The sequence below is a fragment of the Mobula hypostoma genome, assembly GCF_963921235.1.
Source record: "Mobula hypostoma chromosome 11 unlocalized genomic scaffold, sMobHyp1.1 SUPER_11_unloc_1, whole genome shotgun sequence".
Taxonomy (NCBI): Eukaryota; Metazoa; Chordata; class Chondrichthyes; order Myliobatiformes; family Myliobatidae; genus Mobula; species Mobula hypostoma.
Window position 1 is genome coordinate 35,466 of NW_026948140.1, and position 72,089 is coordinate 107,554.

Consider the following 72,089-nt stretch of genomic DNA (forward strand, 5'->3'; position numbering starts at 1 on the left):
GGAAAAGATCGGTCGACGTTTCAGGCTGGAACCCTTCGTCAGGCTTTTTCCCAGGGCTGAAATGGCTAGCACAAGAGGGCACAGTTTTAAGTTGCTTGGAAGTAGGTACAGAGGAGATGTCAGGGGTAAGTTTTTTACACAGAGAGTGGTGAGTGCGTGGAATGGGCTGCCGGCAGCAGTGGTGGAGGCGGATACGATAGTGTCTTTTAAGAGACTCCTGGACAGGTACATGGAGCTTAGAAAAATAGAGGGCTATGGGTAACCCGAGGTAATTTCTAAGTAAGTACACGTTCGGCACAGCATTGTGGGCTGAAGGGTCTGTATTGTGCTGTAGGTTTTGTATGTTTTGATGTTTCTCTGTCAGAAAGTAGTGGGTGCCTGGAACGCATTGCCAGGGCTGACAGAAGCAGATATATTAGGAACATTTAAAAGAGTCTGAGATATTGATATGGATGTCAGCAAAATGGAGGATTATGGGCTGTGTAGGAGGGAAAGATTAGACAGACCATTGGATAAGTCTAAAAGTTCGGCACAACATGGTGAGCCGAAGGGACTGTACTATAATTTTCCAGCCTCATATAGGATGGAAACAACCGAGATATCCTTCCCCCCAGATTCCAGTTTCAGGTTTTACAGAGATTCAGCACCTCAGATGGTGCTGTTGCTGTTACTGTGCAGCATGAAATCAGCACAAAAACAAGATCTTTGGCCTACCATCTCTGTGCCGACCATGATGCCTGCACATGGTCCATATCCCTCCATCCCCCCATCTGTCTGCGCATGGTGCATATCCCTCCATTCCTCATCTGTCTGTACATGGTCCATATCCCTCCAATCCCCCATCTCTCTGCGCATAATCCATATCCCTCCATTCCCCATCTGTCTGTGCATGATCCATATCCCTCCAATCCCCCATCTCTCTGCGCATAATCCATATCCCTCCATCCCCCCATCTGTCTGCGCATGGTGCATATCCCTCCATTCCTCATCTGTCTGTACATGGTCCATATCCCTCCAATCCCCCATCTCTCTGCGCATAATCCATATCCCTCCATTCCTCATCTGTCTGTACATGGTCCATATCCCTCCAATCCCCCATCTCTCTGTGCATAATCCATATCCCTCCATTCCCCATCTGTCTGTGCATGATCCATATCCCTCCAATCCCTCATCTGTCTGTACATGGTCCATATCCCTCCAATCCCTCATCTGTCTGTACATGGTCCATATCCCTCCATCCCCTCATCTGTCTGTACATGGTCCATATCCCTCCAATCCCTCATCTGTCTGTACATGGTCCATATCCCTCCATCCCCTCATCTGTCTGTACATGGTCCATATCCCTCTATTCCCAATCTCGTTGGACAGCAGCACAGATCCAGTAGGAGTGTTCCCACGCAGGTTTGGAGTGTGGCTTGAACAGCAACAGTTTTCAGCATGAGTCTTTGATAGGACAGCAGCGTAGATGCAATGGAACTATTCCCGCGTAGGGCCAGAGTGGCAATAGGAAAACCTAGTCTCCATAAAAGAGAGGTATGGGTCGGTCATCATGGGAACAGTCATCCATAAGACCATAAAACACAGGAGCAGAATTAGGCCATTCAGCCCATCGAGTCTGCACCACTATTCCATCATGGCTGGTCCAGAATCCCACTCAACAACATATACCTGCCTTCTTGTCATATCCTTTGATGCCCTGACTGATCAGGAAAAAACAACTTCTGCCTTAAATATACCCATGGACTTGGCCTCCACCACAGTCTGTGGTAGAGCATTCCACAGATTTACTACTCTGGCTAAAAAAAAATTCCTCATTACATCTGTTCTAATCAGCCTTTAATTCTGATGCTGTGCCTTGTAATTCTGGATACCCCCACCAGAGGAAACATCCTCTCCATATCCACCCGATCTAGACCTTTCAACATTCAGTAGCTTTCAGTGAGGTTCCCCCACATTCTTATCAATTCCAGTGAGTACAGGCTCAAACCTGCCAAATGCTCCTCATATGTTAACCCCTTCTTTCCTGGAATCATCCTTGTGAACCTCCTCTGGACTCTCTCCAATGATATACTGTACGTCATAAAAAGCAGCAGTCCCAACATCAACCTTTGTGAAACTCCACTGGTAACCGGCAGCCAGCCAGAATAGGATCCCTTTATTCCCACTCTGTTTTCTGCCGATCAGCCAATGCTCCACCCATGCCAGTAACTTCATGTAATTCCATGGGCTCCTTGCCAAAGGCCTTCTGAAAATCCAACTACACCACATCCACTGCATTTCCTTTGTCTACCCTGCCTGTAATTTTCTCAAAAAATTGCAGTAGGTTAGTCAGGCAGGATTTTCCTTTCAGGAAACCATGCTGGCTTTGGCCTATTTTGTTATGTGCCTCCGTGTGCTCTATAATCTCATCCCTAACAATCGATCCCAACAACTTCCCAACCACTGATGTCAGGCTAACAGGTCTATAGTTTCCTTTCTGCTACCTCCCACTCTTCTGAAAAAGTAGAGTAACATTTACCATTTTCCAGTCATCAGGTACAATGGCAGAATCTATCGATTCTTGAAAGATCATTGTTAATGCCTCCACAATCTCTCCAGCAACTAACTTCAGAACCCAAGGGTGCATGCCATCAGGTCCAGGAGATTTATCCATCCTCAAACCATTAAGCTTCCTGAGCACCTTCTCAGTCGTAATTTTCACTGCACATACTTCACTTCCCTGACACTCTTGAATGTCCGGTATACTGCAGATGTCTTCCACTGTGAAGACTGATGCAAAATACACATTCAGTTCCTCTGCCATCTCTGCGCCTCTCATTACAATATCTCCAGTGTCATTTTCTATTGGTCTTATACCTACCCTCAACTCTCTTTATACCCTTTATATACTTAAAGGAGCTTTTAGTATCTTCTTTGATATTAGTCACCAACTTCCTTTCATAGTTTATCTCTTCCTTCCTAATGATCTTCTTAGTTTCCTTCTGCTAGTTTTTAAAATCTCCTCAATCTTCTATTTTCCCACTAGCTTTGGCTTCTTTGTGTGCCCTCTCTTTTGCTCTTACTATGCTCTGACTTCACTTGTCAGCCACAGTAGTAGCCTTCTTCCCTTTGAAAATTTCTTCTTATTTGGAATATATCTGTCTTGCACATCCCTCATTTTTCATAGAAACTCCGGTCATTGCTGCTCTGCTGTCCTTCCTGCAAGTGTCCCTTTCCAGTTAACTTCGACCAGTTCCCCTCTCATGCCATCGTATTTTCCTTTATTCCACTGAAATACTGACACATTGGAATTTAGTTTCTCCTTCTCAAATTTCAGAGTGAACTCGGTCATATTGTGATCACCGTTCCCTAAGGGCTTCTTAACCTTAAACTCTCTTATCACCTCCGGATCATTGCACAATACCCAATCCAGCACAGCCAATCCCCTAGTGGGCTCAACAGCAAGTTGTTCTAAAAAGCCATCCCTTAGACGTTCTACAGATTTTCTATTCCCTATTCCCAGTTCCTCCATCTCCGCCGCATCTGCTCCGAGGACAAGGTTTTCCGTTCCAGGACATCTCAAATGTCCTCTTCCTTTAAGGATCGTGGTTTCCCTTCTGCTGTCATCAATGATGCCCTCACCCACATCTCCTCCATTTCCCGCACTTCGGCTCTCACCCCATCCTCCCGCCACCACAACAGGGACAGAGTTCCCCTTGTCCTCACCTAACACCCCACTAGCCTCCTGATCCAACACATTATCCTCCGCAACTTCCGCCACCTTCAACAGGACCCCACCACTAAGCACATCTTTCCCTTCCACCCCTTTCCGCCTTCTGCAGGGATCGGTCCCTCTGCGACTCCCTGGTCCACACGTCCCTCCCCACGGATCTCGCACCCAGCACTTATCCTTGTAAGTGTAAGTGCTACACCTGTCCCTACACCTCCTGTCTTGCCACCATTCAGGGCCCCAAACAGTCCTTCCAGGTGATGGCAACACTTCACTTGTGAGTCTGTTAGGGTTATCTATTGCATCCGGTGCTCCTGGTGCGGCCTCCTCTACATCGGTGAAACCCGACGGAGATTGGGGGACCGCTTCGTTGAGCACCTCCGCTCCGTCTACCACAACAGACAGGATCTCCCAGTAGCCACCCACTTCAACTCTGCTTCCCACTCTCATTCAGATATGTCCATAAATGGCCTCCTCCACCACCATGATGGGACTAAACTCAGGTTGGAGGAGCAACACCTCATATACCGTCTAGGTAGTCTCCAGCCCCTTGGGATGAACATAGAATTCTCCAACTTCCGGTAATTCCCTCCCCCTCCCTTCCCCTATCCCTATGTCACTCTGCCCCCTCCCCAGCTGCCTATCACCTCCCTCATGGTCCCACCTCCTTCTACTACCCATTGTGTTTTCCCCTATTCTTTCTTCACCTTTCCTGCCTATCACCTCCCTGCCTCCCTTCCTCCACCCCTTTATCTTTCCCCTTACTGGTTTTTCACCTGGAACCTACCAGCCTTCTCCTTCCCACCCTCCCCCCACCTTCTTTATAGGGCCTCTGCCCCTTCCCTCTACAGTCCTGACGAAGGGTTCTGGCCCGAAACGTTGACTGATCGTTTCCACGGATGCTGCCCAACCTGCTGAGTTCCTCCAGTGTGTTGTGAGTGTTGCTTTGACCCCAGCATCTGCAGATTATATTGTGTCTACAGATTCTCTCTCTTGAGGTCCAGTACTGGCCTTGTTTTCCCAATCCACTTTCATGTTAAAATCCCCGACAATTATCATAACCTTGCCCTTCTGACACATCTTTTCTATCTCCTGCTGTCATTTGTAATCCACATCCTGGCTGCTGTTTGGAGGCCTGTATACAACTGCCATTAGGGTCCTTTTACCCTTGCCATTTCTTAACTCAACCCATAGAGACACTACACCTTCCGATCCTATGTTGTCCCTTTCTAATGATTTAATATTATTTCTTATACACAGGGCCACACCACCCCCTCTGCCTACTAACCTATCTTTCCGATACACCGTATATCCTTGGACGTTCAGCTCCCAATGGCAGCCATCCTTTAGCCAAGTTTCAGAGGTGACCACAATGTCATACTGGCCAATCTGTAGCTGAGTTTCAAGATCATCCACTTCATTTCTTATTCTGTGTTCATTCAAATATAACACTTTCAGTCCAGTATTTGTTGCTTTCTATTTTAACCACATCACACCTCTATTGCCCTGTAACTGAGCCCACTGGCTGTGATTATGCCTCATCTCCTGCTTGCCCTCTCTATCACCTCTGTTGCACACTATCTTTGATTCATTTCTGTTATCCCCTTCCTCAGCCCTATCACTCAATTTCCAATCCCCCTGCCAAATTAGTTCAAACCCTCCTGAACAGGTCTATTAAACCTGTCTGCTTGGATATTGGACCCCTTTGGGTTCAGGTGTATCCAGCCCTTTTTGTACAGGTCGTACCTCCCTCAGAAGAGGCCCCAATGATCCAGAAATCTGAAGCTCTGCCCCCTACACCAGCCTCTCAGCCACGCATTAATATACCTGATCATGTTATTCTTGCACTCATTAGCATGTGGCACAGGCAACAATCCTGAGATTACTAGCCTGGAGGTTCTGCTCTTCACCTTCCTACCTAACTACCCGAATTCTCTCTTCAGGACCTCCTCCCTTTTTCTACCTATGTCATTGGTACCAACATGTACCAAGGCTTCTGGCTGTTCACCCTCTTTCTTCAGAATACTGTGCACCCAATCCAAGACATCCCAAACCCTGGCACCTAGGAGGCAACACACCATGCGAGTATCTCTATCAGGCTGACAGAACCTCCTGTCTGTTCCCCTCACTATGGAATTCCCTAAGACTACCGCATTTCTCATCTTCCCCTTTCCCGTCTGCACCACGGAACCAGGCTCAGTGCCAGAGACCAGATCACCGTAGTCATCCTCTGTCAGGTCACAACCCTTAATAGCATCCAAAATGAGGTAACAAATACTGAGGGGCTTCTCTCTACTATCTGAGATCTTCCCATCCCTTCCCTGACAGTCACCCACTTAACTAACTTCTGCAGCCTCGGGGCGACCAACACCCTGTAGCTCCTCTCTATCTCCTGCTCATTTTCCCTAATAAGCTGTAGGTCATCGAGCCGCAGTTCCAGATCCCCAATACTGTCTCTCAGGAGCCACAATTCGATACACCTGGTGCAAATGTGGCCATCTGGGAGACTGGAAGATTCCCAGGATTCCCACATCTGACACCTAGAGCAAAGTACAGAAATGCTTTCTATTCCTCAAAAAAATGCAGGGAAAAACTAAATCCACACACCCACTTACATCAGTGAAGCCTCCTTTCACTGAAGCCCGAATGAGCCAAAGCCTTACCACTCTGACTCAGCCCACTCCTTTGCTAACAGCTCTGCCAGGCAGTATCTCCTTTTAATGCCAGTGGTGCTGATAGTGGAGCTACTGGTCAGTAATCTTTAAGACAGGACACTTTACTTTACTTCTGGATTGAAATAATGATTCAAGGTTTCCTTGAAGCAGATGAGGACAGCAGATGCTGAAGTGAGAGGTTGAATGTGTTAGCTATTTCAGGAGCTGTTCGATTTAAAGCTGAATTTCAGAACCTGTCCAGGGACTACAACTAGAATATAAAGTAGAAGTTACTGTACAACTGCATAAAGCATTTGGCCACAGTGAAATATATATGTGATTCTTGTCAGCACGCTACAGGAAGGATGTGATTGCAGTAGAGTGGGTACGGAAGAGATTCACTGATAGCGTGTTTCCCAGTCTCTTTTTGCATACCACCCACCTGAAGCACTTTCATACTTCCCAACACCCCCATAAAGCACCATCATACTTGCCAACGGCCCTCTTGGACACAGTATATAGTGCTCCAGTCAATGTGAAAACATGTCTATTATATCCAACATGAGGGAAATAATTCCACTTAATTTTTATTTGACTTTAAATCTAGCTTACACAGTGCCTGTATGCTGTACAACAGTTTTAATATCAATGTGATCCTTGAGATTGATGGTTTTAGCAAGAGTTGAAATATCGGGTTCAGTGACAGCAAAAGCCTTAAGTCCCCACACATAACAATATCTAAGTGGTTTCTGTTTTTTGTGAGTATGTGGTTCACTGCACTGAAGCCTCTTTCAACAAGGTAGGTGGATGGAAATGCAATGAAGAGCAGTTGTCTCTTCTCCAAAGACCAGGAAACTTCGTGACAGTGTAGCCACAAAGCACAAAAGCCAACATTTTTGAAAAGCACTTGTGCGTCTTCACCATTTTGATTTTCGATAGTTCCTTCTTGCAAGCTCTCTTCTTGTTCTTCTACCTTGCAAAAAATGGGTTAATTACCCAGTCCTGAATTTGTAGATATTTCAAATCCTTGAATTGATTCTGAAAATTCTTCTTCAGTGACTGCGGGATAAGCAGTACTCTTGTAAATCACCATCTGTGAAAGAGTGTGCCATACTTCCATCTACAGAAACTGTGAGAACATTATTCTCCCAATAATTTCAAATTTTCCAATAAAATATACTTTTTGTCCGGATAAAATTGAAATTCTCATCTTGCAGTTTCATATCTAGAATGTTCATTTTGTCATACAGATGAGCTAGGTATGTCACATCTCCATGTAGATGTTTAATCTTGTTTCCCAAGCTCTTGCTCACTTTTGAGCAAAAATGCAACCACTGTACTAAAAAGATCAAAGAAATGTTTTAAGCAGCAGCCTTTTGACAGCCAACGCACATGCACATCAATGTGAAGAAGGAAGCACTCAAACTCTGTATCATTATCTTAACTGGCGAAATATTCTGCTATTTAATGGATGAGGTTTAATTTTGATAATAGCAGATATTACAAGTCATGCTTGAAAAAAAATTGCTGGCTGAGTTTTTTGACTGTGAGCTGTTGATGATGAACGACACAACGGATTGCAAATATACTTCAAATTACTTTTTTCATAAACACCACAAAACCATCATGGCGACCTGCCATATATGGTGTTCCATGTGTTGAACAAAAAATCATGTTCCTAATGGGAATACTTTTATCCTCAATATACATTTTGAGCTAGTAGATTGATTCTCCTTTGATAATTGTTTTTAACTTTTTACAAAAGAGAATCTCTTCATAAACTTTTCCATTTTTATGCTATTAGCAATGCCTCTTGTCTTATATAGATGACTCATCCAGTTGTATCTCAAATTCTGTTTTTCATAGCTGTCTGCATAGTTGATACTCAATGTGTTCACTCATTTCATCAATACGACGAGTTACAGAGTTAAAGGAATTGATTTCAAAACACTGGTATCCATTTTGAGAACAATGGCGAGCACTTCTGATACAGCAGTCATTATTAATCTTTCACCAATTGTATGAGATTTTCCACACTTTGCTATCATTTTAGAAATGTTATAAGAAGCAATGAGATCACTGTCAAGGTAATTTCTTTTAGCTTTCTTGGCAAATGATGAATGTGTAATGCTTTTCAAATGCTTCTTTTATCTCCTGGAACTGATTAATACCATAAGTAGCCTTTTCAGGGTGTCTTTTACGGAAGTGTTCCTGTAATCTTGATGGTTTCATGGCTCCATTAGATACTACAGTATTACAAATAAGACACACGGGGCATCGCTGGTCTTACAGGAACAGAATAAAACTATACTCCAGATATGTGACTGTTCTGATGCACTTTCTGTATTTGGTTTCTTAGCTGAATTATAATTCAAGGCTTCACCGTCTTCAGTATCTTAGAGATCCCGCTATACTTATTAATCTGTCATTAACAGGGCTAAATTGAAATAAAAAGTTAACATGAACTGGGAATGCCTATCCATTGTTGATGACGACTGCAAGTTGTCATGGATGGAATGATGGTAGCAGCATGCAAAGGAACTGCAAGGCGAAGATGAGGATGATCACAACAGCAAAAATTACATTGACGAGGATTCAATGGGAATCTGAACACTAGTCAGGATAGAGCTACCTTTATAGTCATTTACACTATTCCAGTTAGTGTGATTGACCAGTCACTATGTCTTATTATCCCCAAATATGGTACTTGACTGCACACGTGAAGCCGAGGTCGCTTTCAACACCTCGAGGAATCTCCCCCTCCCCCTCCCACTTTCAAATCTCTTACTAGCTCTTCTTTCAGTTAGTCCTGACAAAGGGTCTTGGCCAGAAACGTCCACTGTATCTCTTCCTAGAGATGCTGCCTGGCCTGCTGCATTCACCAGCAACTTTTTTGTGTGTGCTTGAAATTCCAGCATCTGCAGATTTCCTCGTGTTTGTGTTTTTAACCTCGAGGAATCCTCGGGGTCAGCAGGTTCACTGATTGGCTCTATTTCAACGTTTGGTTCTGGCCAGACCTGTATCGTTGCACAACCTGTTTTCCGTAGATCTGTAGAAAAAGTTGAGAGGGTTTACGTGACTTACGAACTGTTAAATTGTGTGAGCTGGTTCCGTGCTGTGAGTCAAGGGGTACTGTTGAGGCTGATTTATACTTGTGCATCAAAGGTATGCTGTAAGTACGGCGTAGCTGCGTACCCTACGTTGTAACCTAATGCGCACCTCTCCCAAAATGTAACTACGCATCTCATCGACGCAGACCGAAACAACTGTGATTGGTCCACTTGGTAGCATCGTATTTCCTCCTACGCTGAAATAGCTTCCCATTGGGCGACTGAAGGGCAGGGAAGGAACTCTGGCTGCAATGCTTTCCATAAAGCTTTACAGACCTCCGAAATTATGGAGGACTCTGTGCTTGATGCCAGTTTGTAGCTAGCTGCTACAGCCTGTTGACTTCTACCCAAAGTTAAAACTCGAATGGTGATTGCCAGTCTCTGAGTATACTGTGCGTACATTGATGCGAAATAAATGGTTGGAGACGATGAACCAAATCGACAAATCTACATGCCGACATCCGAAAATTTTTGAAATGCGTTTCCTCGTCCATGTCTCTCAATGGCCGGACAAGCACAGAGAATTCACCCTCCTTCAGCTTCAGTCGCTATTGTTTGAAGTTTGAGTTTCTTCGCGTTGAGTTTCAACATGAAGAAACTCAGCACAGTGGCGTAGACACCGCACTGCCAACTAGCATTTCGGCGGTGAATTGCAGAGTGACGCAAACTCACCAACACACAAGTATAAATGCTCACAACGGCGGAGCCCACTTTCGTAGGCTACGGAGTAAGCTAGTACATACAAGTATAAATCAGCCTTTAGGCACCCTGGTTGCTAATTCATGTATCCCTAATAATGTCTCCTTGGTTGGTAAGGTCGGATGAGATTGCCAAATTTCAGATAGTTATGAGGACAATTGCGCACGGCCTGCAGAGCTTGGTGTGCTCCATTAAATCTGTGGAATTTGTTGCCATGAGCAGCTGTGGAGTCCAACTCATTGGGTGCATTTAAGGCAGAGATAGATAGGTTCTTGATTAACCAGAGCATCAAAGGGAACGGGGAGAGAGCAGGGGAGTGGGGATGACTGGAAGAATTGAATCAGCCCATGACTGAATGGTGAAGCAGAGATGAAGGGCTGAATGGCCCACTTCTGCTCCTATATCTTATGGTCGTATTAACAGTCGGGCAGGTCTCGTGCCTCAAGTTAAGATGCCACTTAGCATAAGCCCCCTGAGAACGTTGAACCGCCCTCCCAACCCCGGGACACATAACTGACCCCATTGTCAATCACTGCACTCGGATGTTGGCTGGGATCAAATGTTTCAATTGTGAAGACAGACTAGATTGGCTTGGTTTGTTTTCCTCAGAGTGGAGGAGGCTGAGGGAGGTGCCTGATCTGAAGGACATAGATAGTAAGGATAGTGAGAACATTTCCCTCAAAATAGAGATGTTTAATATGTAGGGATGGGGGGCATAGGTTAGTCCGGATTAAGGGGATATTTTAAAAATTTGAAACAAATTGCCTGATACGCTGAAGGAGGGAGGTACTTTCTCAATATTAAAAAAGCTGCATCAGTGCATAAATCACTAAAGCAGAGGTCGTGGACTAAGTTCTGCCAAATGGGGTCAGTGCAGATGGGTAGATAATGGCCAACAAACAACTTGTTTCTGTATCCCAGGCTTTGATACAGAAAGATGATTTTATGTTTCTCTCCACACAACCAGTATTATGCAATTGTAATACATATCATTGCTTGTCTTGAGGAAGGGTCTCAGCCCAAAATGTCGATTATTTATTCCTCTCCATAGATGCTGCCTGACCTGCTGACTTTCTCTTGCATTTTCTTTGTTATGATGTTAAACCTTACTTGTAATTATCACCTGTTACCCAATGCAAGAACACACAGTACTACGGAAGATAAAGCAACTGTTTACTTGTAGCTCGCTACTGGAGAGAGAGCACACTTCTCGGGCACACATGGGATCCGTACCAGTTGTGGGGGGGGGGGGTGTCTCTCTCTCTCTCTCTCCACACACAGATACAAAATCCTTTTTTATATCCTTTCTGTCACGTAACAGGAAACAAATTTCCTCACTACCCCCACAGTCACGTGCCAACAGTAGTATTTTAAGACATGGAACCCTTGGTTGCTTTACTAGACTAAAGGTCATCAACCTCAGGAAATGTGCAGGATGAGATGGCCCCTCGCTTTTTCAACCGTAGTTTCACATTCATTTGGACTGTTTTACCACATCCCGTTCTGCAGGTGAGATAAGGCTTGTGAGTTCGTATCGAACCTTTGTCCATTCTAAGTTGGGAGGAAAAGATGGTGGCGCGACACAGCACGTGCGGCCGTTCCGAATGACATCGTATGTGTTAAATAGGGGCCGTGCGCAATCCTGATTTGATGGTGACAGCCGTGAGAAGCACAGAGGAACATCTGGAGAAACTCCTGAAATGCCCGCTTCGCTGCCGCTGCTCCTGTGCGATCGAGAATCTCCGGAGGTGAAGGCTCCAAATCCTCGGCTTTGCCTATTGCCTGTTGCTGGGGTGGGGTCGAAGCGCTCAGCAGAGATGGTGCTCGGTGCTCGGTGTCGGAGGCTCGGAGTTTTCGGACGGATTCGGAGTCGGACTGTGGTCAGATGCTTCCAGGATGCTGCATCGGCAAGCTTGTGGTGCTGGAAGTTCACCGTCTGCCTGAGATGATGGGACTCTCGAGAGACTTTGAGACTTTTTACCGTGCCATGGTCTGATCTTTATCAAATTACGGTATTGCTTTGCACTGTTGTAACTATATGTTACAATTATGTGGTTTTTGTCAGTTTTTCCAGTCGGTTTGTCATGTGTTTCTGTGATATCATTCTGGAGAAACAATGTCTCATTTCTTAATGCATGCCTTACTAAATGACAATAAAAGAGGACTGTGTGTCCTCATAATCTAATCTAATCTAATCTAATTTATAGACCTAATTTACACAACAAAAAAAAATGCTTAGCTTAATCCTTGCAGTTTCGATCCACAAAGCATAACATCTGCAAGGTTATCAGTCAGAACAGAACAAACAAAGATCTGTAGCAATTTTAACCTGTTATTCACAAGAGTCCAAAAATCATTTCCCGACCCCTTTAACCCTTTAATATCTCAATCATGGACTTGAATTTAATGGTCTAATATCCTCAGTGACACCAATAAGTATTTTCACTCATATCTAGTTTTCAATTCATGAGAACAAACTGATATTGTAACACACTCTTTGAGTTACCTCATTGAATTCTGAAAATCCATACAAATGGTGACACAAAAGCAAAAAGTAAATTCAAAAACCCAACCAGTAACCTCCAAGACTCCATAAATGTGTTTTCAATTACTTTATTAATAACATCTAAGCCATATCTTGTCCCCAGTTTAAGGAAGAGATCTATATTGTTGCCAGTTGATTAAGTATATCAGGCCTCCATAGAGATTACAGACAAAGTAAGCAATAGTAAACAATGCATCAAGAAATTAAACAGCTCCATCACAAGGATGCTCCTTCCATGGCCAATAAACTGCTGAGACCATCATGTCTCCTCCTGTGTATCTCCATCAAAAATTCTTGGGGACATTCATCATGGCAACTGTTCCAGTAGCTACCAGTACAACGATGATTATGAAGAAAAGAACACCAATCACAGTGGCTGCAATATTGAGGGACCGTGCTGTAGATCCATAGTGCTGAGCTCCTTCGATGTCACCCACAACTTTGCGATCTCTAGACTAATAGAAAAAATATATAAATAAATATGCAAGCAGACCAAGACTACCACGTTAGTGATATCTAATTGGTGAGACAAGTTGGTAGTCTTTAGTGCAACTACCTCTTTTTATTTAAAATAACAGATTTGGAATCAGGTTTATTATCACTGGCATTTGTCATGAAATTTGTTCATAAAATGCCACCAGCATAACTGTATTAATAAAATAGAGCACAGTCTTAAACCGGGGTATTACAATAAAATACACTATAAATTATAATAATAGATATATTTTAAAAATTAAGCAGAGCAAAAGCAGCAAAAAAAAGTGAGCTTGTGTTGATGGGTTCATTGTCCATTCAGAAATCTGATGCCACCGAGGAAGGGGACGGAAGTACATTTTATTTATTGAGTCCCTCCGTTGGTTAGCACCGACAATGGCTAATGCATTCCAGCTGTCCACGTGATACATAAGCCAGGACAGCTCGATATGGAGAGCAGGCCATTGCCCATGTAGTGGGCTCCCCATCTCATAAATCCAAAGGAACGGCAGGGACCAATAGAGTTTGGCACCAGCGGCATTGCAATAGTTGTCAGTCAGCATTGAACTCAACTTAGTCCTGTCTTAGGGACTCTAGCTCTGGAATGTTCCTCTGGGTTTATTCCCGAAGCCTTTCTTAGAAGTGGGTACAGCACAAAGCAGCAGAGGTTTGATATCAAAGTTTTCCATCTCCAAACTCAGCTGATGAGCACCATCTGCCCAAGGTGACTGGTTTTAAGACAGTAAGATATAGGAACAGAATTAGGCTATTTGGCCGATCAAGTCTGCTCCACTATTTCATCATGGCTGATCAAATATTCTTCTCAGTCCCAAACTCCTGCCTTCTCCTCATATTCCTTCATGCCCTGACAAGAATTTATCAACCCTGCCTTAAATACACAGAATGACTTGGCCTCCACAGCTGCCTGTGGCAACAAATTCCAGCCTCTAGCTACAGAAATTGCACCATTCTAAAAGGATGCCCCTTTGTTCTGAAGCGGTGTCCTCTGGTCTTAATCAAGGCCTTTCACAATTTGATAGGTTTCAATTAGGTCACCCCACACTCTTCTGAATTCTGGTGATACAGTCCCGGATCCATCAAACACTCTTCATATGACAAGCCACTCATTCCTGAAATCATTTTCGGGAACCTCCTTTGAATCATCTCTAGTTTCAGCATATCCTTTCTGAAATAAGGGCCCAAAACTGCTCATCATACTCTAAGTGAGGCCTCACCAGTGCTTTATAAAGTCTCAAAATTGCATCCTTGCTTTTATATTCTAGTCTTCTTGAAATGAATGCTAACATTGCATTTGCCTACCTCACCACAGACTCAGCCTGTAAATTAACCTTCTGGGAGTCTTGCACAACAACTCCCCACTTAGATAATACTATTGCCCTTTTACCAAAATGCATCATACAATGGTGTATTCCATCTACCACTTTTTGCCAATTCTTCCAATTTGTCCAAATCATAGAAACTTAGAAAACATACAGCACAATTCAGGCCCTTCGGCCCACAAAGCTGTGCTGAATATGTCCCTACCTTAGAACTAACTAGGCTTTACCCATAGCCCTCTATTTTTCTAAGCTCCATGTAGCTATCCAGGAGTCTTTTAGAAGACCCTATCATTTCTGCCTCCACCACCGCCCCCGGCAGCCCATTCCACGCACTCACCACTCTCTCTGTAAAAAACTTACCCCTGACATCTCCTCTGTACCTACAAACCCCATTTCCAGAAAAGTTGGGATATTTTCCAAAATGCAATAAAAAAATCTGTGATATGTTAATTCATGTGAACCTTTATTTAACTGACAAAAGTACAAAGAAAAGATTTTTAATAGCTTTACTGACCAACTTAATTGTATTTTGTAAGCATACACAAATTTAGAATTTGATGGCTGCAACACACTCAACAAAAGTTGGGACAGAGGCATGTTTACCATTGTGTTATATCACCTTTCCTTTTAATAACACTTTTTAATCGTTTTGGAACTGAGGATACTAATTGTAGTAGATTTGCAATTGGAAATTTTCTCCATTCTTGCTTGATATAAGACTTCAGCTGCTCAACAGTCCGTGGTCTCCGTTGTCTGATTCTCCTCTTCATGATGCGCCAGACATTTTCAGTAGGAGATAGATCTGGACTGGCAGCAGGCCAGTCAAGCACACGCACTCTGTGTCTACAGAGCCACGCTGTTGTATCCCGTGCAGAATGTGGTCTGGCATTGTCCTGCTGAAATAAGCATGGACGTCCCAGGAAGAGACGTCGCCTTGATGGCAACATATGTCTCTCTAAAATCCTAATATACGCCTCAGAGTCAATAGTACCTTCACATCCATGCAACTCACCCATGCCGTGGGCACTGATGCACCCCCACACCATCACAGATGCTGGCTTTTGCACCTTTCACTAATAACCATCTGGATGGCCGTTTTCATCTTTGGCACCGAGAATTCAACGCCCGTTTTTTCTGAAAACTAGCTGAAATGTGGACTCATCTGACCACAGCGCACGGTTCCACAGTCTTTCAGTCCATCTGAGATGAGCACGGGCCCAGAGGACTCGCCGGCATTTCTGCATATAGTTGATGTATGACTTCCTCCTTGCGTAATACAATTTCAAGTTGCATTTCTGGATGCAGTGACGGATTGTGTTGAGTGACAATGGTTTTCCGAAGTACTCCCGAGCCCAGGTGGCTAGAATTGTCACAGTAGCAAGACGGTTTCTTAGGCAGTGCCGCCTGAGGGCTCGAAGATCACGCGCATTCAACAGCGGTTTCCGACCTTGCCCTTTACGCACTGAGATATCTCTGAATTCTCTGAATCTTTTCACAATATTATGTACTGTAGATGTTGAAAGACCTACATTCTCTGCAATCTTGCGTTGAGAAATGTTCCTTTTGAACTGACTAACAATTCTCTCATGAATTTTGGCACAAAGGGGTGAGCCACAACCCATCCTTGCTTGCAAAGACTGAGCCTTTGATGGATGCTACTTTTATACCCAGTCATGATACCTCACCTGCTACCAATTAGCCTGCTTAATGTGGAGTCTTCCAAACCGGTGTTACTTGAATATTCTGTGCACTTTTCAATCTTATTTTAACTCTGTCCTAACTTTTGTTGAGTGTGTTGCAGCCATCAAATTCTAAATTTGTGTATGTTTACAAAATACAATTAAGTTGGTCAGTAAAACTGTTGAAAATCTTTTCCTTGTACTTTTGTCAGTTAAATAAAGGTTCACGTGAATTAACATATCACAGACTTTTGTTTTTATTGCATTTTGGAAAATGGCCCAACTTTTCTGGAAATGGGGTTTGTACTTCCACGCACCTTAAAACTATGCCCTCTCATGCTAGCCAATTCAGCCCTGGGGAAAAGCCTCTGACTATCCACACGATCAATGCCTCTTATTATCTTGTACACCTCTATCAAGTCACCTCTCATCCTCCGTCGCTCCAAGGAGAAAAGGCCGAGTTCACTCAACCTATTCTCATAAGGCATGCTCCCCAATCTAGGCAACATCCTTGTAAATCTCCTCTGCACCCTTTCTTGTAATACCATGGGCTCTTATCTTGGTAAGCAGCCTCATTTATGCCCCTTGTCAAAGAACTTCTAGAAGTCAAATATACAACATCAACTGCATCCTCGTTATCTATCCTACTTGTAATCTCCTCAAAGAATTCCAACAGGTTCATCAGGCAGGATTCTCCCCTAAGGAAATCCTGCTGACTTTGTACTATCTTGTCCTGTGTTACCAAGTACTCCATCTCCTCATCCGTAACAATTGACTCTCACATCTTACCAACCACTCAGGTCAGTCCAGCTAGTCTATAATTTCCTTTCTGCTGCCTTCCTCTTTTTTTAAAGAGTAGAGTAACGTTTACAATTTTCCAGTCCTCTGGCACTATGCCAGAGTCGAATGATTTTTGAAAGATCATTTCTTATGCCACCACAATCTCTAAAACTACCTCTTTCAGAATCAGATTTATTATCATCAGCATGTGTCATGAAATAAATTATAATAATAAATTACTGTATATGCATATTGAATAGATTAAAAATCATGCAAAATAACCAGAAATATATATTTAAAAAGTGCCGTAGTGTCCAAGGTTTCAAGTCCATTTAGGAATCGGATGGCAGAGGGGAAGAAGCTGTTCCTGAATCGCTGAGTGTGAGCCTTCAGGCTTCTGTACCTCCTACCTGATGGTAACCTGATGAGAAGATTTACTAGAATGATTCCGGGAATGAGAGGGTTAACATATGAGGAACGTTTGTCCGGTCTTGGACTGTATTCCTTGGAGTTTAGAAGAATGAGGGGGGACCTCATAGAAACATTTCGAATGTTGAAAGGCATGGACAGAGTGGATGTGGGAAAGTTGTTTCCCATGATGGGGGAGTCTAGTATGAGAGGGCATGACTTAAGGATTGAAGGGCGCCCATTCAGAACAGAGATGCGAAGAAATTTTTTTAGCCAGAGGGTGGTGAATCTATGGAATTTGTTGCCACGGGCAGCAGTGGAGGCCAAGTCATTGGGTGTATTTAAGGCAGAGATTGATAGGTATCTAAGTAGCCAGGGCATCAAAGGTTATGGTGAGAAGGCGAGGGAGTGGGACTAAATGGGAGAATGGATCAGCTCGTGATAAAATAGCGGAGCAGACTTGATGGGCCAAATGGCTGACTTCTGCTCCTTTGTCTTATGGTAACAGTGAAAAAAGGGCATGCCCTGGGTGCTGGAGGTCCGTAATAATGAACGCTGCCTTTCTGAGACACCTCTCTTGAAGATGTCCTGGGTACTTTGTAGGCTCGAACCCAAGATGGAGCCGACTAACTCTACGATCCTTGCAGCTTTTTTCAGTCTTGTGCAGTAGCACCCCTCCCCACCCACCAATACCAGACGGTGATGCAGCCTGTCAGAATGGTCTCCACGGTACATCTATAGAAGGTTTTGAATGTATTTGTTGACATACTAAGTCTCTTCAGATTCCTAATGAAGTATAGCCACTATCCTGCCTTCTTTATAACTGCATCGATATGTTGGGGCCAGGTTAGATCCTCAGAGATCTTGACACTCAGGAACTTGAAACTGCTCACTCTTTTCAGTTCTGATCCCTTGATGAGGATTGATATGTGTTCCTTCTTCTTACCCTTCCTGAAGTGCATAATCAGCTCTTTCATCTTACTGACATTGAGTGCCAGCTTGTTGCTGTGACACCACTTCACTAATTGGCATATCTCGCTCCTGTACGCCGTCTTGTCACCATCTGAGAATCTATCAACAATGGTTGGATCATCAACAATTTATAGATGGTATTTGAGCTACGCGTAGCCACACAATCACGTGTATATAGAGAGTAGAGCAGTGGGCTAAGCACACACCCTGAGGTGCACTAGTGTTGATCATCGAGGAGATGTTATCACCAATCCGCACAGATGGTGGTCTTCCGGTTAGGAAGTCAAGGATCCAATTGCAGAGGCAGGTACAGAGGCCCAGGTTCTGCAACTTCTCAATCAGGGTTGTGGGAATGGTATTAAATGCTGAGCTATAGTCGCTGAACAGCATCCTGTTATTTGTGTTGTCCAGGTTGTCTAAAGCTGTGTGAGGAGCCATCGAAATTGTTTCTGCCATTGATCTATTGTTGCGATAGGTAAATTGCAATGGCTCCAGGTCCTTGCTGAGGCAGGTGTTCAGTCTAGTCATGATCAAGGATAGAATCACCTTGTTGTGGGTGATTCTATCCTCAATTACTACCTCAAAAAATTCTATCCTGGCAGAATGGCTCCAATAGCTTCCCTATTACTGCTGTACAACTGACAGCCTATAGTTTTTTGAATTATCCCCTTTTGTCTTCTGGAACAAAGGAATGACATTTGTAATTCCTCAGTCCTGTGTCTCATTACCTGTTAGTGAGAATAGAATCATCTTTGTCAAGGCCCTAGCAATCTCCTGTCTTGCCTCTCTCAAGCCCTGAGATCCACCTTAATGCTTTTCAAAAGATCCAGCATCACCTCCTCTTGAGTGGAAACTGCCCTGGTAATTTAACATGCCGCACGTTTATCTGTTTCTTCCATGTTACAGGGTAGTTGTTGTAGGTGATCTCAACTTGTGCAATAAAGTCTGGGACTCTGTATTACAAGAAATTTAGATGGGGCAGAATACATCCAAGGAGGTTTCCTAAATCGACATGTAGATTCTGCATCTAAAAGGGGAGCGATACGGGACCTGGTTTTGGGAAATGAGCATGGCCAGGTGACTCTCCTTTCAGTAGAAGAACAGTTAGGGAACAGTGATCACAACTCCACAAATTTTAAAGTAGCTATGAATAGGGTAAAACTACAAGACACAGGAGAAGAATTAGGCCATTCCCATCAAATCTGCTCCACCATTTCATCATGGTTGATTTATTATCCCTCTCAACCCCATTCTCCTGCCTTCTCACTGTAACCTTTGATGCCTTTAGTAATCCAGAACCTACCAACCTCTGCTTTAAATATACTCAACCACTTAGCCCTCACAGCCATCTATGGCAATGAACTCCACAGACCTACCACCCTCCAGCTAAAGAAATTCCTCCTCATCTCTGTTCTAAATGGACATCCTCTATCCTGAGCCTGTGCCCTCTGGTCCCAGACCCACCCACTATAAGAAACATCTTCACATGCAACAAATACAGAATGCTGGAGGAACTCAGCAGGCCAGGCAACAGGAAAAGAGAAAACAGTCATCAGGACTGGTGAAAAAAGATAAGGTCAGAGTATGAAGGTGGGGGAGTGAAGAAAGAAATACAGGGTAGTAGATGATATGTGAGACTGGGGGAAGGGGATGGGAAGTCAATTTGTGGAAGAGATACAGGGCTGAAGAAGGGTATATCTGATGGGAGCAGACAGAATGCCATGGGAGAAAGGGAAGAGGGAGGAGCACCAAAGAGAGGTGATGGGCAGGTAAGGAGATAAGATGAGAGGGAGAAATGGGAATGGTGAAGGAGAGGGGGTGGGCATTACTGGAAGTTCGAGAAATCGATGTTCATGCTATCAGATTGGAGGCTACCCAGACGGAATATAAGGTGTTGCTCCTCCAACTTGACTGTGCCCTCATCGCAGCAGTAGAGGAGGCCATGGACTGTGATGACGGAGTGGGAATGGGAAGTGGAAAAATAAAATGGGAGATCCCACTTTTGCTGGTGGATGGAGGATAGGTGCTCAGCGAACACATCCACTCTACCTAGGCCTTTCATTATTCAATAGGTTTTAGTGAGATTCACCACCCCCCCCCTCCATTTCTGAACTCCAATGAGTATGGGGCCAGAGCCATCAAATGTTCCTCAATAGTTAACTCTTTCATTCCTGAGATCATTCTTGTGAAATTCCTCTGGACTTTCTATAGTTCCTGCACATCGTTGAGACCGTAAGTCATAGGAGCAGAATTAGGCCATTCACCCATCGAGTCTGGTCCACCATTCCCTCATAGCTGATCCCGGATCCCACTCCACTTTTCTTGATAAAGTGCCCAAAGCTGCTCACAATAATTATGGACCTTATAGGAGAGTATTAAATTGGGAGAGGGCAAATCATGAAAGCATTAGGCAAGAACTAGGGAGAACTAATTGGAGCTGTTTCTGGGCAAGTCCACACCTGGCATGTTGAGGGTGTTTCAAAAGCAACTGTACAAAGTACATAATAAGCATAGGCATGGACACAGAAAAGACATAGAAAATCTACAGCACAATACAGGTCCTTCAGCCCACAATTGGTGTCGGATGTGGGAGGCCCTGGAGTCTCCAAGCCTCCCGGATGTCTACATCTGCGCCAAGTGCATCGAGATGCAGCTCCTAAGGGACCGCGTTACGGAACTGGAGCTGCAGCTCGATGACCTTCGTCTGGTCAGGGAGAGTGAGGAGTTGATAGAGAGGAGTTGCAGGCAGGTGGTCACGCCGGGGCCACGGGAGGCAGACAAGTGGGTCACGGTTAGGAGGGGGAAGGGGAAGAGTCAGGTAATAGGGAGTACCCCGGTGGCTGTGCCCCTTAACAATAGGTATTCCTGGTTGAGTACTGTTGCGGGGGACAGCTTACCCGGGGGAAGCGACAGTGGCCGTGCCTCCGGCACAGAGTCTGGCCCTGTAGCTCAGAAGGGTAGGGCAAGGAAGAGGAGGGCAGTTGTGATAGGGGACTCGATAGTAAGGGGGTCAGATAGGCGATTCTGTGGACGCAGTCCAGAGACCCGGATGGTAGTTTGCCTCCCTGGTGCCAGGGTCTGGGATATTTCTGATCGTGTCCAAGATATCCTGAAGTGGGAGGGTGAGGAGCCAGAGGTCATGGTACATATAGGTACCAATGACATAGGTAGGAAAAGAGATGAGTCCTGAAAGGAGAATATAGGGAGCTAGGAAGGGAGTTGAGAAAAAGGATCGCAAAGGTAGTAATCTCGGGATTACTGCCTGTGCCACGCGACAGTGAGAGAAGGAATGAGATAAGGTGGAGGATAAATGCGTGGCTGAGGGATTGGAGCAGGGGGCAGGGATTCAAGTTTTTTGGATCATTGGGACCTCTTTTGGCGCAGGCGTGACCTGTACAAAAAGGACGGGTTACACTTGAATCCTAGGGGGACCAATATCCTGGCAGGGAGATTAGCGAGGGCTACTGAGGTGACTTTAAACTAGAATGGTTGGGGGGTGGGAATTAAATTAAAGAGGCTAGGCGTGAGGAGGTTAGTTCACAACAGGGGTATGGGAACCAGTGCAGAGAGACAGAGGGGTGTAAAGTGGGGGTAGAAGCAAAAAGTACTAAGGAGAAAAGTAAAAGTGGCAGGCCGACAAATCCAGGGCAAGCATTAAAAAGGGCCACTTTTCAACATAATTGTATAAGGGCTAAGAGAGTTGTAAAAGAGCGCCTGAAGGCTTTGTGTGTCAATGCAAGGAGCATTCGTAATAAGGTGGATGAATTGAAAGTGCAGATTGTTATTAATGATTATGATATAGTTGGGATCACAGAGACATGGCTCCAGGGTGACCAAGGATGGGAGCTCAACGTTCAGGGATATTCAATGTTCAGGAGGGATAGACATGAAGGAAGGGTAGGTGGGGTGGCGTTGCTGGTTAAAGAAGAGATTAACGCAATAGAAAGGAAGGACATAAGCCGGGAAGATGTGGAATCGATATGGGTAGAGCTGCGTAACACTAAGGGGCAGAAGACGTTGGTGGGAGTTGTGTACAGGCCACCTAACAGTAGTAGTGAGGTCAGAGATGGTATTAAACAGGAAATTAGAAATGTGTGCAATAAAGGAACAGCAGTTATAATGGGTGACTTCAATCTACATGTAGATTGGCTGAACCAAATTGGTAAAGGTGCTGAGGAAGAGGATTTCTTGGAATGTATGCGGGATGGTTTTTTGAACCAACATGTTGAGGAACCAAGTAGAGAGCAGGCTATTCTGGACTGGGTTTTAAGCAATGAGGAAGGGTTAATTAGCAATCTTGTCGTGAGAAGCCCCTTGGGTAAGAGTGACCATAATATGGTGGAATTCTTCATTAATATGGAGAGTGACATAGCTAATTCAGAAACCAAGGTTCTGAACTTAAAGAGGGGTAACTTTGAAGGTATGAGACGTGAATTAGCTAAGATAGACTGGCAAATGACATTTAAAGGATTGACGGTGGATATGCAATGGCAAGCATTTAAAGGTTGCATGGATGAACTACAACAATTGTTCATCCCAGTTTGGCAAAAGAATAAATCAAGGAAGGTAGTGCACCTGTGGCTGACAAGAGAAATTAGGGATAGTATCAATTCCAAAGAAGAAGCATACAAATTAGCCAGAGAAAGTGGCTCACCTGAGGACTGGGAGAAATTCAGAGTTCAGCAGAGGAGGACAAAGGGCTTAGTTAGGAAGGGGAAAAAAGATTATGAGAGAAAACTGGCAGGGAACATAAAAACTGACTGTAAATGCTTTTATAGATATGTAAAAAGGAAAAGACTGGTAAAGACAAATGTAGGTCCCCTACAGACATAAACAGGTGAATTGATTATGGGGAGCAAGGACATGGCAGACCAATTGAATAATTACTTTGGTTCTGTCTTCACTAAGGAGGACATAAATAATCTTCCAGAAATAGTAGGGGACAGAGGGTCCAGTGAGATGGAGGAACTGAGCGAAATACATGTTAGTAGGGAAGTGGTGTTAGGTAAATTGAAGAGATTGAAGGCAGATAAATCCCCAGGGCCAGATGGTCTGCATCCTAGAGTGCTTAAGGAAGTAGCCCAAGAAATAGTGGATGCATTAGTGATAATTTTTCAAAACTCGTTAGATTCTGGACTAGTTCCTGAGGATTGGAGGGTGGCTAATGTAACCCCAATTTTTAAAAAAGGAGGGAGAGAGAAACCGGGGAATTATAGACCGGTTAGCCTAACGTCGGTGGTGGGGAAACTGCTGGAGTCAGTTATCAAAGGTGTGATAACAGCACATTTGGAAAGCAGTGAAATCATCGGACAAAGTCAGCATGGATTTATGAAAGGAAAATCATGTCTGACCAATCTCATAGAATTTTTTGAGGATGTAACTAGTAGAGTGGATAGGGGAGAACCAGTAGATGTGGTATATTTGGATTTTCAAAAGGCTTTTGACAAGGTCCCACACAGGAGATTAGTGTGCAAACTTAAAGCACACGGTATTGGGGGTAAGGTATTGATGTGGATGGAGAATTGGTTAGCAGAATGGAAGCAAAGAGTGGGAATAAACGGGACCTTTTCAGAATGGCAGGCGGTGACTAGTGGGGTACCACAAGGCTCAGTGCTGGGACCCCAGTTGTTTACAATATATATTAATGACTTGGATGAGGGAATTAAATGCAGCATCTCCAAGTTTGCGGATGACACGAAGCTGGGTGGCAGTGTTAGCTGTGAGGAGGATGCTGAGAGGATGCAGAGTGACTTGGATTGGTTGGGTGAGTGGGCAAATTCATGGCAGATGCAATTTAATGTGGATAAATGTGAAGTTATCCACTTTGGTGGCAAAAATAGGAAAACAGATTATTATCTGAATGGTGGCCGATTAGGAAAAGGGGAGGTGCAACGAGACCTGGGTGTCATTATACACCAGTCATTGAAAGTGGGCATGCAGGTACAGCAGGTGGTGAAAAAGTCAAATGGTATGCTGGCATTTATAGCGAGAGGATTCGAGTACAGGAGCAGGGAGGTACTACTGCAGTTGTACAAGGCCTTGGTGAAACCACACCTGGAGTATTGTGTGCAGCTTTGGTCCCCTAATCTGAGGAAAGACATCCCTGCCATAGAGGGAGTACAAAGAAGGTTCACCAGATTGATTCCTGGGATGGCAGGACTTTCATATGAAGAAAGACTGGATGAACTGGGCTTGTACTCATTGGAATTTAGAAGATTGAGGGGGGATCTGATTGAAACGTATAAAATCCTAAAGGCATTGGACAGGTAGATGCAGGAAGATTGTTCCCGATGTTGGGGAAGTCCAGAACAAGGGGTCACAGTTTGAGGATAAAGGGGAAGCCTTTTAGGACCGAGATTAGGAAAAACTTCTTCACACAGAGAGTGGTGAATCTGTGGAATTCTCTGCCACAGGAAACAGTTGAGGCCAGTTCATTGGCTATATTTAAGAGGGAGTTAGATATGGCCCTTGTGGCTACGGGGATCAGCGGGTATGGAGGGAAGGCTGGGGCGGGGTTCTGAGTTGGATGATCAGCCATGATCATAATAAATGGCGGTGCAGGCTCGAAGGGCCGAATGGCCTACTCCTGCACCTATTTTCTATGTTTTCTATGTTTCAATGCTGTGCTGAACATGTACTTACTTTAGAAATTACCTATGGTAACCTATAGCCCTCTATTTTTCTGGTTAAAGAATTTTTAATAAAGGTAATTTTAATAAAGGCATGTTCTAATAAAAAGCAAGGACAAGGATGGAAAGATGAGGGAATCGATGAGGGAATCTTGGATGTCAAGGGGGTGGTGAATTTAGTCAAAGAGGAAAACATACGTAAGGTTTAGGAAGCTAAACTCAGACTGAGCCTTTAATGATTATAATGATGCAAGAACTTGAGAAGGGGATTAGGTTAGCCAAGAGAGGCCATGAGTGGTCCTTGGCAAGTAGGATTAAAAAGAATCTCAAGGCATTCTAAACATATACCAAGAGTAAGAGATTAAGTAGGGAACAGTTAGGATCACCTAAGGATAAAGGAGGTAATATGTTCTTGCTGGTGGAGATGTTAAGTGAAGTCCTAAATGAGTACTGTTCATTGGTGTTTACTGAGGGGAAGGATGTTGAAGATAGGCAGATTGGTGTGGAACACTAATGCATTTTGAGATGGAAATAGCATAGGATACACTGGCTGATTGGTAGGAGGCAGTGAGTGGGAATAAAAGGATCACAGTGAAGACTGATGCCACATACTTATTCAGTTCGTCCATTTACTTGTCCCCCATTACTACCACTCCGGAGTCATTTTCCGACAGTATGATATCTACTCTCACCTCCCTTTTTCTCTTTATATACATCTGAAAATACCTTCAGTATCTTTCTTGATATGGTTGGTTAGCTTATCTTCACATTTTATCTTGTCCCTCCCTATGGCTTGTTAGGTTGCCTTCTGTGGGTTTTTTAAAAACTACCCAATCCTCTAATTTCCCACTACTTTCTCTTCTTTTATATGGCTACACTTTTGCTTTTATGTTGGCTTTGACTTCCCTTGTTAGCCACAGTTGTGACATCCTTCCTTTAGAATACTACTACTTCTTTGGGATGCATCTATCTAACATTGCATTTGACTTCCACTCCACTGACTAAACCTGCAAATTAACCTTTGAGGAATCTTGCACAAGGACTCCCAAGTCCTTTTCCAATTCAGATTTTTGAATTATCTCTCCATCTTGAAGGTAGTCTACCTTTTCATTCCTTCTACCGAAGTTCATGACCATACACTACCTGACACTGTATTCCGTCTGCCATGTCTGTGTTAGGAAAGTGTTTAATTGGAGTAAGGGGAAATATGAAGCTATGAGGCAAGAACTGGGAAGGACAAATTGGGAACAAATGTTCTCGGGAAATGTACGGCAGAAATGTGGCAAATGTTCAGGGGATATTTGCTTGGCGTTCTGCATAGGTACGTTCCAATGAGACAGGGAATGAATACTTTGCTTCAGTATTCACTACGGAAAAGGGTCTTGGCAATTATAGGGATGACTTACAGCGGACTGAAAAGTTTGAGCATATAGACATTAAGAAAGAGGATGTGCCGGAGCTTTTAGAAAGCATCAGGTTGGGTAGGTCTCTGGGACTGGATGAGATGTACCAAGGGCTACTGTGGGAGGTGAGATAGGAAATTGCTGAGCCTCTGGCAATGATCTTTGCATCATCAATGGGGATAGGAGAGGTTCCGGAGGACTGGACGGTTACAGATGTTGTTCCCTTATTCAAGAAAGGGAATAAAGATAGCCCAGGAAATTATAGACCAGTGAGTCTTCAGTGATTGGTAAGTTGATGGAGAAGATCCTGACAGGCAGGACTTATGAACATTTGGAGAGACATAATATGATTAGGAATAGTCAGCATGGCTTTGTAAAAGGCAGGTTGTGCCTTACGAGCCTGATTGAATTTTTTGAGGATGCGACTAAACACATTGATGAAAGTAGAGCAGCAGATGCAGTGTATATGGATTTCAGCAAGGCATTTGATAAGGTACCCCATGCAAGGCTTATTGAGAAAGTAAGGAGGCATGGGATCCAAGGGGACCTTGCTTTGTGGATCCAGAATTGGTTTACGCACAGAAGGCAAAGAGTGGTTGTAGATGGGTCATATTCTGGATGGAGGATGGTGACCAGTGGTGTGCCTCAGGGATCAGTTCTGGAACCCCTTCTCGTGGTGATTTTAATAAAAGTCCTGGATGAGGAAGTGAAGCGATGAGTTAGTAAATTTGCTGATGGCACAAATGATGGGGGTGTTGTGGGTAGTGTGGAGGGCTGTCAGAGATTACAGTGGAATATTGGTAGGATGCAAAACTGAGCTGAGAAGTGGCAGATGTAGTTCAACCCAGATAGGTGTGAGGTGGTTCATTTTGGTAGGTCAAATATGATGGCAGAATATAGTATTAATGATAAGACTTTTGGCAGTGTGGAGGATCAGAGGGATCTTGGGGTCTGAGCACAAAGGACACTCAAAGCTGCTGCGCAGGTTGACTCTGTGCTTAAGAAGGCGTACAGTGCATTGGCCTTCATCAACCACGGGATTGAGTTTAAGAGCTGAGTGGTAATGTTACAGCTGTATAGGACCCTAGTCAGACTCCACCTGGAGTACTGTGCTCAGTTCTGATCACCTCACTATAGGAAGGATGTGGAAACTATAGAAAGGGTGCAGAGGAGATTTACAAGGATGTTGCCTGAATTGGGGAGCATGTCTCATGAGAATAGGTTGAGTGAACTTGGACTTTTCCCTTTGTGCGGCGGAGGTGAGAGGTGACCTGATAGGTGTATAAGATGATGACAGGCATTGATTGTGTGGATAGTTAGAGGCTTTTTCCCAGGGCTGAATTGGCTAACAGGAGAGGGCACAGTTTTAAGGTGCTTGGAAGTAGGTACAGAGGCGATGTCAGGGATAAGTTTTTTTACGCAGAGAGTGGTGAGTGTATGGAACGGGCTGTCATAAATGGTGGTGGAGGCAGATACAATAGGGTCTTTTAAGAAACTCTTGGATATGTACATGGAGTTTAGAAAAATAGAGGGTTATGGGTAACCCTAGGTAATTTCTAAAGTAAGGGCATGTTTGGCACAGCATTGTGGGCTGAATGACCTTTATTGTGCTGTAGTTTTTCTATCTATGTTTCTAAAATTGCAAATGTCACTCCATTTTCAAGAAGAGAGAGAGCCAGAAGAAAGGGAACTTCTGCCAGTCAGTCTGACCTCAATGGTTGAGAAAATATTCGTCAATGATTAAGGATAAGGTCTCAGGGTACTTCGAGGTTCATGATAAAATACGTCATGGTCAGCATATTTAGCAGACAAGGAGAGTCCTAACGGATTCTACAGATAAGTTTAGAGCAAAAGGATTGCAAAGGACAACATTGGTCCTCTGGAAGATCAGAATTGTAATCCACATGTGGAGCCAAAATAGATGGGAGAGATCACATAAATACATTTTTTTGCATCAGTATTTACTCAGGAGATAGACACAGAGTCTATAGAAGTGAGGTAAACCAGCATCAACTTACCAGATACTTCCTGCATCCAGGCCTGATGAGCCAAAGCCTCCTACCCTAACACTGGTCCACTCACACAACGGCCACTCCACTTATCCCTACCATTGTTGGCAAATGCAGTGACCAACATTGCGCATGCCTCCTTTACTGCAGGTTCAACCTGTAAATTATCCTTCTGGGAGTCTTGCACGAGGACTCCCAAGACCCTCTGCACCTTTTATGTTTGAACCTTCTCCCTATTTAGGTAATAGTTCACACTATTGTTCTTTTTACCAAAATGCATTATCATTCATTTCCTAACATTGTATTCCATCTGCCACTTTTTTGCCCATTCTTCCAATTTGTCTATGTCCTGTTGCAATCACATTGCTTCCTCAGAACCACCTACCCGTCCATCTATCTTTGTATGATCCACAAACTTTGCCACAAGGCCATCAATTCCACTATCTAAATCATTGACAATGTAAAAAGTAGCAGTCCCAATACTGACAACATGCTGGAGGAACTCAGCAGGTTGGGCAGCATCCGTGGAAAAGATTGGTCGACGTTTCAGGCCGGAACCCTTCGTCAGGACTGTTGAGGGAAAGGGCAGAGGCCCTATAAAGAAAGTGTGGGGAGGGTGGGAAGGAGAAGGCTGGTAGATTCCAGGTGAAAAACCAGTAAGGGGAAAGATAAAGGGCTGGGGGAGGGGAAGCAGGGAGGTGATAGGCAGGAAAGGTGAAGGAAGAATAGGGGAAAACACAATGGATAGTAGAAGGAGGCGGAACCATGAGGGAGGTGATAGGCAGCTGGGGGAGGGGGCAGAGTGACATAGTAATAGGGGAAGGGAGGGGGAGGGAATTACCAGAAGTTGGAGAATTCTATGTTCACACCAAGGGGCTGGAGACTACCTAGACGGTATATGAGATGTTGCTCCTCCAACCTGAGTTTAGCCTCATCATAGCAGTAGAGGAGGCCATGTATGGACATATCTGAATGGGAGTGGGAATCAGAGTTGAAGTGGATGACTTCTGGGAGATCCTGTCCATTGTGGCGGACAGAGCGGAGGTGCTCGACAAAGCGGTCCCCCAATCTGTGCCGGGTTTCACCAATGTGGAAGAGGCCGCACCGGGAGCACCGGATGCAATAGATGACTTGAACAGTCTCACAAGTGAAGTGTTGCCTCACTTGGAAGGACTGTTTGGGGCCCTGAATGGTGGCAAGAGAGGAGGTGTAGGGACAGGTGTAGCACTTGCGCTTACAGGGATAAGTGCCAAGTGGGAGATCCGTGGGGAGGGACGTGTGGACAAGGGAGTCGCGTAGGAACCGATCCCTGCGGAAAGCGGAGAGGGGTGGAGAGGGAAGATGTGCTTAGTGGTGGGGTCCTGTTGAAGGTGGCGGAAGTTGCGGAGGATAATGTGCTGGATCCGAAGGGTGGTGGGGTGGTAGGTGAGGACAAGGGGAACTCTGTCCCTGTTGTGGTGGCAGGAGGATGGGGTGAGAGCGGAAGTGCAGGAAATGGAGGAGATGCGGGTGAGGGCATCATTGATGACAGCAGAAAGGAACCACGATCCTTAACGAAAGAGGACATTTGAGATGTCCTGGAACGGAAAACTTCATCCTCGGAGCAGATGCGGTGGAGACGGAGGAACTGGGAATAGGGAATGGCATTTTTGCATGTCGCGGGGTGGGAAGAGGTATAGTTGAGGTAGTTGAGGTAGTCAGTGGGCTTGTAGAAGATGTCAGTGGACAGTCTGTCTCCAGAGATGGAGACCGAGAGATTGAGAAAGGGGAGAGAAGGGTCCGAGATAGGCCAAGTGAATTTGAGGGCTGGATGGAAGTTTGAAGTAAAGTCGATGAAATTGACGAGCTCAGCATGGGTGCAGGAAGCAGCACCAATGTAGTCGTCAGTGTACCAAAGGAAAAGTTGGGGAGCAGTACCAGAATAGGTTTGGAGCACAGACTGTTCCACAAAACCAACAAAGAAGCAGGCATAGCTAGGGCCCATGCGAGTTCCCATAGCTACACCCTTAGTCTGAAGAAAGTGGGAAGAGCCAAAGGAGAAGTTATTGAGTGTGAGAACCAGTTCCACCAACCAGAGGAGGGTAGTGGTGGTGGGGAACTAGTGAAGTCTATTATCCAGAAAGTAGCAAAAGGCCTTGGGAACTTCTTGATGGGGAATGGAGGTGTATAGGGATTGGACATCCATAGTGAAAATGAACTGGTTGGGACCAGGGAACTGGAAGTTATTGAAGCGGTGGAGGGCATGGGATGTATCTCGGATGTAGGTGGGGAGGGACTGAACTATGGGTGACATAATGGAGTCCAGGTAGGCAGATACAAGTTCGTCCCACTACTGACCGCTGAGGAACACCACTAGAGACAGCCTATCAGAAAAGGGCCCCTTTTTTAACATCACTCACTGCCTCCTGCCTGTCAGCCATTCCGCTATCCATGCCAATATCTTTCTTGTAACACCATAGGAATTTTTCTTGTTAAGGTGCCAGACGAGGCTGCTTATCAAACGCCCTCTGAAAATCCAAGTAAATGACATCTACTGCCTCTCCTTTGTCCACCTTGCATGTTACTTCCTCGAAGAGCTCTAGCAGATCGTCAGGCAAGATTTCCCTTGACATAAACCATTCTGTATCTACCTCTACCGCAAATCCATGCACCAACCACTTAGCATAAAAATTTACCTCAGATTATCAACACCGCCCCCCCCCCCGCCACATACTTTCATTCAAACTTGCTAGAATTATCTAGTTTGAGTCTGGAAATAAACACACTTTCAATCTCTTTTCATACAGTGTTCACCAATCACTGTGTAAAGAGTTTCCTCATCTCACCTTGCCCCCTCCCCCAATATATCATTCAGTTTTGCCAAGTTCTTGATACCCTCTGTCAAAAGGAACATTCTAAACAATGGATTCATCGGCTGTGTGGTGTACTGGGCAGTGTTAGATGTGGAGCAAGTATGGCCCATACTCTGTTCCACCACCATGGTAGTTACCCAAGCTATCATACGTTCCACCCAAAGATTCAAGATGGAGCTCATCCAGTAGGTTGAGATTTACAGAGTTTAAGGAGAAGTATACTCCACTTGCCCTTGTCCCATTATCACCTGTATTAAATGATCATCTCTATTGAGTGGGACTACAACCAGAGGTCATGGATTAAGAGTGAAAGGTGAAAAGTTTAAGGGAAACTTTAGGAGAAACTTCTTCACTCAGGGTCGCATGAGTGTGGAACGAGCTGCCAGCACAAGTGGTGCACGAGAGCTCAAGTTCAACATTTAAAATAAGTTTGGATAGGTACGTGGATGGTAGGAGTATGGAAGACAATGATCCTGGCGCAGGATAGGAGTAGCAATTTAAATGGTTCAGCAGACCAGATGGGCTGAAGGGCCTGTTTCAGTGCTGTACTTTTCTATGACTCTGACTCTAAACTATGCGTGTGATTGACACTGGCAAGCACCAAGTGTTTCCAGGTACTGAGGTTCCACTTGTCCCCAGTGCAGCACAGGATGAACCTGGCTCATGACCATATAATGTTCTGTTTAATTGGACACTGCTGGACAAACTGTCCTTTGCAGGAAGTATTCTTTTGAGCACACACCCATCAGGCGGCAGTCAATATGAAACTGCCTGACACCTTGTCATGATTTGGAGGCCTGTGTTCCTCAATGACTTGGAGAGCTATGCTGGGTGGAGTCAGGGCTTCATGCTTTGAACCTTGGTGGGGTCACACCTGTCAAACAGGTCTAAGAGTAGTGGCCAGACCGAGAGTGATCCACCAGACCTCCAGGTTTGGGGATTCAGTTCAGGGTTAACAACCTGAACTAGTCAAATAACTGTTACAGAAATAGCGATGAAAAGCCCTTATATGTCTGAGTGGCCAAGGACAGACAGTGATGGAGAATCTTCATTACTGCCCTAAATGGCAGCAGTGTAACAGACAGCAAATTTTGTGGAGCAGGACACCAGGGATCCTATGGAGTTTCCCCAAACAGATTATGGAGACCAGCTGGCAGAATGTCATCACTTGACTATACCGGATAGGTGGTTCTCCATCAGTTCCCCCTGTAGGCTTGCTGGCGGGTGAGATACCAGTTTTTCTGCACATTCACCACGCACACGACCACCCGTCCCTCACAGAGCGACAACATCCCACAGAGAATGATAATCCTCTCACAGAACGCCACCCCGAACCCCAGCAGACACAGGAACACTCATTCTGCCCCTCAGCCGCTTTCAGCTTCCATGGCTGTAAAAGGCGCGGCCCAGCAGTCACCCGCGCCGGAGGTTCGAGGGGCTTTTCCAGCTGCTCACCCAACTCCCGCACTCACTTTGACCGAGAAGATGACGGCGATGAACCCGAGGCAGCAGAGGTTCATGTAGGAGAGGTTGAAGAGGGACCAGGGCAGATAATCGTGGGGCATAGCTAAAACCTGCGCGTTCGGGCAGCGGCGGGCTTCGTGCAGGGGGCGGGGCGTGTGGTGGCGGGAGCGGGAGAGGGCCCTGGCCGGGGACTGGGGATGGGAGGGCCTGGGCGTGATGAGGGGTGGGTGTTGGTTAGTAGCGTTTGGGCTGGGACCAGGCTGTGGCTGGTGGGTGGGAGGGGGTTGGGGATGAGAGGAGATGGGGAGGGGACACATTGGGTTCTGGGATGGGGAAGTGCAGTGGTTGAGGGAGAAGTGAGTCGAGTGAGTGGTTGAAGGAGAGAGAAAGGGGCGGAGGGAGGGGGGATACAGAGAGAGGGGGTCGGAGAGGGAGGGAGGAGGAGAGGGGTGGAGAGGGAGGGAGGAGGAGAGGGGCGTAGAAGGGGAGGGGGAGAGGGGAGAGGGGTCGCGGAGGGAGGGGGAGAGGGTCGCACAGGGAGGGAGGGGAAGGGGGAGAGGGTCGCAGAGAGAGGGAGGGGGAGAGGGTTGCAGAAGGAGGGAGGGGGACAGGGTTGGATAAGTAGCTGGTGCATATCACAAATCCTGGTTATGCAACTACTGACGCCAGGCAGACAATCTCTGAAGAATATTGATATGGCTGGGGTCACCCGTCTTAAAAAAGATACTACCTAGAAGAAGGCAATGGCAATCCATTTCTGTAGAAAAATTTGTTACGAACAATCATGGACATGGAAAAGACCTAGATTGCCTATGGCATGGCATAGAAGAAACGAACGGATCTCTGGGCGTGTAATCCTACCCGCGGCTACGGAGCCCGGGGGTTTATACCCTTGCCTAGGGTATGCAGACCGGGAGAGAGCGAGTTTTTCATTTCCTAGGTTACGAAACCCCGGGGTTTATCCTTCCCTTATGTACGGAGCTGGGCGTTTATTCACTTCTCAAGATACGGAGGTAGGAGGTTATTTACCTCTTTACTGTAAGGAGCCCAGGGGTCATATATCCCCCAGGAGTTTATTTCCCTTTAGAACAGAGCCGGATGTTTATCCTCCCCAAGTACGAATCTGGAGTAATCCCGAGGTATGAGCCCGGGGTTTAATTCCCGCGTATCCCGATACCGGGTAAAGATCCCAGGAATTTCGGCATCCGGTGGATTTGGCAGCGAACTTTTCATCGGCACTTCATTCCCAGCGGTGAAAATAAGGTCATTTGGCGAAGAGTCACCTCTTCCCACCCGACATTCTCCCTGCATCTCTGCGTCTCTTCTTTCTCAGCCCGACTGCTGACTCGCTCCTCCCCGGCTATTGTCACCCATCCCCGTCTCTTTCCCTCCTATCACCGATCCCTACTCACCTTAATCGAAAACACCATGGCAGTTAAGCCCAAGCAGCAGAAATTCATGTAGAACAGGTTGAAGATGGACCAGGGCAGGTGATCGCGGACGGGGAGCACGCCAGGCACCACCTGAACCGTGCGAGGAGTCATTGGGGTCTGGTCAGTTCTGTACTCCATTCTGGACTGGTGCGGGACAGCGGAGAGTTCAGGCGTTAGTTACTGGTCAGAGTTTGATGTGAAAGGCGGGGTTTCTCAAAACCAAATATGGGGCAGCGGAGGTACGTGTGCTGGCTCTCGAAATTTAGGAGGGAGTGGCAAAACATTAAAAGGGTGGTATGTGACGATTGAAATAATTTCTCCCCATTCCTTGAGAACTCAAGTGAAATTAAGTGATGGTAACGTACTGGTATTGGAGGGGTGCCGGGTGCGTCTGGTAAGCACTAACATTTAAAAGCAAACGGAGAATATTTCACCACACTTTTTAATAAACGTTTTTGTAATAATATACAGTATATAAAGCGAAAAGAAAAACAGCGCAAAACTCTTTATGTTCTTGGCCATGTCAATGCATTCAGTCAGGGTAACTCTCGTTTTAAAATAGCACCATTAGCATTTATTCTCCCTCTCTCCCCGAGAAAGAGCCTCGGCTGTTGTGTGTGAATTAATGGCAGGGGTGCCATTTGATACAAGAAGAAAATGTTAACAAATTGTTGACAAATTGGTAAACTTGCCCCAAGATAAATATCAGATGATAACCTGTCCAATCCAAATGAAAAAAAGTGAAAAAGGCACACCCAACAACTTCATGCCAAAGAAAACAACTTTATCTCGAACTTCAAAACCGTTATGTATATACAGAGGCTTTCTTACAACCGGTACCGCATGGCAGGAACGCTATACAAAGCCCACCGGAAGTGAAAAGAATTGAAGTCGAACCCCCCCCCCCCCCATTATGAGAAGCATGAGAGCGGACTGTGTGTCTACGTCAGAATGTCCATCCTCCTCAGGGGACCCCGACCCCTCTGCCAATGTCTCTGTTGGACATACTTCCACCGTAGACTGTCTCACTTTTGCCTTCATGTCCGGGCGCAGCAGGTCCAATCTTGACTTGGGCCTACGCCCCATCAGCATCTCTGCTGGAGTTCGGGCAGTCGAGGTCAGGAAGAAACTTGCCATAATAATTCACCATGCCCAAAAATGATCTGAGTTCTGTGACGGTCTTAGGGCTTGGGGCTTCCTTAATAGCTCTCAGTTTGTCCTCCACAGGGCAAAGCCCCTCAGCTGTGATCTTGTGTCCCAGATAAGTCACACTCGATGCCAGGAACACACATTTTCCGCTTTTCAACCGCAGCCCTGCGTCTGAGAGCTTCTTCAGTGCCCGTTCTAAATTAGCCAGATGCTCCCCCTCCGTAGCCCCCGTGATCAAAATATAACATAGAACATAGAATAGTACAGCACAATACAGGCCCTTCGGCCCACAATGTTGTGCCGACCCTCAAACCCTGCCTCCCATATAAGCCCCCACCTTAGATTCCTCCATATACCTGTCTAGTAGTCTCTTAAACTTCACTAGTGTATCTGCCTCCACCACTGACTCAGGCAGCGCATTCCACGCACCAACCACTCTCTGAGTTAAAAAAAAACTTCCTCTAATATCCCCCTTGAACTTCCCACCCCTTACCTTAAAGCCATGTCCTCTTGTATTGAGCAGTGGTGCCCTGGGGAAGAGGCGCTGGCTGTCCACTCTATCTATTCCTCTTATTATCTTGTACACCTCTATCATGTCTCCTCTCATCCTCCTTCTCTCCAAAGAGTAAAGCCCTAGCTCCCTTAATCTCTGATCATAATGCATTCTTTCTAAACCAGGCAGCATCCTGGTAAATCCCCTCTGTACCCTTTCCAATGCTTCCACATCCTTCCTATAGTGAGGTGACCAGAACTAGACACAGTACTCCAAGTGTGGCCTAACCAGAATTTTATAGAGGTATCATCAAGGTACACTGCTACGTGCGGAATCCCCCGCAGCAAAGTGTCCATTGTCCTTTGGAAAACGGCAGGGCTGGATGCCTCTCCAAACACCAGGCGATTGTACTTGAATAATCCCTTGTGTGTATTAATTGTGACGTATTCCAGGTCCTCCTGTAGGTCTCCTCACTGATGACCGATGTAGTGGCCCCTGAATCAATCTCAAACTTAATGGCCTTTCCCCTGACAGTGACTGTGGCATAATATGGTTCCGGTGGTTCCTCATCTGTTTCCACTGCAATCATGTGGTAGGCATACGCTGCCTCTTCATCTGCTTCTTCCAGACGGTGTGTGGCTGCCTGAGGCTATTGAGCTTTCCCCTGCCCAGGCCTAATCTCACCCTTTGAACTCCTGCACTTTTTAGCTAAATGTCCCTTTTTGCTACAAGCATGGCAGACAGTGTCTTTGAATTTGCAGTCATTTGCATAGTGCGTCCGTCCACACCAGAAACATTCCACCCGCTTTGCCTGTTTACCAGTGTCCCTCCCGACGCGGTGCACCGCCGCCGACTGCGACCCCCATGGCCTTTCTGGATATCCTTGACATTATTAGCTGCCATTTCCATGCCTTGGGCAATGTCTAAGGCTTTCTTGAAAGTCAACGGCGGGGTTTCCCCTAACAGGCGGCGTTGTATGTCGTCACTATTAATGCCGCATACCAATCGATCACGGAGCATGTCATTCAACACCACTCCGAAATCACAATGCTCCGACAGATGCGAAAGCTTGGCCACGAAATTGGCCACAGACTGACCTGGCTTCCTGAAACGGCTGTGAAACTTACACCGTTGGACTATCACAGAAGGTTCTGGATTGTAGTGGTTCCCCACGAGCTTGACCAGTTCGTTATATGGAATGTCCCCCGGTTTCCGCCGTGTGGCTAAATTCCTTATTAGCTTGTAATTCTTCGCCCCACACACACTCAGGAGAATAGAGCGCTTCTCAGCCTCCTCAGTAATTCCATTAGCATAGAAAAAATGTCCCAACCTTTCCTCATTCTCCGGCCAGTCATCCATTACCCCCACAAAATCAACCATAGTTCCAAACGTAGCCATCTGAAAGGCGAAACTCCCGTTCGAAAAACGTGCTGATACGTTCACAAAACCAGTTCACCTCGTGGCAAAAAATACGTGGTAACATCTACTTTGAAAAAGGCACACTCGACAACTTCATGACAAAGTTCTTGGCCATGTCAATGCATTCAGTCAGGGTCGGGTAAGACTCCCGGAAGCGACGGTTTACCGGCTGAGTTGTACTCGGCTCTGTGGAACTGGATGGGCCCAGACCTGCTGGAAGTGTACAACGCTATGCTTCTGGCCGGCAGTACGTCTGAGTCCATGAGGAAGGGCATCATCACCCTCATCTACAAGCAGAAGGGGGAAAGGGAGGACATTAGAAATTGGAGACCCATCTCTCTCCTGAATGTGGACTACAAGATCCTGTCCAAGGCTATCGCCAACAGGGTCAAGTCTGCTCTAGGTCAGGTGATCCACCCGGACCAAACCTGTGCTGTACCGGGCAGGAAGATCTCAGACAGCCTCGCGCTGCTGAGGGACACCATCGCCTACGTGCAGGACAGCGGGGTGGACGCCTGCCTGGTCAGCTTGGACCAGGAGAAAGCCTTCGACAGGATATCGCACACGTACATGGCGGACGTGCTCTCCAAAATGGGATTTGGGGAGGGAATCCGGAATTGGATCAGACTGCTCTACACAGACATCCGTAGTGCAGTCCAGGTTAACGGGTGGGAAACAGACAGCTTCTCCATCAGGTCTGGAGTCAGGCAGGGCTGTCCCCTCTCCCCTGTCTTGTTTGTCTGCTGCATAGAACCCTTTGCGGAAGCCATCAGGAGGGATGAGGGCATAAGAGGGGTGACGCTGCCAGGCAGTGGAGGGACCCAAGTGAAAACCTCCCTGTACAGGGACGACGTCACCGTCTTCTGCTCTGATCCGAGGTCAGTTCGCAGGTTGATTGGCACCTGCGAACAGTTCGAGCTAGCGTCGGGGCCAGGGTCAACCGCACGAAGAGCGAAGCCATGCTCTTCGGCAACTGGCCTGACCGATCCAGCGTCCCCTTCACCATCAGGTCTGACCACGTGAAGGTGTTGGGGATCTGGTTCGGAGGGGCGGAGGCGTGCAACAAGAACTGGCAGGAGCGGACTGCCAAGGTGAAACAGAAACTGGGACTGTGGGGAGGGCGCTCCCTGTCGATAACGGGCAAGAACCTGGTCATCAGGTGTGAGGTGCTCTCAGGGCTGCTGTACTTGGCGCAGGTCTGGCCCGTCCCCCGCTCCTACAGCTCGGAAATCACCCGGGCTGTCTTCAGATTCGTCTGGGGATCCAAGATGGAGCGGGTGAGACGGACCGCCATGCACGAGTCCCTGGACAACGGGGGCAAGAACGTCCCCAATGTCGCCCTCACCCTGATGGCCAGCTTCGTATGTGGCTGCATCAGGTTGTGTGTAGAACCCAGGTATGTGGGCACCAAGTACCACTATGTGCCCAGGTTCTACTTGTCGCCCTGGCTACGAAGGATGGATCTGGCCCCACTCCCGCGCAACGCCCCAGTCAGCTGGTCGTTGCCGGCATACCTGTCCTACGTAGCAAAGTTCTTCCAGGAGAACGCCTTTGACCACAGGGCCATCAGGCAGTGGTCGGCACGTAGTGTCCTGCAGGCACTGCAGGAGAAGGACGTGATGGACACAGTGGGGTGGTTCCCTGAGCAGACTGTCCAGTTCATCTGGCAAAATGCCTCATCGCCAGATCTAACCAACAGGCACCAAGACCTCGCCTGGCTGGCGGTGAGAGGGGCCCTCCCAGTCAGAGCCCTCCTGTACGCCCGGAACGTCATCTCCGCACCCCACTGCCCACGGGAGGACTGCAGTGAGGAAGAGTCTGTGACCCACCTCTTTACACACTGCCAGATCGCAAAGAGGGTGTGCAGGAGGACGGACGGGCTAGTGTCACGGTTTATCCCCAGCAGCTGCGTAACAGAGGACTCTCTGATCTACGGGCTGTTCCCGGGGACGCACACGGAGATCAACATCCGGTGCTGCTGGCAGATCATCAGCTCGGTGAAAGACGCTCTTTGGTCGGCCCGAAACTTGATGATCTACCAGCACATGGAGATGTCCGTGGGAGAATGCTGCCGACTGGCACATTCTCGGCTGCAGGAGTACGTGCTAAGGGACGCACTGAAACTTGGTGCAGCTACCGCAAAGGCCCGGTGGGGAAGGACCACAGTATAGGTTTCTCCACCCGTGGGAGTGGGAGGGGTCGGAGGGCGGGGAGTATACACCTCAACAATGATATGGTAAGCTGAACTACTGGAGTGCCACGTGGGTGGCTATAAATACGGATATGTACTGTGTATAATGGAAACGTATGTAAAGGATGAAAAGTTATTGAATGGTTTATTGTATATATTTATTTTTGAATAAAGTATATTTTGAAATAAAAAAAACTCTCGTTTTAAAATAGCACCATTAGCATTTATTCTCCCTCTCCCCCCGAGAAAGAGCCTCGGCTGTTGTGTGTGAATTAATGGCAGGGGTGCCATTTGATACAGGAAGAAAATGTCAGCAAATTGTTAACAATTGGTAAACTTGCCCCAAGATAAATCAAATGATAACCTGTCCCATCCAAATGAAAAAAAGTGTAGGAAAATGCCGAAACACAGAAAAATGTGGCATCAAGTATTTCCCAAAACAATGTGGATATTTACACAATTGATTAAACCACAAGCTCTGTCCAAGTGGAAGTGGGTGTAAATGAAAAGAGGGGAATGAAATGGTGTTATTAATGATTGGTTGACGAATTATTTCCAAGTCATGAGGACATGGCTATTTGTGGTGGGGGAGAGTAATGCCCTGGTTCACATAGAAACATAGAAACATAGAAAATAGGTGCAGGAGTAGGCCATTAGGCCCTTCAAGCCTACACCGCCATTTATTATGATCATGGCTGATCATCCAACTCAGAACCCCGCCCCAGCCTTCCCTCCATACCCCCTGACCCCCGTAGCCACAAGGGCCATATCTAACTCCCTCTTAAATATAGCCAATGAACTGGCCTCAACTGTTTCCTGTGGCAGAGAATTCCACAGATTCACCACTCTCTGTGTGAAGAAGTTTTTCCTAATCTCGGTCCTAAAAGGCTTCCCCTCTATCCTCAAACTGTAGCCCCTCGTTCTGGACTTCCCCAACATCGGGAACAATCTCCCTGCATCTAGCCTGTCCAATCCCTTTAGGATCTTATACGTTTCAATCAGATTCCCCCTCAATCTTCTAAATTCCAACGAGTACAAGCCCAGTTCATCCAGTCTTTCTTCATATAAAAGTCCTGCCATCCCAGGAATCAATCTGATGAACTTTCTTTGTACTCCCTCTATGGCAAGGATGTCTTTCCTCAGATTAGGGGACCAAAACTGCACACAATACTCCAGGTGTGGTCTCACCAAGGCCTTGTACAACTGCAGTAGTACCTCCCTGCTCCTGTACTCGAATCCTCTTGCTATAAATGCCAGCATACCATTCGCCTTTTTCACCGCCTGCTGTACCTGCATGCCCACTTTCAATGACTGGTGTATAATGACACCCAGGTCTCGTTGCACCTCCCTTTTTCCTAATCGGCCACCATTCAGATAATAATCTGTTTTCCTATTTTTGCCACCAAAGTGGATAACTTCACATTTATCCACATTAAATTGCATCTGCCATGAATTTGCCCACTCACCCAACCTATCCAAGTCACCCTGCATCCTCTTAGCATCCTCCTCACAGCTAACACTGCCACCCAGCTTCGTGTCATCCGCAAACTTGGAGATGCTGCATTTAATTCCCTCATCCAAGTCATTAATATATATTGTAAACAACTGGGGTCCCAGCACTGAGCCTTGCGGTACCCCACTAGTCACTGCCTGCCATTCTGAAAAGGTCCCGTTTATTCCCACTCTTTGCTTCCTGTCTGCTAACCAATTCTCCACCCACACCAATACCTTACCCCCAATACCGTGTGTTTTAAGTTTGCACACTAATCTCCTGTGTGGGACCTTGTCAAAAGCCTTTTGAAAATCGAAATATACCACATCCACTGGTTCTCCCCTATCCACTCTACTAGTTACATCCTCAAAAAATTCTATGAGATTCGTCAGACATGATTTTCCTTTCACAAATCCATGCTGACTTTGTTTGATGATTTCACCGCTTTCCAAATGTGCTGTTATCAAACCCTTGATAACTGACTCCAGCAGTTTCCCCACCACCGACGTTAGGCTAACCGGTCTATAATTCCCCAGTTTCTCTCTCCCTCCTTTTTTAAAAAGTGGGTTACATTTGCCACCCTCCAATCCATCTTTACTGTTGTGCTGTAGGTATTTCATTTTGCTGTTCTGTAAGAGCAGTCTGTTCTGCTTTCAGTCTGTTTGGGTTATTGTTGAAGATAAGGGATGATGTGGAATGTGTGCCACCTGCAGCCCCCTGATAAGCCTCAGGCTCGCTCAGCTCACTTTCGTCTAGGGGGAGCAGCCTTCGGCCCCAACAAACTGGGTCATCAAGTTTTAGTGGATGCTGTGTGATGTACCCCATCTCGCCAAAAAAAAGACAATACACCATATGTGATTAAATGATTACATTTTATAGATCTTACTAGAACTATGTAATTAATAGAGATAAAATATAAAAGGAAAATAAAAGGCGCCAAAATTATCAAAGTTCAACCACTTCGGGCACAACAGTTGGAGCTTAAGTAACAGGGTATTCTTTCCACTATGCGATCCCCTCCGACCCCCTCGACCCGCCGCCTGGGACCAACCACGGTGGTCGACCGGACGCTCCACACGAGTCTGTCCTCGTCTCCTCTCCTCGCCGAAGACCCTGGGCCTCGGACTCCCGCTCAGGGTCAGTCCCTCCGCCCAGGGTCACAGCATCGCATCTCCTCTCTCTGTCCCCATCGCGCATTTTCCCTCCAAAACCGCGAACAATAGCTTACAGACACACAAGAAAGAATAACATCTATCCCAATTGGTTAACAAATGATTACAATACTCTTTATAACCCAAACAAGCTGCTAGAGAGAAAACTTTCTCAGCATTTGTTATCACATAAAAGCTATTTTAATTACGGTATAACATAACAAAGAAGCCATTTTGTTAGCCTTCGCAGTAACATAAAAGAAGAAACCCCTTACACATCTAATTAGGAGGCGTTTTCTTAGAGATGGACACTAAGGTTGGTCTTGGGTTTTTTTTTGGTTCGGCGGGAGATGAAGAGAGAAGATGCTGAGGAGAACCGGTCGTGGGATACGACCCGGTGGGAGAGCCGTTTGTTCGTTTGTTGCGAGCGACATTCGGAAGGTGGTGTGGACGTTCACACTGACCGAGGGCCCAGTGCGTGAGCGACAGAGGAGTTCAAGATGAGCTTCAACTTGTGCACATTTGACTGTTGAATTAAAATGGGCCATTTTCTTTTTGTTTTTCTTTATTAACCCCTTAGTGAAGATTCATAAATATAATTCTTTTAATCGTATGCAGTGCACTGTCTGTTATTTCGTGGTACTAATTCATAATATGGTAGGAAAATACGCAGTATCCGCAGAAACCGGGTTTTGGAGCTGGAGAGCTGTCTCACTCTCACGGGTTTGGCGGGACTGGGGTGTGTTTTCCCTAGACTTACGCTGTCAAGGAAACCAGGGGTTTTCAATATGTTCAGAGCATTTCTGACTGGTTTCAGGATGGTGACGAGCTCAACCTCTGTTAAATTGCAGTTTAGACTTAGTTGTTTCTTTAATTGTTTAAATCAGTTTGGATTCGCAACAACATCTCCTCCATGATCTCCACACAGATGCACCACAAGGCTATGTGCTCATTTCCCTGCTCTACTCGTTTTTCACTTGTGGCTAAGCACAGCTCTAAGGCCATATTCAAGTTTGCTGATGACATCACTGTCAAAGGTGGTGGTGAATCAGTTTACAAGAGAGACTAAAAATCTGGTTGAGCGGTGCTATCACAACAATATCAGCAAGATCAAAGAGCTGATTATTAACTTCAGGAGAAGGAAATCAGAGGTCCAAGAGCCAGCCCTAACCGGCGGATCAGAGGTAGAGAGGGTTAGCAACTTTAAATCAGAGGACCTATCGTGGAGCCAGCATGAAAGTGCAATTATGAAGAAAGCACTCTACTTTCTTAGGAGTTTGCGGAGATCTGGCATGACATTTGAAACTTTGACAAACTTCCATAGATGTGGTGGGGTGTATATTGTCCGGCTGCATCAAAGCCTGGTATGGAAACACCAATACCCTTGAACAGAAAATCTGACAAAAAGTAATGGATAGAGCCCAGTCCTTCACGGGTAAAGTCCTTCCCACCATTGAGCACATCTACAGGAAACGCTGTCACAGGAAATCATCATCCATCATCAGGGTTCCCCACCACCCAGGACATGCTGCCTTCTTGCGGCTGCTATCAGAAAGAAGATACAGGAGCCTTAGGTCTCACACCACCATGTTAAGGAACAGTTACCTCTGTTCAACCATCAGGCTATTGAATCACTCACCCTTCATTTGCCATATCTTTGAAATGATCCCAAAATCAATGGATTCGCCTTCAAGGACATGTCATGTTCTCGATATTTATTCTCATTTATTTATTATTATTTATTAGGTGTGCAAGATAATGAGAGGCATTGATCATGTGGATAGTCGAGGCTTTTCCCCAGGGTTAATTAGCTAGCACAAGAGGGCATAGTTTTAAGTGCTTGGAGGTAGGTACAGAGGAGATGTCAGGGTAAGTTTTTTACACAGTGAGTGGTGAGTGCGTAGAATGGGCTGCTGGTGGCAGCAGCGGAGGCAGAAACATAGAAACATAGAAAATCGGTGCAGGAGTAGGCCATTCGGCCCTTCGAGCCTGCACCGCCATTTATTATGATCATGGCTGATCATCCAACTCAGAAACCCGCTGGGCCCAGCCTTCCCTCCATACCCCCTGACCCCCGTAGCCACAAGGGCCATATCTAACTCCCTCTTAAATATAGCCAATGAACTGGCCTCAACTGTTTCCTGTGGCAGAGAATTCCACAGATTCACCACTCTCTGTGTGAAGAAGTTTTTCCTAATCTCGGTCCTAAAAGGTTTCCCCTCTATCCTCAAACTGTAACCCCTTGTTCTGGACTTCCCCAACATCGGGAACAATCTTCCTGCATCTAGCCTGTCCAATCCCTTTAGGATCTTATACGTTTCAATCAGATCCCCCCTCAATCTTCTAAATTCCAACGAGTACAAGCCCAGTTCATCCAGTCTTTCTTCCTATGAAAGTCCTGCCATCCCAGGAATCAATCTGGTGAACCTTCTTTGTACTCCCTCTATGGCAAAGATGTCTTTCCTCAGATTAGGGGACCAAAACTGCACACAATACTCCAGGTGTGGTCTCACCAAGGTCTTGTACAACTGCAGTAGTACCTTCTTGCTCCTGTACTCGAAGCCTCTCGCTATAAATGCCAGCATACCATTCGCCTTTTTCACCGCCTGCTGTACCTGCATGCCCACTTTCAATGACTGGTGTATAATAACACCCAGGTCTCGTTGCACCTCCCCTTTTCCTAATCGGCCACCATTCAGATAATAATCTGTTTTCCTATTTTTGCCACCAAAGTGGATAACTTCACATTTATCCACATTAAATTGCATCTGCCATGAGTTTGCCCACTCACCCAACCTATCCAAGTCACCCTGCATCCTCTTAGCATCCTCCTCACAGCTAACACTGCCACCCAGCTTCGTGTCATCCGCAAACTTGGAGATGCTGCATTTAATTCCCTCATCCAAGTCATTAATATATATTGTAAACAACTGGGGTCCCAGCACTGAGCCTTGCGGTACCCCACTAGTCACTGCCTGCCATTCTGAAAAGGTCCCGTTTATTCCCACTCTTTGCTTCCTGTCTGCTAACCAATTCTCCACCCACACCAATACATTACCCCCAATACCGTGTGCTTTAAGTTTGCACACTAATCTCCTGTGTGGGACCTTGTCAAAAGCCTTTTGAAAATCCAAATATACCACATCCACTGGTTCTCCCCTATCCACTCTACTAGTTACATCCTCAAAAAATTCTATGAGATTCGTCAGACATGATTTTCCTTTCACAAATCCATGCTGACTTTGTCCGATCATTCCTCCGCTTTCCAAATGTGCTGTTATCACATCCTTGATAACTGACTCCAGCAGTTTCCCCACCACCGACGTTAGGCTAACCGGTCTATAATTCCCCAGTTTCTCTCTCCCTCCTTTTTTAAAAATTGGGGTTACATTAGCCACCCTCCAATCCTCAGGAACTAGTCCAGAATCTAACGAGTTTTGAAAAATTATCACTAATGCATCCACTATTTCTTGGGCTACTTCCTTAAGCACTCTAGGATGCAGACCATCTGGCCCTGGGGATTTATCTGCCTTCAATCCCTTCAATTTAACTAACACCACTTCCCTACTAACATGTATTTCGCTCAGTTCCTCCATCCCACTGGACCCTCTGTCCCCTACTATTTCTGGAAGATTATTTATGTCCTCCTTAGTGAAGACAGAACCAAAGTAATTATTCAATTGGTCTGCCATGTCCTTGCTCCCCATAATCAATTCACCTGTTTCTGTCTGCAGGGGACCTACATTTGTCTTTACCAGTCTTTTCCTTTTTACATATCTATAAAAGCTTTTACAGTCCGTTTTTATGTTCCCTGCCAGTTTTCTCTCATAATCTTTTTTCCCCTTCCTAATTAAGCCCTTTGTCCTCCTCTGCTGAACTCTGAATTTCTCCCAGTCCTCAGGTGAGCCACTTTCTCTTGCTAATTTGTATGCTTCTTCTTTGGAATTGATACTATCCCTAATTTCTCTTGTCAGCCACGGGTGCACTACCTTCCTTGATTTATTCTTTTGCCAAACTGGGATGAACAATTGTTGTAGTTCATCCATGCAACCTATAAATGCTTGCCATTGCATATCCACCGTCAATCCTTTAAGTGTCATTTGCCAGTCTATCTTAGCTAATTCATGTCTCATACCTTCAAAGTTCCCCTTCTTTAAGTTCAGAACCTTCGTTTCTGAATTAACTATGTCACTCTCCATATTAATGAAGAATTCCACCATATTATGGTCACTCTTACCCAAGGGGCCTCTCACGACAAGATCGCTAATTAACCCTTCCTCATTGCTCAAAACCCAGTCCAGAATAGCCTGCTCTCTGGTTGGTTCCTCGACATGTTGGTTCAAAAAACCATCCCGCATACATTCCAAGAAATCCTCTTCCTCAGCACCTTTACCAATTTGGTTCACCCAGTCTACATGTAGATTGAAGTCACCCATTATAACTGCTGTTCCTTTATTGCACACATTTCTAATTTCCTGTTTAATACCATCTCCGACCTCACTAATACTGTTAGGTGGCTTGTACACAACTCCCACCAGCGTCTTCTGCCCCTTAGTGCTACGCAGCTCTACCCATATCGATTCCACATCTTCCCGGCTTATGTCCTTCCTTTCTATTGCGTTAATCTCTTCTTTAACCAGCAACGCCACCCCACCTCCCCTTCCTTCATGTCTATCCCTCCTGAATATTGAATATCCCTGAACGTTGAGCTCCCATCCCTGGTCACCCTGGAGCCATGTCTCTGTGATCCCAACTATATCATAATCATTAATAAAAATCTGCACTTTCAATTCATCCACCTTATTACGAATGCTCCTTGCATTGACACATAAAGCCTTCAGGCGCTCTTTTACAACTCTCTTAGCCCTTGTACAATTATGTTGAAAAGTGGCCCTTTTTAATGCTTGCCCTGGATTTGTCGGCCTGCCATTTTTACTTTTCTCCTTTGTACTTTTTGCTTCTATGCTCACTTTACACCCCTCTGTCTCTCTGCACTGATTCCCATCCCTCTGTTGTGAACTAACCTCCTCACGCCTAGCCTCTTTAATTTGATTCCCACCCTCCAACCATTCTAGTTTAAAGTCACCTCAGTAGCCCCCGCTAATCTCCCCGCCAGGATATTGGTCCCCCTAGGATTCAAGTGTAACCCGTCCTTTTTGTACAGATCACGCCTGCGCCAAAAGAGGTCCCAATGATCCAAAAACTTGAATCCCTGCCCCCTGCTCCAATCCCTCAGCCACGCATTTATCCTCCACCTCATCGCATTCCTACTCTCACTGTCGCGTGGCGCAGGCAGTAATCCCGAGATTACTACCTTTGCGGTCCTTTTTCTCAACTCCCTTCCTAGCTCCCTATATTCTCCTTTCAGGACCTCGTCCCTTTTCCTACCTATGTCATTGGTACCTATATGTACCACGACCTCTGGCTCCTCACCCTCCCACTTCAGGATATCTTGGACACGATCAGAAATATCCCGGACCCTGGCACCAGGGAGGCAAACTACCATCCGGGTCTCTGGACTGCGTCCACAGAATCGCCTATCTGACCCCCTTACTATCGAGTCCCCTATCACAACTGCCCTCCTCTTCCTTGCCCTACCCTTCTGAGCTACAGGGCCAGACTCTGTGCCGGAGGCACGGCCACTGTCGCTTCCCCCGGGTAAGCTGTCCCCCCCAACAGTACTCAAACAGGAGTACCTGTTGTTAAGGGGCACAGCCACCGGGGTACTCCCCATCACCTGACTTACGATAGGGTCTTTTTAGAGACTCCTGCATGGCTAGATGGAGCTTAGGAAAATAGAGGGCTATGGGTAAAGCCTAGGTGGTTCTAAGGTAGGGGCATGTTTGGTACAGCTTTGTGGGCCAAAGTGCTTGTATTGTGCTGTTTGTTTTCTATGTATCAATGTTTCTCTGTTTCTTTTTCCATTTATCGTTTGTTGTCTTCAGGTAGAACTTTGAACTTGTTTTAGGAACAGAGAAGGGAGTTAGATGTCAGGTTAGAGTTTAGGAACAGAAATGTAGGGGAATTAGAGATTGGAATGGAGCCTAAGACCAGCATTCAAAGACCAGCAACGTGGACTTGGGGCATCTGTGATCGGATGTTGGACTGGCAGAGGGTGGTCAAAAGCCCCTCAGGGTCATGAGATTGTTGACAGATTCCAGAGACTGAGTTACACACTAGTAGGAATTCCATGCAACCCGGAGGAATGAGTTTCATGCGGGATGGAGGAACAAGTTCCAATCATCCTCTGGTTATCACGAAAAGGCAGGTTTGGATTTCCTGGCTTGGTGTTCAATGTTCAGTGAGACCTGGAAGTCTTTTTGCAGGATTCCCTGAAGGTTAACTTGCATGTTAAGTGGGTAGAAAGGAAGACAAATGCAATGTTAGCATTTATTTAGAGAGGATTAGAATAAAAGAGCAAGAATGTATAAGATGATGAGAGGCATTGATTGTGTGGAAGGTCAGAGGCTTTTTCCCATTCCTGAAATGGCTAACATGAGGAGGCATAGTTTTAAGGTGCTTGCAAGTAGGTACAAGGGGGATATCAAAGGTAAGTTCTTCACACAGAGAGTGGTGGGTGTGTGGAATGCACTGCCAGCAACAGTGGTAGAGGTGGATACAATAGGATCTTTTAAAAGATTCTTAAATAGGTACATGGAGCTTAGAAAAATAGAGGGCTTTGTGGTAGGGAACTTCTGGGCAGTTTCTAGAGTAAGTTGCATGGTCGGTAAAACATTGTGGGCCGAAGGGCCTGTATTGTGCTGTAGATTTCTATGTTCTATGTAATGCTGAGGCTTTATGAGGCATTGGTAGGGCACACATAGAACATGTTGAGAAGTTTTGGGCTCCTCATCTAAGAAACGATGTGCTGACATTGCAGAGGGTTCAAGGAGCTTCAGGAAAATGCTTCCAGGATTGAAAGGCTTGTCATATAAAGAGTATTTGATGATTCTGGGCCTCTACTCACTGGAATTCAGAAGAATGTGGTGTGCCTCAGGGATCTGTACTGGGTCCAATGTTGTTTGTCATATATATTAATGATCCGGATGATGGGGTGATAAATTGGATTAGTAAGTATGCAGATGATACTAAAACAGTTGGATTAGTGAATAATGAAGTAGGTTTTCAAAGCTTGCAGAAAGATTTAGGCCAGTTAGAAGAGTGGTCTGAAAGATGGCAGATGGAATTTAATACTGATAAATATGAGGTGCTGCATTTTGGTAGGACTCATCAAAATAGGACATACATGTTAAATGGCAGGGCATTGAAGAATGAAGTAGAACAGAGGGATCTAGGAATAATGGTGTATAGTTCCCTGAAGGTGGAATCTCATGTGGATAGGGTGGTGAAGAAAGCTTTTGGTATGCTGGCCTTTATAAATCAGAGCATTGAGTATAGGAGTTGGGATGTAATGTTGAAATTGTACAAGGCATTGGTAAGGCCAAATGTGGAGTACTGTGTAGAGTTTTGGTCACCGAATTATAGGAAAGATGTCAACAAAATTGAGAGTACAGAGAAGATTTACTGGAATGTTACCTGGGTTTCATCTCCTAAATTACAGAGAAAAATTGAACAAGTTGTGTCTTTATTCTTTGGAGCGTAGAAGGTAGAGGGGGGACTTGATAGAGGTATTTAAAATTATGAGGGGGATAGATAGAGTTGACGTGGTTAGGCTATTTCTATTGAGAATGGGGGAGATTCAAACAAGAGGACATGAGTTGAGAGTTGAAGGGCAAAAGTTTAGGGGTAACATGAGGGGGAAATTCTTTACTCAGAGAGTGGTAGCTCTGTTAACGAGCTTCCAGCAGAAGTGGTTGAGGCAGGTTCAATGTTGTCATTTAAAGTTAAATTGGACAGCTATATGGACAGGAAAGGAATGGAGGGTGTTACGTACCCCGTAACTGGGTTGCCAAACCAGCAGAAATGGACCACTTAGTTGGAGTCTGGATTACTGGAGCTAAGAAAGTTTTATTAAAGAAATAAGCAACACAGTACTCTAATCAAAAGGATATAAATGCAACAGTTTAGCAATGATAAAACACACATGTACACAGAACTAGGATAATAGGATCAATCAAGCTCTATCGCAGTCTAGGGGTAAATGATCAGTTTCAAGTGACGCAAAGTTCAGTTCAATTTAGTTCAGTTCAGTTCGCAGTAATCGCTGTTGTGCCGTTGGGGCGGGGAGAAGAGAGAGAGCGAAAGCGAATGAATATTCAAAACGGATTCCAAACAGACCTTCGATATTCCTCGCAGTTAGCTTTCGAGCGAGCCCTTTGTAATGTCTTCTGAGGTCACCGACTGTGACCTCTCCGTTCCAGATACGATCGTTCTTCTACGGTGAACCCGGCACCCAGGCAAGGGCGGACACACACACCAGGTTCCCGCCCGACTGTATCTTTCCACCCTGTGCGTCTATGGCTGGTCCCGCGACCAGACCTCCAAAACACACACCAACTTGTGGGGGCACACCGCTTCCAGGGTCTCGTTACCTCGTAGTGTCGTGTGTCTGTTGCCTTAGCGAACCTGTCCCTTCTTATCAGACTTCAAACAGTTCAGGTTTCAAAGCCACCGGTCTCTGACAATACTCGGAACTGTGTCTCCTTTTCGTTAATCCCTCTCGTCTCTCATTAACATTTCTGAATGTTCCCCATTGTCTTCTTTTCGGCATCAATCTTCCGATAATTTGGTCTGTCGTCACAAGGGTTAAGGGCTGAGTGAAGGTCGGAAGGACTAGGCGAGAGTAAGAGTTCGGTATGGACTAGAAGGGCTGAGATGGCCTGTTTCTGTGCTGTAATTGTTATATGGTTACATGGAATGAGGGTGACCTCATTGAAACCTATCAAATCTTGAAAGACCTTGATGGAGTGGATGTAGAGGGGATGTTTCCTGTCATGGGAGAGTCTAAGACCAGAACACACAACCTCAGAATAGAAGGACATCCTTTCAAAACAGAGATGAGGAGGAATCTTCCAAGCCAGAAAGTGGTGAATCTGTGGAATTTGGTGCCACAGGCAGCTGTGGAAGCCAAGTCTTTGGATATATTTCAGGCAGTGGTTGATATAATTTTCATTAGTCAGGGCATGAAGGAATACGGGGAGAAGGCAGGTTATTGGCACTGAGAGGGAAAATGGATGAGCCCCCATAAAATGACAGAGGAAACAAGAGGGGCAATACGGCCAAATTTAGCTCCTATACCTTATGAAAATACGCGCAATTCTCCAAGTGAGGCCGCATCAGTGCAATGTAAAGCCTTAATGTTACACTCTTGCATTTATATTTTAATTCACTTGAAATTATTGCTAACATTACATACACCCACCCTTCTATCCCAACATCCAGGTCGTTAATAAAAATTACGAAAAGTAGAGGTCCCGGAACAGATCCTTGTGGGACACCACTAGTCACAATCCTCCAATCTGAATGTACTTCCTCCACCATGACCCTCTGCCTTCTGCAGGCCAGCCAATTCTGAATCCACCTGGCCAAACTTCCCTGGATCCCATGCCTTCTAACTTTCTGAATAAGCCTACCGTGTGGAACCTTGTCAAATGCCTTACTAAAATCCATGTAGATCACATCCACTGCACTACCCTCATCTATATGCCTGGCCACCTCCTCAAAGAACTCTATCAGGCTTGTTAGACACGATCTGCCCTTCACAAAGCCATGCTGACTGTCCCTGATCAGACCATGATTCTCTAAATGCCTATAGATCCTATCTCTAAGAATCCTTTCCAACAGCTTTCCCACCAGAGACGTAAGACTCACTGGTCTATAATTACCTGGACTAGCCCTACTACCTTTTTTGAACAAGGGGACAACATTCGCCTCCCTCCAGTCCTCCGGTACCATTCCCGTGGACAATGAGGACATAAAGATCCTAGCCAGAGGCTCAGCAATCTCTTCCCTCGCCTCGTGGAGCAGCCTGGGGAATACTCCGTCATGCCCTGGGGACTTATTTGTCCTAATGTATTTTAACAACTCCAACACCTCCTCTCCCTTAATATCAACATGCTCCAGTACATCAACCTCACTCATATTGTCCTCACCTTCATCAAGTTCCCTCTTAAACTCAAATTCTGCTCCTATACCTTATGTAAACTATGCGCAAGTCTCCAAGTGAGGCCGAAGAGAAGTATTCATTGAGGACCTCGCTCACTTCCACAGCCTCCAGGCACATCTTCCCATCTTTATCTCTAATCGGTCCTACCTTCACTCTTGTCATCCTTTTTTCCTTCACATAATTGAAGAATGCCTTGGGGTTTTCCTTTACCCTACTCGCCAAGGCCTTCTCATGCCCCCTTCTTGCTCTTCTCAGCCCCTTCTTAAGCTCCTTTCTTGCTTCCCTATATTCCTCAATAGACCCATCTGATCTTTGCTTCCTAAACCTCATGTATGCTGCCGTCTTCCACCTGACTAGATTTTACACCTCACTTGTCACCCATGGTTCCCTCACCCTACCATTCTTTATCTTCCTCACCAGGACAAATTTATAGAAACATAGAAAATAGGTGCAGGAGTAGGCCATTCGGCCCTTCGAGCCTGCACCGCTATTTATTATGATCATGGCTGATCATCCAACTCAGAAACCCGCCCCAGCCTTCCCTCCATACCCCCTGACCCCCGTAGCCACAAGGGCCATATCTAACTCCCTCTTAAATATAGCCAATGAACTGGCCTCAACTGTTTCCTGTGGCAGAGAATTCCACAGATTCACCACTCTCTGTGTGAAGAAGTTTTTCCTAATCTCGGTCCTAAAAGGCTTCCCCTCTATCCTCAAACTGTGGCCCCTCGTTCTGGACTTCCCCAACATTGGGAACAATCTCCCTGCATCTAACCTGTCCAATCCCTTTAGGATCTTATACGTTTCAATCAGATCCCCCCTCAATCTTCTAAATTCCAACGAGTACAAGCCCAGTTCATCCAGTCTTTCTTCATATGAAAGTCCTGCCATCCCAGGAATCTATCTGGTGAACCTTCTTTGTACTCCCTCTATGGCAAGGGTGTCTTTCCTCAGATTAGGGGACCAAAACTGCACACAATACTCCAGGTGTGGTCTCACCAAGGCCTTGTACAACTGCAGTAGTACCTCCCTGCTCCTGTACTCGAATCCTCTCGCTATAAATGCCAGCATACCATTCACCTTTTTCACCGCCTGCTGTATCTGCATGCCCACTTTCAATGACTGGTGTATAATGACACCCAGGTCTCGTTGCACCTTCCCTTTTCCTAATCGGCCACCATTCAGATAATAATCTGTTTTCCTATTCTTGCCACCAAAGTGGATAACTTCACATTTATCCACATTCAATTGCATCTGCCATGAATTTGCCCACTCACCCAACCTATCCAAGTCACCCTGCATCCTCTTAGCATCCTCCTCACACCTAACACTGCTACCCAGCTTCGTGTCATCCGCAAACTTGGAGATGCTGCATTTAATTCCCTCATCCAAGTCATTAATATATATTGTAAACAACTGGGGTCCCAGCACTGAGCCTTGCGGTACCCCACTAGTCACCGCCTGCCATTCTGAAAAGGTCCCGTTTATTCCCACTCTTTGCTTCCTGTCTGCTAACCAATTCTCCACCCACACCAATACCTTACCCCCAATACTGTGTGCTTTAAGTTTGCACACTAATCTCCTGTGTGGGACCTTGTCAAAAGCCTTTTGAAAATCCAAATATACCACATCCACTGGTTCTCCCCTATCCACTCTACTAGTTACATCCTCAAAAAATTCTATGAGATTCGTCAGACATGATTTTCCTTTCACAAATCCATGCTGACTTTGTCCGATCATTTCACCGCTTTCCAAATGTGCTGTTATCACATCCTTGATAACTGACTCCAGCAGTTTCCCCACCACCGACGTTAGGCTAACCGGTCTATAATTCCCCGGTTTCTCTCTCCCTCCTTTTTTAAAAAAGTGGGGTTACATTAGCCACCCTCCAATCCTCAGGAACTGGTCCAGAATCTAACGAGTTTTGAAAAATTATCACTAATGCATCCACTATTTCTTGGGCTACTTCCTTAAGCACTCTAGGATGCAGACCATCTGGCCCTGGGGATTTATCTGCCTTCAATCCCTTCAATTTAACTAACACCACTTCCCTACTAACATGTATTTCGCTCAGTTCCTCCATCCCACTGGACCCTCTGTCCCCTACTATTTCTGGAAGATTATTTATGTCCTCCTTAGTGAAGACAGAACCAAAGTAATTATTCAATTGGTCTGCCATGTCCTTGCTCCCCATAATCAATTCACCTGTTTCTGTCTGCAGGGGACCAACACTTGTCTTTACCAACCTTTTCCTTTTTACATATCTAGAAAAGCTTTTACAGTCCGTTTTTATGTGCCCTGCCAGTTTTCTCTCATAATCTTTTTTCCCCTTCCTAATTAAGCCCTTCGTCTTCCTCTGCTGAACTCTGAATTTCTCCCAGTCCTCAGGTGAGCCACTTTCTCTGGTTAATTTGTATGCTTCTTCTTTGGAATTGATACTATCCCTAATTTCTCTTTGTCAGCCACGGGTGCACTACCTTCCTTGATTTATTTTTTTGCCAAACTGGGATGAACAATTGTTATCCCTAACATCCCGGAAGAGATCTCTAAACATCGAACACATATCAGTAGTACATTTCCCTGAAAAAACATCATCCCAGTTCACACCTGCAAGTTCTAGCCTTATAGCATCATAATTTGCCTTTCACCAATTAAAAATTTTCCTGTCCTCTCTGATTCTATCCTTTTCTATGATAATGCTAAAGGCCAGGGAGCGGTGGTCGCTGTCCCCCAGATGCTCACCCACTGAGAGATCTCTGACCTGACCCAGTTCATTACCTAGTATTAGATCTAGTATGGCATTCCCCCTAGTCGGCCTGTCAACATACTGTGACAGGAATCCATCCTGGACACACTTAACAAATTCTGCCCCATCTAAACCCTTGGAACTATTCAGGTGCCAATCATTATCAGGGAAGTTAAAGTCATCCATGTTAACAACCCTGTTATTTCTGCACCTTTCCAAAATCTGCCTCCCAATCTGCTCCTCTGTATCTCTGCTGCTACCAGGGGGCCTATAGAATACCCCCAGTAGGGTAACTGCTCCCTTCCTGTTCCTGACTTCCACCCATATTGACTCAAAAGAGGATCCTGTTAGCACAATGCTTTACATACCAGTGATCCAGGATGCATTACTTCCACTGTCTGTAAGGAGTTTGTACATTCTCCCTGTGACGGCATCGGTTTTCTTCAGGTTCTCCGGTTTCCATTGTAAATTCTCCTGTGATCAGGGTTAAATTGGCAGAGTTGCTGGTCGGAGTGGCTCGAAGGGACTGAAGGCCTATTCTTTGCAGTATCGCAATAAAATAAACCTGCAAATTAACCTTTTCGGAAGTGTTTAAACTGATTTGGCGGGGGATGGGAACTGGAGTAATAGTGCTGAGGATGAGGGAGTTTGCAACTCTCATACTCAATGCTATCAAACAACAAATAAAATAAAAAGAACAATAAATAAAATCAAGTAACCAGCCAGTACAAGCAACGTCCAGCAGTACAAAAGCACAACTCAGATGCATGACAGCCATAAAACCAGTATTAAAGTAACAACATAACAAATTTATGGATGATGCTTGATCGATTGGTTCAGAGCAATTATAGCTCTGGGGAAAAGCTATTTTTCAGTCTGGAAGTGCGGGCATAGAAAATCTTATAATGTCTGCCAGATGGAAGAAGTTCAAACAGATGATTGCATGGGTGTGTATTGCCCTTATAGATGCTTGTAGCTTTCCTCAGGCAGCAAGAGCTGTCGGTGTCCGCCAGGACTGGGAGCTGTGTCCCGATGATCTTCTGTGCGCTAGAGATGACCCACTGAAGTGCTTTCCTATCAGCTGTATTTGTATCAAATACAGGACTGAAGGTGTTGCATTTGAATGTATGCAGTGTATGGAATAAGGTAGATGAACTTGAAGAACTTTTACAAATGGGCATGTATGATGTTGTAGACATCACTGAATCATGGCTGAAAGAAAATAATATCCAGGAGCTTAACATCCAAGGATACACATTGTATTGAAAAGACAGGCAGGTAGGCAGAGGGGGTTACGTGGCTTTGTTAGAGAAAAATGAAGTCAAATCGTCAGGAAGAGGTGACACAGCATCAGAAGGTATTGAATCACTGTGGGTAGAGCTAAGGAACTGCAGGGGTAAAAAGACCCTGATAGGAGTATTATACAGGCCCCAAACAGCAGTAAGGATGTGGTCTACAAATTACAATGAGACACGGATTGCCAAAAGGGCAATCTTACAATAGTCATTGGAGACTTTAATATGCAGGTACATTGGGAAAATCAGATTGGTGCTGGAACCCAAGAGGGGGAATTTCTAGAGTAGGTATGAGATGGCTTTTCAGAGCCATCCGCAGTACCACTGATGCGGCAGAGAGGGCCTCAAGATGGCTGTGGCTTAAAAGAGGGGAGCCATGGAGTCATAAGTAGCTAGCCATTTGGACACAAACTGGGGTCTGATCAGCCCTGGCTGGGTCACTTGGAGGAGGTTGTATGATGTTGAAAGACCCGAAACACCCGATGATTCCAGGAACATCGCTGAAGATGTGTCCAGAAGCATCAGTAGATGTATGTACACAGAACAGTCCTGGTTAAGCCCACTAGGGAATCAACTATTCTCGATAAGGTGCTGTGCAATGAACCAGAATTTATAAGATAGCTCAAGGTAAAAGAACCCTTGGGACAAGTGATCTTAATATGATAGAATTCACCCTGAAATTTGAGAAGGCGACACTTCACCTGTCAGTCGGCTGGGGTGATATACTGCGTCTGGTGCTCCAGGTATGGCCTTCCATATATTGGCAACGCCCGATGCAGGCTGGGGGACCATTTTGCTGAACACCTATGCTCTGTCCTCCAGAGAATGCAAGATCTCTCAGTGGCCACAAATTTTAATTCCACGTCCCATTCCCATTCTGATATGTCTATCCACGGCCTCCTCTACTGTCAAGATGAAGCCACACTCAGGTTGGAGGAACAACACCTTATCTTCCCTCTGGGTTGCCTCCAACCTGATGGCATGAACATTGACTTCTCTAACTTCCATTAGTATCCCTCCTCCCCTTCACACCCTATCACTTATTTATTTATTTAATTTATTTTTATATATTTATATTTTTCCCCCCTTTTTCTCGCTCTCTCTTTTTTCTCCCTTTGTCCCTCCTATAATTCCTTGCCTGCTCTCCACCCTCCGGGCTCCCCTCCCCACTTCTCTCTATCCTCAGGCTTCCCGTCCATTGATCCTCTTCCTTAGGTCTTAGATCCACCCCTCCCCTCCTGTCTTCTCCTATCATTTCGGATCTCCCCCTCCCACTCCCACTTTCAAATCTCTTACTATCTCTTCTTTCAGTTAGTCCTGACGAGGGGTCACGGCCCAAAATGTCGACTGTACCTCTTCCTGTCGATGCTGCCTGGCCTGCTGCGTTCACCAATATTTTTTGTGTGTATTGCTTGAATTTCCAGCATCTGCAGATTTCCTTGTGTCTGCGTAAGTAAATAATTAAGAAGGTAAAGATGGAATTCTATAAAAGCTAGCCAATAATATTAAAGAGGATACCAAAAGTTTCTTCAGATAAATAATGTGTAAAAGAGAGGTGACAGTGAATATCGGACTGCTGGAAAACATTGTTGGAGAGGTAGTAATGGGAGACAACAAAATGACAGACGAACTGAATAAGATTTTACATCAGTCTTCACTGTGGAAGATAGTAGCAGTATGGTGGAAATCCAGATGTCGGGGCATAAAGTGTGTGAAGTTACCATAACTAAAGAGAAAGTTCTTGGGAAATTGAAAAATCAGAATGTAGGTAAGTCATATGGACCAGACGGTGTACACCCCAGAGATCTGAGAGGTAGCTGAAGAGATCATGGAGGCATTAGTAATGATCTTTCAAGAATCACTAGATTCTGGAAAGGCTCTGAAAGACTGGAAAAGTGCAAATAACACTCCACTCTGATGGAATTGTTTGAAGAAATAACAGAGAATTGGTTGAGGTTGTATATTTGGATTTTCAGAAGGTCTTTGACAAGCTGCCACACACAAGGCTGTTTAACAAGCTATGAGCCCATGGTATTACAGGAAAGATTCTAGAATGGATAAAGCAGTGGCTACAGAAGGAATTAGACAGATTAAGAAAGTGGTGCAGCCAATTGGTTTTAGAAGTCACAGGATAAATAAAATGGTGATCACCATGTGGAGTCAAGGTGTTTCAATTGATTATAGTAAAAATACACCTAAGCCTAATCCTTTGACTGCCCTATTTGGTGTTGTTGGAGGGAAAGATATCATTTTGAAGACATCTGATTTACACATTCTGGCTTTTATCTCTCTTATGGCGAGGAGGATGCTTTTGTTGAAATGGAAGGATGCTGTTCCGCATAACCATGCTCAGTGGTTACAGGATGTTATGGCATGCTTAAATTTAGAAAAGATTAGTTGTTCAATTTTTGAATTTAACCAAGGTTTTCAAAATTTTTGGGGCCCGTTTTTAAATTATTTTCATAATCTTTGATTTCTCATTAAAGTACAGAAGCTGGTTAATAGCGTATTTTATTATCTGATGAAGTTTCTTTCCCTTTTTTTACTTTACCAAACATCTTCGACTTTGGTAGTGGGTATAGATTTTTTAGATAAAATTGTTTATATTCTAACATATGGATTAATCTAATCTATACGAATATAGGGTAAGGAGTTCATTAATGTGATTTATTATAATATATCTGGTATTATTATATTTTTTCTTTTGTTTTATAATATGTATTTTCTTGGACTCTGTATTCTTCTATGTAGAAATTAATAAAAATATTGAAAAGAAAGAAAAAAAGAAATTGCACCTGTATCTGGAAGGTCCAACTGCTGGTGAGTCAGTATCCTGGCAAAAACTACACCATGAAGACAAAAGAGCACTCCAAGCAACTCCGCGTCGAGGTTATTGAAAAGCATGAGTCAGGAGATGGATACAAGAACATTTCCAAGTCACTGAATATCCATTGGAGAACAGTTGTCAATCATCAAGAAATGGAAAGAACGTGGCACAGGTGTAAATCTGCCTGGAGCAGTACGTCCTCAAAAACAGAATGACTGTGCAAGAAGGGGACTAGTGGGGGAGGCCACCAAGAGACCTGTGACAACTGGAGGAGTCACAAGCTTCAGTGGCTGAAGTGGAAGAGATTGCACATACAACAACCATTGCCTGGGTGCTTCAATCAGTCACAGCTTTATGGGAGAGTGGCAAAAAGAAAATCACTGTTGAAAGAAAACTCACATGAAATCTCAGTTTGCCAGAAGGCATGTGGGAGACTCTGAAGTCAGCTGATAGAAGGTTCTCTGATCTGATGAAACCAAAATTAAGTTTTTCAGCCATCAGAATAAACGCTGTGTTTGGCGAAACGAAACACCGCACATTATCAGAAACACACCATCCCTACTGTGAAGCATGGTGGTGTCTGCATCATGCAGTGGGGATGATTCACTGCAGCAGGCCCTGGGAGGCTTGTGAAGGTAGAGGGTAAAACGAATGCAGCAAAATACAGGAAACTCTGGAGGAAACCTGATGCAGTCTGCAAGAGAACTGCGACTTGGGAGAAGATTTGTTTCACATCTAGACAATGAGGCCAAGCATAAAGCCAAAACCACACAGGAATGGCTTAAAGAAAACACAGTTAACATACTGAAGTGGCCAAGTCAGAGTACAGACCTCATTCCAACTGAGAATTTGTGGCTACACTTGTAAAAGGTTACTCACTCATGATCCCTATGCAATCTAACAGTCCTTGAGCAGTTTTGTAAAGAAGAATGGGGGAGAAATTGCAGTCCAAATGTGCAAAACTGATAGAGACCTATCCACACGGACTCGAGGCTCTAATTGTTCCCAAAGGTGCATCTAGTAAATACTGACTTGAAGGGGGTGAGTAATTAAGCAACAAATTATTTTGTGTCTAATAATTGTTATGTATTTAGACCAATTTGTAGTATTTTTTCACTTTGACACAAGAGTCATTTCTGTTGATCAGTGTCAAAAAACCCAAATTAAATCCACTGTGATTCAATGCTGTAAAGCAATAATACACAAAAGCTTCCAAGGGGGGTGAATACTTTTTATAGGCACTGTATATTTAAGGCAGAGATTGATAGATTCTTGATTGGTCAAGGTATGGAGGGGTATGCGGAGAAGGCAAGAGATTGGGGCTGACAGGAAAATTGGATCAGCCATAATGAAATGGCAGAGCAGACTCGATGGCCTAAATGGCCTAACTCTGCTCCTATATCTCATGATCTTATGCATGAAGACATCCAAGTCCATTTGTACCTCTGATCTTTGAATTTTCTTTTGATTTAGAAAATAGTCTACCCTTTTATTTCTTCTACCAAAGTGCAAGACCATACACTTCTTGACACTGTATTCCATCTGCCATTTCTTTGCCCATTCTCCTAATCTGTCTAAGACCATCTGTATCTTCTCTACTTCATCAAAACTTCCATCCCCTCCACCTATCTTCATATCATCCATAAACTTTGCACAAAGTCATCAATTCCATCATCAAACAACAGGAATTCTGCAGATGCTGGAAATTCAAGCAACACACATCAAAGTTGCTGGTGAACGCAGCAGGCCAGGCAGCATCTATAGGAAGAGGCGCAGTCGACGTTTCAGGCCGAGACCTTCGTCATCATCAAAGTCATTGGCAAACAAGTGTCACATACCCCATGACGGGTTAAAGAACCAGCAGAAATGGAAAATACCTTAGAGTCTGGTATTGCTATGAACTAATGGTATTTATTAGTAACTACACAATACAGTAATAGAAGTGCAGATATATCAGACAGGTTAGCAATATATATATATATGTGTGTGTGTGTGGAAATATAGAAACCAAGCTTCTTCAAGCCCAGGGATAAATGGATACAGTCTTACGGAGATCACTGAAGTTCAGTTCAATTTGTGGTATCGAGTTGAGTAGAAATGGAGAGAGAGAGAGGTGTTTGGTTCTTTAGGTGAGCTGATGCTTTCGATCTTCACGTTGTCCTTCAAAATCCTTTAAAAGTCACCGAATGTGACCACAACAAAGGGGACTGTCCTTCTGTGGTGGAATTATCAACCCAGGCGAGGGTTGGGTAAACGAATAACTCCCCACCGGTCACACCTTTTCCACACTGCGAAAGCCACTGATCAATTCTCCTGATCGATCCTCCAAAAAGCCACCCTTTCTGTGGGCACAACAAAGCTCATCCAGTGTCCAAAATCATGTGTCTGTGAGTCTATCATCTGAACTTCTATTTATCTCACCATGCTGAACACTATCTGTCCATCAAGTAGCTCCTCCCTTCTCTCTCTGTATGAACTTTGAAGCTGCCAGTGTCCTTGCAGAAGTGTAAACTGTAGATTACAAAGTTCAAAACAATACATGTATAATCATCAGATAACAGAGCAAAAATGTGTATAATTTCTAACTTAACATCTGGAGAAACAATTAGCTATAATGTTGTCAGTACATTTCACATGTTTTATTTTCAGGTCATATTCTTGCAATATCAGACTCCAGTTTAATAACCTTCTATTCTTATCCTTCATCTTAGTTAGAAACACTAACGGATTATGGTCCGTGTAAACCACAAGTGGTTTCTGGGCAGGACACACATAGATTTCAAAAAGTTGTAAAGCCAGAATAAGTGATAGCAACTCCTTTTCAACAGTGGAATAATTTTTCTGGTGAACATTATATTTCTTTGAGAAATAAGCTACTGGGTGTTCAATGTCATCCACACCCTTCTGTAACAGTACTGCTCCAGCAGCTTCGTCACTAGCGTCTGTCGCTATAGAAAATGGCTTGGTAAAATCAGGTGCTTTGAACACAGGATGGTTTTCAGACCATAGAAACCATAGAAACTACAGCACAGAAACAGGCCTTTTGGCCCTTCTTGGCTGTGCCGAACCATTTTCTGCCTAGTCCCACTGACCTGCACACGGACCATATCCCTCCATACACCTCCCATCCATGTATCTGTCCAATTTATTCTTAAATGTTAAAAAAGAACCCGCATTTACCACCTCGTCTGGCAGCTCATTCCATACTCCCACCACTCTCTGTGTGAAGAAGCCCCCCTTAATGTTCCCTTTAAACTTTTCCCCCTTCACCCTTAACCCATGTCCTCTGGTTTTTTCTCCCCTTGCCTCAGTGGAAAAAGCCTGCTCGCATTCACTCTGTCTATACCCATCAAAATTTTATATACCTCTATCAAATCTCCCCTCATTCTTCTACGCTCCAGGGAATAAAGTCCTAACCTATTCAATCTTTCTCTGTAACTGAGTTTCTCAAGTCCTGGCAACATCCTTGTAAACCTTCTCTGCACTCTTTCAACCTTATTTATATCCTTCCTGTAATTTGGTGACCAAAACTGAACACAATACTCTAGATTCGATCTCACCAATGCCTTATACAACCTCATCATAACATTCCAACTCTTATACTCAATACTTTGATTAATAAAGGCCAATGTACCAAAAGCTCTCTTTACGACCCTATCTACCTGTGACGACACTTTTAGGGAATTTTGTATCTGTATTCCCAGATCCCTCTGTTCCACTGCACTCCTCAGTGCCTTACCATTAACCCTGTATGTTCTATGTTGGTTTGTCCTTCCAACGTGCAATACCTCACACTTGTCTGTATTAAACTCCATCTGCCATTTTTCAGCCCATTTTTCCAGCTGGTCCAAGTCCTTCTGCAGGCTCTGAAAACCTTCCTCACTGTCTACTACACCTCCAATGTTTGTATCATCAGCAAACTTGCTGATCCAATTTACCACATTATCATCCAGATCATTGATATAGATGACAAATAACAATGGACCCAGCACTGATCCCTGTGGCACACCACTCGTCACAGGCCTCCACTCAGAGAAGCAATTCTCTACCACCACTCTTTGGCTTCTTCCATCGAACCAATGTCTAATCCAATTTACCACCTGTCCATGTATACCTAGCGACTGAATTTTCCTAACTAACCTCCCATGCGGGACCTTGTCAAAGGCCTTAGTGAAGTCCATGTAGACAATATCCACTGCCTTCCCTTCATCCACTTTCCTGGTAACCTCCTCGAAAAACTCCAATAGATTGGTCAAACATGACCTACCACGCACAAAGCCATGTTGACGCTCCCTAATAAGTCCCTGTCTATCCAAATGCTTGTAGATAGATAGTAGAGAGCAGCCCCTCAGTATTTGTTACCTCATTTTAGATGCTATTAAGGGTGGTGACCTGACAGAGGACGACTACGGCGATCTGGTCTCTGGCACTGAGCCTGGTTCCGTGGTGCAGAAGGGAAAGGGGAAGACGAGGAATGCAGTAGCCATAGGGAATTCCATAGTGAGGGGAACAGACAGGAGGTTCTGTCAGCCTGATAGAGATACTCGCATGGTGTGTTGCCTCCTAGGTGCCAGGGTTTGGGATGTCTTGGATTGAGTGCACAGTATTCTGAAGAAAGAGGGTGAACAGCCAGAAGTCTTGGTACATTTTGGTACCAATGACATGGGTAGAAAAATGGAGGAGGTCCTGAAGAGAGAATTCGGGGAGTTAGGTAGGAAGCTGAAAAGCAGAAACTCCAGGCTAGTAATCTCAGGATTGTTGCCTGTGCCACATGCTAATAAGTGCAAGAATAACATGATCAGGCATATTAATGCATGGCTGAGAGACTGGTATAGTCATAGTCATACTTTATTGATCCCGGGGGAAATTGGTTTTTGTTACAGTTGCACCATAAATAATAAATAGTAATAGAATCATAAGTAGTTAAAAAGTAATATGTAAATTATGCCAGTAAATTATGAAATAAGTCCAGGACCAGCCTATTGGCTCAGGGTGTCTGACCCTCCAAGGGAGGAGTTGTAAAGTTTGATGGCCACAGGCAGGAATGACTTCCTATGACGCTCTGTGCTGCATCTCGGTGGAATGAGTCTCTGGCTGAATGTACTCCTGTGCCCACCCAGTACATTATGTAGTGGATGGGAGACATTAACTAAGATGGCTTGCAACTTGGAAAGCATCCTCTCTTCAGACACCACCGTCAGAGAGTCCAGTTCCATCCCCACAACATCACTGGCCTTATGAATGAGTTTGTTGATTCTTTTGGTGTCTGCTACCCTCAGCTTGCTGCCCCAGCACACAACAGCAAACATGATAGCACTGGCCACCACAGACTCGTAGAACATCCTCAGCATCATCCAGCAGATGTTAAAGGACCTCACTCTCCTCAGGAAATAGAGACGGCTCTGACCCTTCTTGTAGACAGCCTCAGTGTTCTTTGACCAGTCTAGTTTATTGTCAATTCATATCCCCAGGTATTTGTAATCCTCCACCATGTGCACACTGACCCCCTGAATGGAAACAGGGGTCACCGGTACCTTAGCTCTCCTCAGGTCTACCTCCAGCTCCTTAGTCTTTTTCACATTAAGCTGCAGATCATTCTGCTCACACCATGTGACAAAGTTTCCTACCGTAGCCCTGCACTCAACCTCATCTCCCTTGCTGATGTATCCAACTATGGCAGAGTCATCCGAAAACTTCTCAAGATGACAAGACTCTGAGCAGTAGTTGAAGTCTGAGGTGCAAGTGGTGAAGAGAAAGGGAGACAAGACAGTCCCCTGTAGAGCCCCAGTGCTGCTGATCACTCTGTCGGACACACAGTGTTGCAAGCACACGTACTGTGGTCGGCCAGTCAGGTAATCAAGAATCCATGATACCAGGGAAGCATCCACCTGCATCACTGTCAGCTTCTCCCCCAGCAGAGCAGGGTGGATGGTGTTGAACGCACTGGAGAAGTCAAAAAACATGACCCTCACAGTGCTCGCTGGCTTGTCCAGGTGAGCGTAGACATGATTTAGCAGCTAGATGATGGCATAGCTTCAGGGGCATAGCTAGGGGGCAGAGCTTCAGATTCCTGGATCATTTGGGCCTCTTCTAGGGGAGGTACAACCTGTACAAAAAGGATGGGTTACACCTTAAGCCAAAGGGTTCCAATATCCAAGCAGACAGGTTTAATAGACCTGTTCAGGAGGGTTTGAACTAATTTGGCAGGGGGATTGGAAATTGAGTGATAGGGCTGAGGAAGGGGATAACAGAAATGAATCAAAGATAGTGTGCAACAGAGGTGATAGAGAGGGCAAGCAGGAGATGAGGCATAATCACAGCCAGTGGGCTCAGTTACAGGGCAATAGAGGTGTGATGTGGTTAAAATAGAAAACAACAAATACTGGACTGAAAGTGTTATATTTGAATGCACACAGCATAAGAAATGAAATGGACTATCTTGAAATTCAGCTACAGATTGGCCAGTATGACGTTGTGGCCATCTCTGAAACTTGGCTAAAGAATGGCTGCCATTGGGAGCTGAACGTCCAAGGATATAGGGTGTATCGGAAAGATAGGTTAGCAGGCAGAAGGGGAGGCATGGCCCTGTGTGTAAGAAATAATATTAAATCATTAGAAAGGGATAACATAGGATTGGAAGGAGTTGAGTCTCTATGAGTTGAGTTAAGAAATTGGCAAGGGTAAAAGGACTCTAATGGCAGTTGTATACAGGCCTCCAAACAGCAGCCAGGATGTGGATTACAAATTACAGCAGGAGACAGAAAAGACGTGTCAGAAGGGTAATGTCATGATAATTGTCGGGGATTTTAACATGAAAGTGGATTGGGAAAACAAGACCGGTACTGGACCTCAAGAGAGAGAATTTGTAGAATGTCTAAGGGATGGCTTTTTAGAACAACTTGCTGTTGAGCCCACTAGGGGATCAACTGTGCTGGATTGGATGTTGTGCAATGATCTGGAGGTGATAATAGAGTTTAAGGTTAAGGAGCCCTAAGGGAACAGTGATCACAATATGATCGAGTTCACTTTGAAATTTGAGAAGGAGAAACTAAATTCCAATGTGTCGGTATTTCAGTGGAATAAAGGAAATTACAATGGCATGAGAGGGGAACTGGTCAAAGTTGACTGGAAAGGGACACTTGCAGGAAAGACAGCAGAGCAGCAATGGCTGGAGTTTCTGTGAAAAATGAGGGAAGTGCAAGACAGATATATTCCAAATAAGAAGAAATTTTTGAATGAAGAAGGCCACTACTGTGGCTGACAAGTGAAGTCAGAGCCAAAGTAAAAGCAAAAGAGAGGGCATACAAAGAAGCCAAAGCCAGTGGGAAAATAGAAGATTGGGAAGCTTTTAAAAACTTGCAGAAGGAAACTAAGAAGGTCATTAGGAAGGAAAATATGAATTATGAAAGGAAGCTGGCGACTAATATCAAAGAAGATACTAAAAGCTTCTTTAAGTATATAAAGGGTATAAAGAGAGTTGAGGGTAGCTATAGGACCAATAGAAAATGATACTGGTGATATTGTAATGAGAGATGCAGAGATGCCAGAGGAACTGAATACATAATTTGCATCAGTCTTCACAGTGAAAGACATCTGCACAATACCAGACATTCAAGAGTGTCAGGGAAGTGAATTTTGTACAATGAAAATTATGACTGAGAAGGTGCTCAGGAAGCTTAATGGTCTGAGGGTGGATAAATCTTCTGGACCTGATGGAATGCACTCTCAGGTTCTGAAGGAAGTAGCTGGAGAGATTGCAGAGGCATTAACAATGATCTTTCAAGAATCGATAGATTCTGCCATTGTACCGGATGACTGGAAAATTGTAAATGTTACTCCACTATTTAAGAAGGGTGGGAGGCTGCAGAAAGGAAACTATAGACCTGCTAGCCTTACATCAGTGGTTGGGAAGTTGTTGGAATCGATTATTAGGAATGAGATTACAGAGTACCTGGAGGCACATAACAAAATAGGCCAATGCCAGCATGATTTCCTGAAAGGAAAATCCTGCCTGACTAACCCACTGCAATTTTTTGAAGAAATTGCAAGCAGGGTAGACAAAGGAAATATAGTGGATGTGATAACACTCACAACACGCTGGAGGAACTCAGCAGGTCGGGCAGCATCAGTGGAAAAGATCGGTCGACGTTTTGAGCCGGAACCCTTCGTCAGGACTGTAGAGAGAAGGGGCAGAGGCCCTATAGAGAAGGTGGGGGGAGGGTGGGAAGGAGAAGGCTGGTAGGTTCCAGGTGAAAAACCAGTAAGGGGAAAGATAAAGTGGTGGGGGAAGGGAAGCAGGGAGGTGATAGGCAGGAAAGGTGAAGAAGGAATAGGGGAAAACACAATGGGTAGTAGAAGGAGGCGGAACCATGAGGGAGGTGATAGGCAGCTGGAGGAGGGGGCAGAGTGACATAGGGATAGGGGAAGGGAGGGGGAGGGAACTACCGGAAGTTGGAGAATTCTACGTTCATACCAAGGGGCTGGAGACTACCTAGACGGTATATGAGGTGTTGCTCCTCCATACTGAGTTTAGCCTCATCATGGCAGTAGAGGAGGCCATGTATGGACATATCTGAAAGGGAGTGGGAAGCAGAGTTGAAGTGGGTGGCTACTGGGAGATCCTGTCTGTTGTGGCGGACAGAGCGGAGGTGCTCAAAGAAGCGGTCTCCCAATCTGCGTCGGGTTTCACCGATATAGAGGAGGCCGCACCGGGAGCACCGGAAGCCTGACTGTCCCGGTAGACCCGTAGTTTCTGCCTGCTCCTGTCCCACCAGACTTGTATCTGCCTACCTGGACTCCATTTTGTCACCCATAGTTCAGTCCCTCCCCACCTACATCCGGGATACATCCCATGCCCTCCACCTCTTCAATAACTTCCAGTTCCCCGGTCCCAACCACTTCATTTTCACTATGGATGTCCAATCCCTATACACCTCCATTCCCCATCAAGAAGTTCTCAAGGCCTTCCGCTACTTTCTGGATAATAGACTTCACTAGTTCCCCACCACCACCACCCTCCTCTGGTTGGTGGAACTGGTTCTCACACTCAATAATTTCTCCTTTGGCTCTTCCTACTTTCTTCAGACTAGGGGTGTAGCTATGGGAACTCGCATGGGACTCAGCTATGCCTGACTGTTCGTTGGTTATGTGGAACAGTCTATGCTCCAAACCTATACTGGTACTGCTCCCCAACTTTTCGTTCGGTACATTGACGACTACATTGGTGCTGCTTCCTGCACCCATGCTGAGCTCGTCAATTTCATCGACTTTACTTCAAACTTCCACCCAGCCCTCAAATTCACTTGGTCTACCTCTAACACTTCTCTCCCATTTCCCGATCTCTCGGTCTCCATCTCTGGAGACAGACTGTCCACTGACATCTTCTATAAGGCCACTGACTCTCATAACTTCCTCGACTGTACCTCTTCCCACCCTGCCATATGCAAAAATGCCATTCCCTATTCCCAGTTCCTCCGTCTCTGCCGCATCTGCTCCAAGGATGAGGTTTTCTGTTCCAGGACACCTCAAATGTCCTCTTTCTTTAAGGATTGTGGTTTCCTTTCTGCCGTCATCAATGATGCCCTCACTCGCATCTCCTCCATTTCTTGCACTTCGGCTCTCACCCCATCCTCCTGCCACCATAACAGGGACAGAGTTCCCCTTGTTCTCACCTACCACCCCACCAGCCTCCGGATCCAGCACATTATCCTCCGCAACTTCCGCCACCTTCAACAGGACCCCACCACTAAGCACATCTTTCCCTCTCCACCTCTCTCTGTCTTCCGCAGGGATCGGTCCCTCCGCGACTCCCTGGTCCACACGTCCCTCCCCACGGATCTTCCAACTGGCACTTATCCCTGTAAGTGCCAGTGCTACACCTGTCCCTACACCTCCTCTCTTGCCACCATTCAGGGCCCCAAATAGTCCTTCCAAGTGAGGCAACACTTCACTTGTGAGTCTGTTTGGGGTCATCTATTGCATCCGGTGCTCCTGGTGTGGCCTCCTCTACATCGGTGAAACCCGACGCAGATCGGGGGACCGCTTTGTCGAGCACTTCCACTCTGTCCACCAAGACAGACAGGATCTCCCAGTAGCCACCCACTTCAACTCTGCTTCCCACTCCCATTCAGATATGTCCATACATGGCCTCCTCTACTGCCATGATGAGGCTAAACTCAGGTTGGAGGAGAAACACCTCATATACCGTCTAGGTAGTCTCCAGCCCCTTGGTATGAACATAGAATTCTCCAACTTCCAGTAATTCCCTCCCCCTCCCTTCCCCTATCCCTATGTCACTATGCCCCCTCCCCCAGCTGCCTATCACCTCCCTCATGTTTCTGCCTCCTTCTACTACCCATTGTGTTTTCCCCTATTCCTTCTTCACTTTTCCTGCCTATCACCTCCCTGCCTCCCCTCCCCCACCCCTTTATCTTTCCCCTTACTGATTTTTCACCTGGAACCTACCAGCCTTCTCCTTCCCACCCTCCCTCCACCTTCTTTATAGGGCCTCTGCCCCTTCCCTCTACAGTCCTGACGAAGGGGTCCAGCCCGAAACGTCGACGAATCTTTTCCATGGATGCTGCCTGACCTGCTGAGTTCCTCCAGCGTGTTGTGAGTGTTGCTTTTACCCCAGCATTTGCAGAGTATTTTGTGTAGTGAATGTGGTGTACATGGAATTTCAGAAGGCCTTTGACAAGGTGCCACACATGTGGCTGCCTAGCAATGTAACAGCCCATGGAATTACGTGAAGTTACTAGCATGGGTGGAGCATTGGTTGATCGGCCGAAAACAGAGTGGGAGTAAAGGGATCCTATTCTGGCTGGTTACCGGTTACCAGTGGACTTTCACAAAGGTTGGTTTTGGGACCGCTGCTTTTTATGATGTACAGTATGTCATTGATTTGGACTATGGGATTATGTGGCTAAATTTACTGGTGATACACAGATAGGTGGAGGAATGGGTTGTGTTGAGGAAACAGAGAGACTTAGGTTAGAGGAATGAGCAAAGAAGTGGCAAATGAAATACAATGTTGGAAAGTGTATGGTCATGCACTTTGCTGGAAGAAATAAATGGACAGGATATTATTTAAATTGGGTTTGAATTCAAAATGCAGAGATGCAAAGGGACTTGGGAGTGCTTGTTCAGGATACCCTAAAGTTTGAGTCCGTGGTGAAGAAGGCGATTGCAATGTTGGAATTCATTTCTAGAGGTATAGAATATAAAAGCAGGGATGTGATGTTGAGGCTCTGTAAGGCACTTGTGAGAGCATTTTTGGAGTACTGTGTGCTCTTTATTTTGGAAAGGATATACTGACATTGGGGAGGGTTCAGAGAAGATTCATGAAAATGATTGCAGGAACAGAAGGGTTACTGTGTGAGGAATGTCTGGCAGCCCTTGAGCTGGTATCCCTGGAGAATGAGAGTGGATCTCTTTGAAACATTCCGAATGTTAAAAGGCCTGAACAGATTAAATATGGCAAAGTTATTTCCCATGGTAGGGGAATCTAGGACAAGAGGGCACAACTTCAGGATTGAAGGAAGTCCATTAGGATAGATTATGTGGAGAAATTACTTTAGTTAGAGAGTGGTAAATCTGTGGAATTTGTTGCCATGAGCAGCTGTGGAGGCCAAGTCATTGGGTGTATCTAAGGCAGAGATAGATAGGTTCTTGATTAGCCAGGGCATCAAAGGGTATAGGGAGAAGGCAGGGGTGTGGGAATGACTGGAAGAATTGGATCAGCCCATGATTGAATGGCGGAGCAGACTTGATGGGCCAAATAGCCTACTTCTGCTTCTATATCTTATAGACTTATGGCCTTATCTGTGCAGATTGGAAATAACATTTCCACCTCACTAACAGTCAACACTGGCACACCTCAGGGATGTTTGCTTAGCCACTACTCTACTCTCTCTACTCCCATGCTCAGCTCAAATGACATCTATAAATTTGCTGTTGATTCAACCATTGTTGGCAGAATTTCAGATGGTGATGAGAGGGCGTACAGAAGTGAGATACTGCATATCAGCAAGTCAAGTGGTGTCACAGCAACAACCTTGCCCTCATTATCAGTAAGACCAAAGAACGGATTATGGAGTTCAGAAAGGGTAAGATGAGTAACACACAATCAGTCCTCACGGAGGGGTTAGAAGGGGAAAGAATGAAGAATTTCAACTTTCTGGGTGTTAATATCCCTGAGGATCTAACGTGGACACAACATATTGATGCAGCTACAAAGAAGGCATGACAGTGGCTATATTCCTTTAGGAGTCTGAGGAGATTTGGAATGTCACCTGAAACACTCACAAATTTTCTGCAGATGTTTTGTGGAGAGTATTCTAACTAGCTGCATCATCATCTGGTATGGGGACAAGGGGCCACTGCACAGCATTGGAGTAAGCTGCAGAGTTGTAAACAGTCATCTCCATCATGGACACTAGCCTCCATAGTATCCAGGATATCTTCAAGGAGCGATACCTCAACAAAGGTGGTGTCCATCCTTAATGGCCTTTATCAATGTGCTTAGTCACATCCTCAAAAAATTCAATCAGACTCATAAGGTACGACCTGCCTTTGACAAAGCCATGCTGACTATTCCTAATCATATTATGCCTCTCCAAATGTTCATCAATCCTTTCCCTCAGGATCTTCTCCATCAACTTACCAACCACTGAAGTAAGACTCTCTGGTCTATAATTTCCTGGGCTATCTCTACTCCCTTTCTTGAATAAAGGAACAACATCCGCAACCCTCCAATCCTCTGGAACCTCTCCCATCCCCACTGGTGATGCAAAGATCATCGCCAGAGGCTCAGCAATCCCCTCCCTCGCTTTCCACAGTAGCTTGGGGTACATTCCGTCCGGTCCCGGTGACTTATCCAACTTGATGCTTTCCAAATGCTCCAGCACATCCTCTTTCTTAATATCTACATGCTCAAGCTTTTCAGTCTGCTGTAAGTCATCACTACAATCACTAAGATCCTTTTCTGTAGTGAATACTGAAGCAAAGTATTCATTAACTACCTCCCCTATTTCCTCTGGTTCCATACACACTTTTCCATTATCACACTTATTTGGTCTTATTCTCTCACTTCTTATCCTCTT

At 45.3% G+C, this 72,089-nt stretch overlaps 1 protein-coding gene across 1 annotated transcript; it reads right to left on the bottom strand.

The window, feature by feature from the left end:
- Positions 1 to 12,769: 12,769 nt before the first annotated feature.
- LOC134341260 (dispanin subfamily A member 2b-like) lies at positions 12,770 to 34,337 on the bottom strand. Its single transcript, XM_063039118.1, has 2 exons — positions 34,140 to 34,337; positions 12,770 to 13,172 (listed from the first exon to the last, which is right to left on the bottom strand). The coding sequence occupies exons 1-2, from the start codon at positions 34,296 to 34,298 to the stop codon at positions 13,002 to 13,004; spliced, it is 330 nt and encodes a 109-aa protein (XP_062895188.1). The 5' UTR covers positions 34,299 to 34,337; the 3' UTR covers positions 12,770 to 13,001.
- Between the last annotated feature and the right edge of the window lie 37,752 nt (positions 34,338 to 72,089).

Excerpts from the sequence above, each read along its gene's own strand:
- LOC134341260 (XM_063039118.1), bottom strand. The coding sequence starts at position 34,298 with ATGGAGTACAGAACTGACCAGACCCCAATGACTCCTCGCACGGTTCAG. Across the intron at positions 13,173-34,139 it reads CCATGGTGTTTTCGATTAAG|TCTAGAGATCGCAAAGTTGT; the intron begins GTGAGTAGGGAT and ends TTTTTCTATTAG.